At 37.6% G+C, this 72,089-nt stretch overlaps 5 protein-coding genes across 10 annotated transcripts in view; 2 read left to right on the top strand and 3 right to left on the bottom strand.

Annotated features, from left to right (window-relative positions):
* The window catches only part of LOC113107833 (1-phosphatidylinositol 4,5-bisphosphate phosphodiesterase eta-2-like), a 113,868-nt gene extending 108,949 nt beyond the window's left edge, over nt 1–4,919 (bottom strand). For 2 of the 5 annotated variants that reach the window (XM_026270595.1, XM_026270597.1), the window contains exon 1: nt 2,899–3,132. The gene's annotated coding sequence lies outside the window, so the exon portion shown is untranslated. Of the gene's footprint in view, nt 1–2,898; nt 3,134–4,843 lie in introns of those variants that run through there. The other 3 variants (XM_026270599.1, XM_026270598.1, XM_026270602.1) reach the window with 3 other exon arrangements.
* An 833-nt stretch (nt 4,920–5,752) lies between these two features.
* Nucleotides 5,753–10,977, top strand: LOC113106853 (peroxisome biogenesis factor 10-like). The gene is made up of 5 exons (XM_026268865.1): nt 5,753–5,759; nt 9,500–9,671; nt 9,826–9,827; nt 10,700–10,821; nt 10,909–10,977. The coding sequence occupies exons 1-5, from the start codon at nt 5,753–5,755 to the stop codon at nt 10,975–10,977; spliced, it is 372 nt and encodes a 123-aa protein (XP_026124650.1).
* Nucleotides 10,978–28,661: 17,684 nt separating this feature from the next.
* Nucleotides 28,662–50,754, bottom strand: LOC113107832 (methylenetetrahydrofolate reductase-like). 2 transcript variants are annotated; one of them, XM_026270593.1, is made up of 12 exons: nt 50,477–50,754; nt 48,932–49,175; nt 45,906–46,144; nt 45,505–45,615; nt 45,127–45,320; nt 44,094–44,368; nt 35,326–35,460; nt 35,055–35,235; nt 34,127–34,309; nt 32,794–32,895; nt 32,594–32,713; nt 28,662–29,861 (listed from the first exon to the last, which is right to left on the bottom strand). In XM_026270593.1, the coding sequence occupies exons 2-12, from the start codon at nt 49,168–49,170 to the stop codon at nt 29,655–29,657; spliced, it is 1,986 nt and encodes a 661-aa protein (XP_026126378.1). In that variant the 5' UTR covers nt 49,171–49,175; nt 50,477–50,754; the 3' UTR covers nt 28,662–29,654. The 2 variants fall into 2 exon arrangements, with proteins under 2 accessions (XP_026126378.1, XP_026126379.1); XM_026270594.1 differs by having other exon boundaries at nt 44,094–44,344; nt 50,477–50,753.
* Nucleotides 50,755–51,504: 750 nt separating this feature from the next.
* clcn6 (chloride channel 6) lies at nt 51,505–67,626 on the top strand. The gene is made up of 23 exons (XM_026270592.1): nt 51,505–51,633; nt 52,237–52,296; nt 52,413–52,478; nt 52,564–52,629; nt 54,736–54,802; nt 54,890–54,996; nt 56,357–56,483; nt 56,715–56,782; nt 56,950–57,008; nt 57,322–57,454; nt 57,542–57,655; nt 58,589–58,755; nt 58,835–58,949; nt 59,468–59,597; nt 60,364–60,517; nt 60,652–60,808; nt 61,664–61,770; nt 61,945–62,131; nt 63,011–63,168; nt 63,820–63,976; nt 64,363–64,470; nt 64,672–64,797; nt 65,609–67,626. The coding sequence occupies exons 1-23, from the start codon at nt 51,556–51,558 to the stop codon at nt 65,687–65,689; spliced, it is 2,592 nt and encodes an 863-aa protein (XP_026126377.1). The 5' UTR covers nt 51,505–51,555; the 3' UTR covers nt 65,690–67,626.
* Nucleotides 67,627–70,816: 3,190 nt separating this feature from the next.
* LOC113107830 (natriuretic peptides A-like) overlaps nt 70,817–72,089 on the bottom strand; it is a 2,345-nt gene continuing 1,072 nt past the window's right edge. Inside the window, exon 2 of the mRNA XM_026270591.1 lies at nt 70,817–72,089. This exon is cut by the window's right edge and continues 226 nt beyond it. Coding sequence (XP_026126376.1) covers nt 72,028–72,089 — 62 coding nt within the window. The 3' untranslated portion in view covers nt 70,817–72,027.

Raw genomic sequence — 72,089 nt, 5'->3', positions numbered from 1 at the left:
ATGCGTTATATAAACATGCTTCAAGTAATGTGATATAGTATGGATGAATCATTAAAACCTTCCCAAGTCATGTACAGCATGTCTCTAACAATTAAGAGGGGAAAAGCTGTGTCTAACCAAATGATATATCGCAAAATAATTACCTTGAACAATGACTCAAAACAAGAAAGTCAAGAATGAAATGTTCTTGTGGTCTGTTTTGTATTTCACTATGTATATTTGATTTATGTTTTCAGTAAACCTTTTTAGATCTAGGTTGAGGAGTCTGTAAAGAAAATTCTTCAGTAATAAGAATAATAGTTACATTTTATTAACTGTCAGTTATTACACATCAAGCATTTGTCGCACTACCTGTAATTTATGTTGCTTTAAAAACTGGAAACAAAATATTACAGTAAAGTACCGCATATGAATCTACTTTATCGACGCAATACAATAACAATCAAATCAATTAATAAAAATCAATGAATATTTTTGTATTTAGAGGTGTAATGTGCAATGAAATTTGTCCCTTTTAGGGTGAATTGTAACTTGTTCATGAGGTTAACTTGTACGTTTATTATTAATGTGACATTGACTGAAATAGGTCAGAGATTTCAGTATGAATCAGAACAGACTGCCTTTCATTCACTTCAGGTTCAAAGCAGAGGCACAGACAATTGAACCTCAGTTTTATAGAAAGTAAGGAAGATGCATTGCCTCACAAAATGTCCATTCGGACCCCCGGCACCTCTTTAAATCTGCTACTGAAAGACACAGAAAAGCCATTGTGTGCACAGTGCTCACAGTCGTGAGTATGCAAATGTTTGTCCTTAACTTCCTTCCCTTCAACTAATGTAAGACAAAAAGAGTGTCACTATCGATCAAAGGTGCAGACTGTTTGCTTTCAGCTACGTTAAGCCATTATTTTTTATGAAGCAATAACAAAGACGCACGGTGGAGTGAACATCCCCCGAGAACAAGCCTGCACACAACACAATGCTCTCAATACACAGCGTAACATGAGATCCGGCCAATCTGGCTGAACCAAACACACACAACATTCCAGTATCAGATGGCCAAAAGACTCTGGTTTATACTTGATTCTCTTTCTTTTCTTGCTGTCCTCATGGAAAAACAGATCAGAGATGATGCCCGGCGAACAGCAGATGTGTAAGCTAATAGCAGCTGGCAGGCCGGCGACCGCCGATCGCTCAGAGTTGCTCAGCATTACACAGACAGCATGACACAATAGATCTTTTATTTCAGTTTCAACCGACCGGTTCGCATTGCAACCCGCAAGACATCCTACATCACACAGTGTTTAGGCTGAGATTTCCAAAGCAAACAGAAGCATGACTGTGTCGCCCACACTGACAAAACCAAACCTTTTTTAAATGGAACCAATGCGACTCCTTTGAATTATAATCATTGCACATAAACATCTGAAATGACACAGATAGCAGGGTGTTTCCTGCCTAAATACACCGGTTAGGTTTTAATTTATGGCTGTCTGATTCATGTTTAGCCTGAGGCGCGGGTCAGATTAAATCAGGTTTCTCCTGTAAGCAGAGAACACCGTTTGGATGTTTATATAGAGGAAACCTGTGATTATATTACCTAAAAATAAAAGAAAAGAAAATCAGGACAGTTCAGCAACACAAAAATTACATGCACTGAATATGTAAGAAAAAGAGAAGTGCATTACAGTTCTGAGAATCCATTGAGAATAAACAGTGATATTTTTAGAAATGATCAAAAACCTCAAAAGGAAAACAAAATGCATTTCATTTTCATCATGAAATACACCATGTGAAAATAAGTACACTTTAAAAAAGTTAATTGCAATTAAATGAAAATGTATTATAGTTTACATTTATATTCAATGGAATTAGCTGAAGTGTAAAGCACTTTTGACCCACAATTAAATACATCTTTATTATTCATTTCATAATTACTCCTATTATATCTGAAATTGGGATATTTTACATGCATTTTAGTTTATAATTAGTCAACATATCAAAACATGTCATGAAAAATAGTTCATCAACACATCGTCTACAGTATAGTAAAAAAACTCATTATGCAGTAATTTGTAATAATTAATGCAATACATATATAATAAAAATATGCAGTACAGTAATGAGGAACTAATGAGAATATTAATATCATAATTTGTTTACACATGTGAAAAGACATATAAAATAAATAAATAAATAAATAAATAAATAAATAAATAAATAAAAAGATATAAAATGATGAAAATAATAAACTTTAAAAGAATATGTTTCAACTGAATGTAATGTTTTCAGACACTTAATTGAATTAAAATGAAAGTATACTAACTTTAAATTGCTTTTGACCCACTTATGTAGAAATTACATCATTCCATAATTACTCTATTGTCCCTGAAATATGATTAATGTTCAACATGCTTTTTATTACGCTGGTCAACATATCAAAACGTGTCATGAAAATCATTTCACAATGCACCAAGTAAATAAATAAATCAGTTCTTAATAAAGCGTATACAAGCTTGAATTATTAATAATAAAAAAAAAAAATCATATTTCTTTTCTATTCTATTTTGGGGTGAAATGTGACCTGGACATGTTTTGATGAGGTTAACCCACACAATGTCACATCCAATCACAGAAAGACAACAACAACCCCTCAAAACTTCCTCCTGTCTTTCTTCTTCTCATTCTTTCTACCTGAGCACCCAAGTGAGAAGTGTTGGGTTCCAGAATACAACACTCTCAGAGAAAAAAAGCTGGAGTGAAACTCAGAAACTAACTTCCCAATCTTTAATCCAGCTTCACGTCTGTGCAGTCATGAAAAACGTGCCAGACGAGTGAAATCTCCTCCACATCCTCATTAAATGTTAAAAAGAAAAAGTATTGTGAAGTCTCACATTACCTTTGTGAACAGGGGTCTTTTGGGAACAGAAGCAGGTAGTTCAGAGTGTGATCTGGAGATGATATGAGAGCGAGCAAAACACTTCTTTACAGCTCCGATTCGCTTTCCTACAAAGAACATGCCTTTTTTACATTGCAGGCAAAAGCTTCTGGCACACAGCTCCACACTGCAGGTAAAGGAAGTTGTCATTTGAAAGCTTTTTGTACACAGTGGGTGTTCCCTTATGGAGCAACAGTTTTCCCTGCGTCGAAATAGGACAAGTAAGGGCAGAGGAGTCTTTGCACAGGTGGGCGGGTTACAGCTAGAGCGTATGGGAAATGGCCCATATTGTCTGCAAGAATTAGGATACTTTAGTTATTTTCTTGTTTAAATCAGTTTAAATTGAGATAGAGGTTTTTGAACTCTGTCTTCATACACAAAGGCATTATAATAGAGCTGAACAGTGATGCAACATTTAAAATCATGTCATTTTTTTGTGTAGAGACGTGTTTCAAATACATCAGGGAAATAGGTTAAAGGTAAATCAGTTACACATTACACACATTAAATGCTGATATGCAACCATGGTTATATGAATTTAATGACTAATCTTGCTCTCTGAGATTCTTTAATAAAAGCAACTAAATGTGCAGCGCTCAACGGAGCAACTGTTCTATGTCTTGATGTTTTAGTCTAACGCTTTCTGCTGCGCATTCATAAATCAACACAAAAAGGGTTCAAAGTCCTTTGAAGTGACTTCCCATAAAACCATTTGAATTTTATTGCCCCACCATGTAATGTCTTTGCCTTGAAACAACTTGAGTTTACATTCACAAACAGACTGTCTACTTCTTATGCCAGCTATTATTAGTCCCTAAATCATATGCTTGACTTCCCTTGAAATTCATTTCAGCTTCAATACTGTGAATTGCAAAAGACATCCTGTTCGAAGTTTGAACGATTGAGTCACTTATCCACATTTAAGTGTTTCTATGTGTAATCGCATACGATATTTTCCACAAACATCAACATTGTTTTACTAGTTCAAATAACTACATTTAAGACATTTGCCATCTCATGGATTGCTTGCGTTACTGTATTATATATATATATAAAAAAAAATGCTTATACTTAAAAAAAAAAAAAAAAAAAAAAAATGCACTTCAGTATGAACTGAATGTAATGACACTTAAACTGTGTTATTTGTAATTCGATTAAAAACATTCCATCTTAAATTTATAATAAATGCAATCAGCTCTGATTTTAGAATGCTTTTTGACCCACTTCAGTAGGACTTATGTACATCTTTAAATGTAATTTTATTGTCTTCGAAAAATGGTAAAAGCGTTTCACCAAATGTACTGAAATATATTTTTTTTTATCTCATTTCTATGGAAATGTGCACTCATGTATTTAAACATATTTGTGATTACACATTTGTTATGATGAAGGTGCAATTTAGTAAATTTAAAACATATTAACAATGTAAATTCGAATAACACACATGCACTTTAGTATATTAGTCAGCATCAAAATAAGCATGAAATGATTTAAAATGTAATTTAAAATCATTCAATAGTCGTAATTATTACAAAGTGCACTTTTTAAAAGTGTACTTTAGCGTGTTAAGAGAAATGAAACATCCAAGTGTCTCTCTTTAAGTGCACTCAAGTGGCCTTTCATTTCCTTAATATTGTATTATCTACAAGTGAAGTTTAAAAATATATATAGATTTTAAAGAGTTAAAATATATAACCTAAACCTGTGGCATATTATATAAAGTTATACAAACAGTTAACCACATTTTCAAAAATACAATATTTTCTTACTACGGATTCAGTTGCAAATCCTGGCTGAAAACTAGAGTGAGTTCTCTGCTACCACAACACCCATGCATTACTAAAAAACCATGGTGCATTGGTATTTACCAAGCAGACTCTTAATTTAATTATTCATTTCATCCTACCTCAGATGGCTCTACTGCAGCTTCATCCGCGCTTAGGTCTCCTCAGCTGCCCTCTGCACAACCTCGCCTCTGCCTGCAAGAAGTCACATGTGAGTCTGAATGAGAAAGAAAAAGCCTATGCTCAAGTGTAAACATAGGGGTGTTTCCGTCACTGCCGCTGTGAGTAAACAGCCTTCCACAAACATTTACAAAAACTGCTGTCTGACCTTATTATGGCCTTAGGAAGGGGCTGAATACAGATGTTTGTTGTGTATGTGTGTGTGTTTTGAATATTAATGGTGTGGATTGATCTCAGGGCATTTAACAAAAAAACAGGTTTTACAGCCTTGTAAAAGGAGATGACTTGTGAACAACAAACAGAGAAAACAACTGAAAGGAAAGTGGATAAAGAAGAATAATGCAACAAAAATATATGGATTCATAAATGGATTTACCATTGTAATTGCTCATTGAAAATAGCCATATTTATTTTTGACAATGATTGTGAACAGCTAAAACAACATTACTCATACAATTGTATTAAAAGCTTTAAAGGGTTAGTTCACCCAAAAATGAAAATGATGTCATCGGTAAGACCTCCGTTCATCTTCAGAACAGTTTAAGATATTTTAGATTTAGTCCGAGAGCTCTCAGTCCCTCCATTGAAGCTGTATGTATGGTCTACTGTCCATGTCCAGAAAGGTAAGAAAAACATCATCAAAGTAGTCCATGTGACATCAGAGGGTCAGTTAGAATTTAATGAAGCATCGAAAATGAATTTTGGTCCAAAAATAGCAAAATCTACGACTTTATTCAGCATTGTCTTCTCTTACATATCTGTTGTGAGAGATAGTTCTAAACAAAGCAGTTTGTCATATCCGGTTCGCGATCGAATCATTCGATGTAACCGGAAGTTTTTGAAGATTGAAGATGGAGGGTACACCTTTCCACAATGTCAGCTGCATTGTTTCAGTGCTGTTTTATGTGGAATTACAAAATAAGAGCCTCCCAAATCGCATAAACAAGCTGCTGCATCTCTACTTTCAAAAATGTATATTTAAAAATGATATAGATTGCACAGGCCACTTTCACCTCAGATTGAGAGTATATTTTACCACAGTGTCAGCTGCGTCGTTTCAGGACTGATGTTGAATTACAAAATAAGAGCCTCCCAAATCTCATAAATATGCTGCTGCATCTCTAATTTCAAAAATATATAAAAATAAAAGTCATAGATTGCACAGACCACTTTCCATTCAAATTGAGAGTACACCTTGCCACAGAGTCAGCTTCATCGTTTCAGGACAGTCTGATGTGGAATTACAAAATAAGAGCCTCCCAAACCTCATAAACAAGATGCTGCATCTATACATTAAAAAATCTATGAAAATAAGTTATAGATTGCACAGGCCACTTCCACCCCAGATTAAGAGTACACCTTGCCACAATGTCAGCTGCATAATTTCAGAACAGTCTGATGTTGAATTACAAAATAGGAGCCTCCCAAATCTCATAAAAAAAGCTGCTGTATGTCTACTTTCAAAAATGTATATTTAAAAAAGTTATAGATTGCACAGTCCACTTTCGCATCAGGTTGAGAGTACACCTTGCCACAATGTCAGCTGCATCGTTTCAGGACAATCTGATGTGTAATTACAAAATAAGAGCCTCCCAAATCTCATAAATATGTCTGCATCTTTACTTTTAAACAAGGTATTATAAACACAATATAAAAAAAAAAAATATTTGCCAAACAGCTGGCTGTTCACTGCTGTATCCAAGCATGTTAACAGAAAGTTGAGGGGGAGGAAAAAGTGTGGAAGAAAAAGATGCACAACCAACCGAGAGAACGGGAGCCTTAAGAGGATTGTTTACCAAATTAGATTCAAGAATTTGAGTGAACTTCACAAGGAATGGACTGAGGCTGGGGTCAAAGCATCAAGAGCCACCACACACAGACATGTCAAGGAATTTGCTGAAACACGAACAATGTCAGAGGAGTCTTACCCGGGCTAAGGAGAAGATGAAGTGGACAGTTGTACAGTGGTAAAAAAAAAAAGTCCTCTTTCCAGATGAGAGCAAGTTTTGTATATCATTTGGAAACCAAGACCCTAGAGTCTAAAGTAAGAGTGGAGAAGCTTATACCCCAAGGTGATTGAAATCTGCTGGTGTTGGTTCAATGTGTTTTTTGAAAACCAAAAACCCGTTTACCAAGAAATTTTGGAGCATTTCATGCTTCCTTCTGCTGACCAGCTTTTTGAAGATGCTGATTTCATTTCCAGCAGGATTTGGCACCTGCCCAAACTGCCAAAAGCACCAAAAGTTGATTAAATGGTGTTGGTCAAGACAGTCAAGTAACCTTTATTTATATAGCGCTTTAAACAAAAAAGATTTTCAAAGCAACTGAACAACATTAATTAGGAAAACAGTGTGTCAATAATGTAAAATGACAGTTAAAGGCAGTTCATCATTGAATTCAGTTCAGTTCATGTAGTAAATTAAGTGTCCCCAACTAAGTAAACCAGAGGTGACACCGGCAAGGAACCAAAACTTCATCGGTGACAGAATGGAGAAGAAACCTTGGGAAAACCCAGGCTCAGTTGGGGGGCCAGTTCTCCTCTGACCTGTTGAAGCCAGCAGTTCAATTACAGTCAGATTGTGCAGAAGAATCATCGGCTTCCTGTGGTCTTGTCCCAGTGGTCGTCGAAGACAAGGTCTTTACAGGGGATCTGTCCCTGTGGCTCATCTAGTTGATCTGGTCTCCGCTGTCTCGCAGGGCTGTAGAGATCCTTTCTAGGTGCTAATCTTCCATCTGTCTGGATACTGACTGGATGCGGATGACCCTCTGATCTGGATAAAGACTGGATCTGGTGGCTACTGTGAGAGAGAAACAGAGTAATATTAGCGTAGATGACATTCAAATACTGAGGTGCTAAACCATTCAGGGTTTTATAAGTAATAAGCAAGATTTTAAAATGTATACAGTGTTTGATAGGGAGCCAGTGCAGTTTTGACAGAACCGTGCTAATATGGTCATAGTTCCTGGTTCTATTAAGAACTATTAAGAACTCTAGCTGCATTAAGTATCTAGGACTAGCCGAAGTTTGTTTATTAGGCGTGCAGAATAACCACCCAATAAAGCATTACAGTCATTTAACCTTGAGGTCATAAACGCATGGAATAACATTTCTGCATTTGATATTGAGAGGATAGGTTGTAATTTAGATATATTTTTGAGATGGAAAAATGCAGTTTTACAATTATTTTGTGATTCCACATCAGACAGTCCTGAAACGACACAGTTGACATTGTGGGAAGGTGTACTTTCAATCTTACGTGGAACTGGTCTGTGCAATCTAGAACTTTTATTTTTTATAGATTTTTGAATCTAGAGATGCAGCAGCATATTTATGAGATTTGGGAGGCTCTTATTTTGTAATTCCACATCAGACAGACCTGAAATTATACTGCTAAAACTGTGGTAAGGTGTTCTCACAATCTGAGGTTAAACTAGTCTGTGCAATCTAGAATTTGTATTTTTATAGATCTTTGAAAGTAGAGATGCAACAGCATATTTATGAGATTTGGGAGGCTCTTATTTTGTAATTACACATCAGACAGTTCTAAATCTATACAGCTGACACTGTGGGAAGGTGTACTCTCAATCTGTGGTGGAACTGGTCTATGCAACCTAGAACTTTTATTTTTAATAGATTTTTGAATGTAGAGAGGCAGCAGCATATTTTTGAGATTTAGAAGGCTCTTATTTTGTAATTCCACATCAGACTTTCCTAAAAACGATGCAGCTGACATTGTGGCAAGGTGTACTCTCAATCTGAGGTGAAAGTGGCCTGTGCAATCTATAACTTTTTTAAATATTTTTGAAAGTATAGATGCAGCAGCTTTTTTTATGGGATTTGGGAGGCTCTTATTTAGTAATTCCACATCAGACAGTCCTGAAATGTTCTGTTTTTGCCGATAGCGATTTAAACAAACAACTTTTACCGATACTGATATTGGTCAATTGCATAATGCAGAGCTTAAGAAAAAAAAAAAAAAAAGATGGGTTCACTGCGAGCAGATTTGGTATTTGAACGTTTCTGTTCCTGCGTTCCTCTGTGTAACCGGTTTGAGCAAAAAACATACTGGTTAATAAAATTATTTATTTATTTTTACTTTTCCCTCAGATATATATATATATATATATATATATATATATATATAAGACCTCTAACACTGGCTTGCTCTATTCTTTTTTCTATTCTATCTGTTTTCTTTTTATTTATTATATTATTTAAAAGCCTTTGCTACATGTACTGTGTTCAGCTAACTGAGACTTGTTATAGCACTTATATATCATTGCTCTTTTTGTTGTTTTTGATTGCTTCCACTGTCCTCATTTGTAAGTTGCTTTGGATTAAAAACGTCTGCTAAATGATTAATGTAAATGTAAATAATAACCATATTTACATGGTATTTACATGGTACTAAAATATATGTATATTTTTTTATATTATAAATGTCTTTACTGTCACTTTTGAACCATTTAATGCATCCTTGCTGAATAAATGTATACATTTTTCTCTGGGGGAAAAATACTCACGCAAACCTTTGAACAATAGTGAACATGACATTACTGAAACGATCTGTGTGAGCGTGTGAATGTGATTTCTTTAGCTGAGACTGGTAATGTTTCTGGCGATGACCCGTGGATCAGTAACAGTTACCGTCAGCTGCGGGCTCTGTTCCTGCTGCAGCTGGGCATCACTCTCACACTGCAGTTTAACAACCTCCGGCAGAGACAGAGAGCTCGACAGCAGTGGAAGCAGCACAGAAACCTGCTCCCCAGGTACTGCTCTATACAGTCCTGGCCTACATTTGACAAAGTCTTTTATAAACACACTATTTTAATAGAAAAATATACCTGTAGTGCCCTAAGGCTTGTTTCTTTCACTGCGATTTCTCTCAGTTCTTTTGTGGGTTGAACTTTGTTTATTTTTCAGCTGTATTAGTTCATATACATATATATATATAGTTCATATATATATATTGTCATTATTTAAAATGCTGTTAATCATTAAACATTTACTTGTCCTACATGGACCTTTTGTTATAAAAGCAGCATTGTTATTTGAATGTTTATTTTTTTTCTCTCAAATCTCAAAATTGTCCTTTGGTGTGTGACTGTCTCAAGCATGGTTCAATTAATGACAACTTTTATCAGTTAAAAACCAAAGCAAAAGAATGTACAGAAATACCTCTGGGGTACAAATGTTTGTTTTAGTAAATGGCAATCACTATTTTCCTCCATATACAGTATTTCTGAAAGCAGAGAAAACATTTTGTCTCTGAACCCCCCTGTGAAGCCCATGACATCTGCACATGGCCAATTTTAGTTTCATATATTTTACTTTTTTGCAACCACTACAAAAGTTTTATGTTTTGTTTTCCTTTGGTGTGACGCCTCTAAATTCTTTATATATATATATATATATATATATATATATATATATATATATATATATATATATATATATATATATATAGATATATATATATATAAACACACACACACACACAGACAGATAAAACATGGTGGGTTAATTCAAGGTAGTAAATGGTAAACCCATCCCCAAAAAACTATTACTTGATTGTTGCATCACTTTGACACAATTCTGAGTTATTCATTAAAGTAAAAATGTTATAATTATTAACAGATAAATGGTTTAAATATGTTAAGAAAAAAAATAAAAGAAAATATGAAACCAGAATGGATTCAAATATTGTATTTTTTGGCAATACTTGTGACATCATTGTGAGGGAGGTTTCATAATTTCTGTTATTCAGCATTCTCAGTTTTTTCCTTCCACTCATCAGGCCATTCAGTCGTCTTGTCCTCATGCTGTATCTTGTGTTTGGAGGAGCGCAGGAACACCAGCTGCACTCTCTGTGGTCATCTCTTCTGCTGGGAGTGCATTACTGAGTGGTGCAATACCAAGGCAAGACTTTTATATAACGTAAAGCAGTGGTGTAATTACTGATTACAGCATTCCTGATGTCTGATCAGTCATTTGCTCTTATTGTAGACCGAATGCCTGCTGTGTCGAGCGAAGTTCCAGCCTCACAGTTTGGTTTACCTGAGAAACTACAAGTAGATCGTGGGAGAATCAAACTCTGTTTGCCTTAGCATTGAATGATCGCATGACAATATACATTTCTTCCTGTAATCGGTTTTGTCATTTAATTTGTTGACTATGACGATTATTTAATGGCTAAAGTAAAATTAATCAAATAACCCCTTTTTTTTTTTTTTTTTTACATAAATTGAACGTCTATATTGTTTGTTTTATCATATTTGAAGGGTAAAAATCTTTAGAATAGGAAACACATATTCATTATGCATTAAGTTTTCCCTTAAGTTTTCCCTTCATAAACTCCTACTTTGCTGCTTGATAGTTAATAGGGTTGTTGTTGAGTTTAGGTAAGGGGTATGTAAAGGATCTACAATATGCTCATGCAGAATAAGGCATTAATATTTGCTTTATAATACTAATAAGCAGCCAATATGTTAGCAATAGGCACGCTATTAAGCTGCTACTTAATAGTGAGAATTGGTCCTTAAAATAAAATGTAACCAATATCTTAAGTCTGATCACAGTTAAAAGGTAACGATCATATTAATTGCCACTGCATATGTCAGAATACAAATGTTTTATAACGTGACATTTAAATGATTACATAATTGGGCATCTGCATGCATTCCTTGCCTAAGAGGTTCATATTGAGAAATCACTAACAAGCAACATGCTGTAACCTGAGGAAAACACAGATGAGCCTCCATATGCTCCAAAAGACGGTACAACCTCATACAAGAGCGCCCCGCTGAGCAGACTTCCCAGCATCTGAGCCCTTCATTCACCAAACACTCTTCAAGAGAGAAACAGACTAAACTTTTGATCTTCCTCACCACACCATGTGGAACAAGAGCATTTATTCTGTCTCAGACACTGCAAGTGGCTCAAAAAATGCCAAGAGAGATACGAGACCAAGTGATGCTACAGCCCTCAGATCTTGTAATACAGCAGCCGAGCGCAAGTGTGTGCAATGGAAAACCCTAGAGAGGCATTTTACTGAGGATTCCTCATTATCCTCAATTTCAAAGAGACACAGCCAGCCGACCTGCTATAATTCTGCAGACATTGCTTAGAAAGCCCATAAGGAAGCACTCGCATTTCAAAGGCAAGATGAAAGGCTTTCGTCCTCTACCTTTCATGAGCTTCTCGAGTCCTCGTGGAAGTCTGCAAACTCGCAGTGCTCGATGCTACACTTCAACACAAGTGAACATGCAGTCTGTTTTGTTGAGCTTCAGATGCCCAATGCATCTCGCTGTACCTGTTGTTTCTGAAGGCGAAAGAAACAGCAGCTACTTTATAGAGACATCAAAAGACAACCAAAAAAAGAGCCGTTTCGGTGCTGTTATACAATATTGGGCTGTAGTAACATCCCCAACATTTCTTTACACAGCAATTCATCGATTCAATCAGGGGGAAATGAAGAGACATGAGGCCTAATGCCAACAAATGGGCTTTTAACAGGCCTCCAGAGATTTACACTGACCATATGCAAACAACACAAAGAGTTTTTCTTAGAGGAGCATGCAGACCTCAGCCAGGACTGGCGGGAAGCAGAAATCAACAAGTGTGCATTGATCTGCAATACTTTGTGTCTCATCAACAACATTCACCTTGTGTGAAGTGTAAAGCCATGACTGCAACAGAAGCTCAAGTATGTTGACGTCCAAAATCGCATAATATATAAATCCAAAATGTACCAGCCCAAATCAGAATTTCCTTAAGTATTTGAACAAATAGAAACTAGACTGTTGAAACAAGTTTCTAACAGACATATGATAAATGAACATGGAAAAACCCTCTTTGCAATTTCCTTATAGTTAATTATAGGTATGTTTTTGGAGATTTGCAAAAAAAAAAAAAAAAAATAGTAGAGCAAGCCTTACCCTTTTCCCAATGAGCATAGGTTGAAAATTCCAACAAAAATAAATACATAAATAAATTCTAATCTAGAAAAATAGTCAAATGAAATTACCAGAGCGCATTAGTTTTGCCAATGCGACCGTTCCTTAAAAATAAAACCATACGCAAAAAGAAATAATAATAATAATAATAATAATTATTATCTTGGTATAGTTATGTAAAGGATTTCAAAACATCAGCATTAAAATGCAGTGTATTTCCCGAAGATTACGTAAGATAACCCAAGCCCCCCCCCCACCCCATAAGGAAAGATGATGCACGCGTAAAGGGATGATTACTATTATTATTATTATTATTATTATTATTTCTGAGTGTAAATGGTTTCTATGATCTACTTAATCTTATATTGTTTTTGTGAATACAGCCGTGGTAAGTTTAAATGTGTAGCCCCCGATATCATTGTTAGAGGTAGGGCTGATTTGACTTGGGCTCTGAGGGCAAACACCCAGAACACAATCACATATTAGAGCCCTAGAAACTGTCCAGAATACCTTAGTAACTGCATTTACAAGGATAAAGCAACCCTCCAGAAAAGCCTAAGATTTTGAAAGCGGTTACAGAAATGTGGTTCAAAAATCTAGTTTTTAGGTGCATGTGTAAATGCTAACTGGAGATTACCAGTAGGATGCAGTATACCACATTATTTGATTCATGTCACCCTGCACTCCTGACACTGCTACATTCAGAAGAAAAAGCTAACACAACTGGGTGCCCAAGCCCAGTGGATGCTTTCCAGGGGAATGTTAGCAGGTAGGTGGAGGTCAAGTGAAAAAAGCCTGTTTCAGACAGGAATGGCCCCTGACACTGACAGCTCTGCGCCTGAGGCTCATTCACAGCAGATGTGAGGGGAATCTGCTGAGGTGAGAGACTGGAAGTGATGGCTGCTGTTGAAATCTGTGCTGTAAGTGGAGAGATGTCTCAGACAGGACGCAGGACATGAGGAGATGTCTGGAGAGAGTGCGCCTCCTGCAGGAGAGGGGTAGAATGCAGGCTGTGTTTGCCATTTGGTGTCAACGCACTGAGGTGAGGAAGGAGTTAAGGAGAATCCGGGAGAATTCACAAAGAGCTCAACTCTCAGGGTAAGTCAGCTTGTGTCCTGTGCTTCGTTTGCATTGAGGCTGTTACACTGTTAAAAAAGTGTATAAAAAAAAAAAAAAAAAAAATACTTGGCATTTTATGCTAATTATTTCAACTATTTAATTTATTTATTTTTCTAAAAAGCATTAGTAAAAATTCTGTTCAACAACATTAGAAGATTAAACTAAATGTTGATTTATATTCATGTTAAATGAGGTTTGAAATGACTTAGAATACTGTAACACAAAATTGTCATAAATAATATTTTTCTTTGTTTTCTTTGTGTCTCTCTCTCTATCTATATAGATAGATAGATAGATAGATAGATAGATAGATAGATAGATAGATAGATAGATCCCGGACACAGTATTAGTATGGTCTTCCTAATAATCCTTTAGGTGAGTGTATATAATTTATTAGGTACACCTTGCTAGAACCGGGTTGGACCTACTTTTCCCTTCAGAACTGCCTTAATTCTTTGTGGCATAAATTCAACAAGTTGGATTTGTCATCTGCACATCCATGATGCAAAACTCCCGTTCCTCCACATCAGAAAGCTGCTCTATTGGATTGAGATGTGGTGACTGTGGAGGTCATTTGAGTAAAGTGAAAATTGCTATAAGCAAAGCCATTCTTTGTATCTATCTATCTATCTATCTATCTATCTATCTATCTATCTATCTATCTATCTATCTATCTATCTATCTATCTATATATAGTTGGGTACACTGTAGGTACACAGGGGTGGACATGGTCAGCAACAATACTCAGGTAGGCTGTGGCATTTAAACAATGCTCAACTGGTATTAAGGGGCCCAAGGTGTGCCAATAAAATATCCCCCACACCATTACACCACCACCAGCCTGAACTGTTTAGACAAGGCAGGATGGATCCATCATTTCATGTTCTTTATGCCAAATTCTGACCCTACCATATGAATGTTGCAGCACAAATCAAGACTCAACAGACCAAGCAAAATTTTTCCAATCTTCTAATATTCTATAACTTTTGTGAATTGTAGCCTCTGTTTCCTGTTCTTTTCTGACAGGAGCAGCACCCGGTGTGGTCTTCTGCTTTCCGTAGCCCATCTGCTTCAGGGTTCAACATGTTGTGTGTTCAGAGATGGTATTCTGCATATCTTGGCTGTAACGAGTGGTTATTTGAGTTACTGTTGCCTTTCTATCATCTCTAACCAGTCTGCCCATTCTCCACTGACCTCTGACATCAACAAGGCATTTTCATCCACACAACTGATGCTCACTGGATATTTTCTCTTTTTCAGATCATTCTCTGTAAACCCTAGAGATGGTTGTGCTTGAAATACTCAGACCAACCCGTCTGGCACCAACAACCATTCCACGTTCAAAGTCACTTAGATCCCCTTTCTTCCTCATTCTGATGCTCGGTTTGAACTTCAGCAAGTCGTCTTCACCACATCTAGATGCTAAATGCATTGAGTTGCTGCCATGTGATTGTGTTTCCAAGCAATTGAACAGTTGTACCTAATAAAGAGGCTGGATAGTGTGTGTGTGTGTGTATATATATATATATATATATATATATATATATATATATATATATATATATATATATATATATATATATATATATATATATATAAGGAATAATTGATTGACAGGCTGTTGAATTATTATAATAAGAATAATAAATAAATAAATAAATAATAATTAATTGCACACCTCAAAACATTCATCAGCCAATCAGATTCAAGTATTCATATATATATATATATATATATATATATATATATATATATATATATATATATATATATATATATATATATTCAATAATTAAGAATTTCCAAAATGTTATGAAACTGCCTGGAAGAGGATGTGTGTCTATATCTTCCTAAAGCATGGTGAGAAGGAGAGGGTTGAGTTTCAGGGTCAGAAAACCTTAAAATTCTCCTAGTTCATCCAAAAACAAACTAAAGCATATTCAGTAATCAGACATGACTGGAACTTCAAATGGGACTGGCTTCTATGCTGAGATGAAACCAAAAAAAAAAAAAAAATGTTTTTTAGCAGGAAACACTCAATATGGGTTTGGTGAACACAGAGATAAAAAGTACACCATGTGTACAATGAAATATACTGCTGTATTTTTGATGTTGTGGGCCTATTTTTCTGCTGGAGGTCCTGGACATCTTGTTTCTTGCAATGATGTAAACCATACATCCCCCTTTATTCTCCTACAGAATTTATTTATTTTTAATGCTCATTAAGCATTCACTACATGATTACCTTATATCAGTTTTACCATGTACACTTCATGGTGAGAATTTGAGATTATATGCATACGAGGCAAACCACACAACGTCTCAGAGTGGAGAATGAAGCTGTAATAATCTTAGACATTTTTATATACTAAAGGTCTTAACTTGATTGATTGCTATTTTGAAGCTAAGCTTTATCAGTTTAGCAATGCTTTTATAAAATCTTGCTTTGTTTTTACATGCCTCTGAAGTGTTACATTAATAACAGCTGATATAATTACACCCTTATTGCATCAGAGCCCTTGAATACGATGTTATTTCGTTTAAGCAACAGTTTGAAGTTGAGCTATTGTGCCCTATACATGCATGTTTGGTCTCTCTTATAAAACAGTATTATAATATGTTTCTATATAGTGCTACAGAATGACCTTCTCTTCCTCTGTGACTATTTCTCCCTGTGCCTCAGTTCTTCCCTTTCTCTTTGAGATCTCACAGATCATCTGTTCTTCTGGAGTGGTACAGACACGCTCAGGATGGTTTCTGCTCTTCATAGACAGACTGGGTCATCTTCATCCCTGCTCCTCTGCCTCGTCCCCATCTGATCCTCTGATGTGCCTCAGGTACAAGAGTCAGACCACTTAAGACCTAGACCAGAACTTTAGGTTTTAATTCTGTGCACAAGTCTTAAAAACTTGTAAACTTAAAACTTAAACTTAAAAACACAGTACTACTAATACTGTGGTATTGTTGACACAATAAGGGAGGGATTTGATTATGCAGTAGTCTTATCTTTAGGTGAATAATTTCCAGGGTATATGTTGTGTTATTAGAAGAGTAGTTTTGAGGAAGTGTGTTGACTGCACTGCCCTCTACTGACTGCAGAATCACAGCACAGCCACATGACATGAATGCAGATCTCTGGTGAAATTTAAACTTGATTATAATTTTAACCTCATTTTAAAGCAAAGTTTAAATGAAAGACTGTCCAGCTTTGTGTTCCAGACTTACTATTTGTCAGCCAATCAATTAGCTGCAAATTAGATTAAGCAATTTATTGATGATATTTTACTGATATTCATCTATTGTTTAGCATTTTTCTCCAATTAAAAAAGAAAAAAAGAAAAGCTTTTCATATTAGAATTAGTTTTTCTTCCTTTCCATTATGTACAGTAGAGACCAAAAGTTTGGACACACCTTCTCATTCAAAGAGTTTTCTTTATTTTCATGACTATGATTGTAGAGTCACACTGAAGGCATCGAGGGCTATTTGACCAAGAAGGAGAGTGATGGGGTGCTGTGCCAGATGACCTGACCTCCACAGTCACCGGACCTGAACCCAATCCAGATGGTTTAGGGGTGAGCTGGACCGCAGACAGAAGGCAAAAGGACCAACAAGTGCTAAGCATCTCTCGGGGAACTCCTTCAAGACTGTTGAAGACCATTTCAGGTGACTACCTCCTGAAGCTCATCAAGAGAATGCCAAGAGTGTGCAAAGCAGTAATCAAAGCAAAAGGTGGCTACTTTGAAGAACCTACAATATGACATCTTTTCAGTTGTTTCACACTTTTTTTGTTATGTATATAATTCCATATATAATTCCACGTTTGTTAATTCATAGTTTTGATGCATTCAGTGTGAATCTACAATTTTCATAGTCATGAAAATAAAGAAAACTCTTTGAATGAGAAGGTGTGTCCAAACTTTTGGTCTGTACTGTATATATATTAAACATTAAACTAGTGGGATTTTATTAACTAATATTAACAAAGATTATTAAATACTATAATGTTAGATTTAATGCATTAAATATTTAAAAAACATATGGAACCTTATTGTAAAGCGTTACCTTTTTATGCATGACCCTTGTCTATCTATGACTCTATTCTTTATGACACTTTCCACCAAATTTGATTCCATAATAAGTCTTGTGGTATATATATATATATATATATATATATATATATATATATAATTCTGCCCCATTTTCCTTCCTCCTCAGGTTGTGTTACCCTGATCTGAGTCTGGCTTCTTCCCAGTGGAGGAGTCTAGTGCACACTAACAGAGAGAGGAGACTGCAGGCGGATCTCTGTAGAAACAGCAGGAGATGAGAAGAGCTCAAACACAGATGCACAGTCAGACTGTTCAACACTGGGTTAATCTCAACATCCATTATCAACAAAATCACTAAATGGTTCTCTTATCAGTCCTCAGCTTAGTAACTATGCTTACACATGCATTTGTTATGTGGCATTTTTGCCTGAAGCAAATTAATATAGTCAGTTCTGAAGAGTTTATATCCCAAGGAAACACAAAAATTTGATTATTTCCAAAAGATTCTATAACTTCTTTTAGTTTACATTTATTAAAAAGGGGTCATATGATCTTGCTAAAAATAACATTATTTTGTGTATTTGGTGTAGTGCAATGTATTTATGGTTTATGGTTCAAAAAACACATTATTTTTCACATAATGAACATTATTGTTTCTCCTCTATGCCCCGCCTTTCTGAAACATGTTGATTTTTACTAAACTCATCGTTCTGAAAAGCGAGGTGTGTTCTGATTGGACAGCCATCCAGTGCATTGTGATTCGTCGAATGCCTCAAGCATGTCACATATATGTTACCCTCCTGACCATACTGTGATTCGTGTCCCATTGCATCGACACAAAAACAATAAAACCCAATAAAAACGAGTAATTTGTTGCATCCAGTGGGGATGGATGCAACCAGACTGGTAAATATGGAGAGCAGATGTTATGATTTTGCCTTAAACACATGTCAACAAAACAAAAACTCCATTAGCATTGTGAGACTTGTTAGCTCATTTCCTTGTGCATATAAAGCAGTGGTTCTCAACCTTTTTGACTCTTATATCCTAACCTGATCTCATGAAAGTGTGTTTCAATTCTATTTTGACTTTGGTGTCCATATGATACGCAATACTATAGGTTTAGGGGTGTGGGGTATGTGCGTATTATATGCATGCCAACAAAGTGTGTGTCATACGTGTTTTAGGACGTAGGGCCATAGTGCGAGTGGCAGAAGTGTGACGTTAAACGGATGTAGAGAAGAAATAGAGAGACACAGACTGAATGTGAGCTTTTCCATGTGGGTTGTGGACGCCTGCAGCAGACCACCAGAGCCTTTTATAATCACACTCTAAAGAAGAGGTACATGTCATATCTGTCACATCCTGAAGAGCACTGGCTGGTGTTTGACTGTTTTACACCATTACCTGTACCACACAGAGCTGCATTATCATAAGTCATTATTTTTGCATTTCTGGTTGGTGCTTCCAGATATTGATACATTTATATGTCAGTCATAATCATTCAATATTTAATAAAACTTTGCAAGTAAGTCATCTTATTCTACTAACCATTATCGAAAAATGTACTACTATTGTAATGAGAGTTAATTGACATGTAGCTGCAAAGTTACTTATAGTTAGTAGAATGTTTAAAGTGGACTATCAAAATAAAGTGTAACCAAAATGGATTTTCTGTAAATATTGCATAAAGCAGGGTTATTATTGTCAACTAAATTGGCCTCCTGACCAATTGATGCAGAAGGGCTTAGTTTTTGTGGTGACCAAGAAGCTGATGGCCACTTTAGTTGAGCTCCATGATCATATGTGGAGATAGGAGGAATCTACAGAAGGACAAACTTCACTGCACCTGCATTTTATTACTCTCAGAAAAGTATATATATATATAAAAAGTATAAAATCTGTCAGTGGGTTATTATATGGTCAAAAGGTATACATTTGTACCTTATTTATCCAGAAAGTTCCTACTGGTATCTTTAAGGTGGATATTGGTCTCTAAAGAGTATATATTGTTACCTTTTGAAACGGTACTGCTCCAGCAACAGCTTTTGAACCTTTTTTATGGGTCCACAAACTCCTGCAAGAAGCCAGAGCATGTTAGCAACTACCCAGCAAGGTGCTGATAACTATACTGTAATCTGACTTTGTTAACCTCATGCTTATGTTTCTGGTGCATTATGCCTGGCTTACCTGGAGAAAGAGACACATCAGGAGACTGATTACTGGGTGCTCAGGTAATTCAGATGCAGTCCACCACTCTTTGAAATCTCATGCCAAGATAAGCAGGGTCACTGTGCACTTACTATCTCTATTAACTATTAGGTCACGGCAATCTGGTCTGTGCTTGATCAAACCAGTGTGTCTGTGAATAAACACATAAACATTGACTTTCACCTTTATTATTCACACTGTCTTATCAGTGTTAGGCAATGTGGAACATATTCTAGTTTACTACAACATTTGCATGAATTTTCAACAGATGAACAAGTCCAAGGCAGTCATAATGCAGAAGCTAAATATATATATATATATATATATATATATATATATATATATAGAGAGAGAGAGAGAGAGAGAGAGAGAGAGAGAGAGAGAAAGTACAATACAGTATATACACCTTTCTAGTAGCAGGTTGGACCGCCTTTTGCCTTTAGAACTGCCTTAATTCTTTGTAGCATAGATTCAACAAGGTGTTGATAACATTCCTCAGAGATTTTACATCACACAGTTGCTGCAGATTTGTCGGCTGCACATCCGTTATGCGAATCTCCCGTTCCTACACATCCCAAAGCTGCTCGATTGAGTTTTTGCTCAGTTGGTATTTAGGGGCCCAAAGTGTGCCAAGAAAACATCCCCAACACCATTACACTACCACAAGCCTGAACCGTTAGTACAAGGCAGGATGGATCCATGCTTTCAAGTTCTTTATGCCAAATTCTGACCATCTGAATGTTGCAGCAGAAATCAGATCAGGCAAAAAATTTTATATCTTCTAATATTCTATAGCTTTTGTGAATTGTAGTCTCTGTTTCCTGTTCTTATCTGACAGGAGCAGCACCCGGTGTGGTCTTCTGCTTTCCGTAGCCCATCTGCTTCAGGGTTCAACATGTTGTGTGTTCAGAGATGGTATTCTGCATATCTTGGCTGTAACGAGTGGTTATTTGAGTTACTGTTGCCTTTCTATCATCTCTAACCAGTCTGCCCATTCTCCACTGACCTCTGACATCAACAAGGCATTTTCATCCACACAACTGATGCTCACTGGATATTTTCTCTTTTTCAGATCATTCTCTGTAAACCCTAGAGATGGTTGTGCTTGAAATACTCAGAGCAACCCGTCTGGCACCAACAACCATTCCACATTCAAAGTCACTTAAATCCCTTTTCTTCCCCATTCTGATGCTCGGTTTGAACTTCAGCAAGTCGTCTTCACCACACCTAGATGCTAAATGCATTCTAAATGTTGCCATGTGATTGGCTGATTAGCAATTTGTTTTACCAAGCAATTGAACAGGTTTACTTATTAGAGTGTATATATATTTGTTTGTGTGTGTATTCTGCAGTTCACTTTAACCATAAGTTAAAGTAATTAACACTTTATTTTAAAGACCAATTCTCACTGTGTACTAGTTGCTAACTAGCATCCAGCTCATACCTAAACTTAAAACTTAAGTAAATAGTTAGTTAATATTGAGAATATAAAGTAAATTGTGAACAAAATTACATATCAAGATATACTTAAAGGGTTAGTTCATCGAAAAATCTAAATTGTGACCAATCACGGAAAGTAGGGACACAAGTCGGTTCTGGGGCATTTTGAGTTATTCACAGATTCTGAAAGTGTAGTCTCCAATCTTTCCAATGATGTGTAACACATGGAAATCGGATAATATTTGGAGAAGTTGTGGCCATTTGAAGGTAGGCACTCAAAAAACCTCAAAAAGCAGAAAATAGCCTTTAAAGATTGTGCAGTTCTCTCTGCTGTGAGTGACAATGGGGCTCATTTACTTCTCATTTAGATAAGCCATACCCCCTGCATAGCAACGACAGACACAACGGGAAAAATCGGACCGCATACTATTAATAATAAAGGAGAATGTGCACTGTAAATGTCAGTAATTTATATTTTTTGACTTTTATAAAAATTATTTAGAGGCTGAAATATGTGAGTTTTATCTTTTTATAAAAAAATCTTTAATCTTTAAAATGTGGCCATCATTTTTAATGTTATTATTTTAATGTTTATGTAAACAAAAAGTACATATTGATGCTAATTTTATTTGTTATTTGCTGGTTTTCTACATAAAACTTGGTGAATTGATTTCATTGTGTAGCATTAGGACTTTTTTAACAGGATTCTGTGATAACCGATGAGCTAGCTAATAACAATAGGTAGATATGGGAAGGTCTGTCACGGCACGGTAGAGGCAGCACCGTGGAAAGAACAAGGTCAGGGTCCAAATGCAGGTAAGATTAAATTTAATAGAACAAAAAGGCCAACATGGCAAAAACAAACAGAAACAAATGACAGGGAACAAGCCGAAACAGCACAAGCACTAGAGACACAGTTCACAATTAACATTACAATAATCCAGGCAGGCAGAGTGGTGTGTGAGACAAAACTATATACTAGTGAACAAATGGGGGACAGCTGTGTGTGTGAGTAATTGAACAGGTGTGCAGAGTGAACCAGGTAATGAGTCCGGGAGCAAGGGAGAAACACAGGTGGAGCAACTAAACAGTAATGAGGTGACATGGTGGGCGGGGTCAGAAAAGGAAAGGAGAGAGCACATGGCACCAAATAAAGACAACTCTCACAGAAGACAATGACAGAAAGACAGAAGACTGTGACAGAACCCCTCCCTTAAGGAGTGGATTCCAGACACTCCAAAATAACAAATCACGGAGGGAGGCGGAACGGAGATGGATCAGGGGGAGGGATGGAGGGCCAGAAAAAAATGGTAAAACAGAGACAAGAGGACCAGGTAGAATGGGGAAACAGAGACAAGACGACCAGTTAAAATTGGGAAACACAGACAAGAGACACAGACAAGAAACCCAGGAGGGAGGTGGACCGGCGGAGGATCAGGGGAAGGGACGGAGGGCCAGGTCCATAGGAGGAAACAAAAAGAAAGACACAGACAGCAGAACAACAAAAAATTAACACAAAAACACAAGTCCAAGAAGGACATCACGTGACGCCCACCAGGGCGGAGCAGAAGACCACCATAACCGTGTGGTCGGGATGGACGCCCCCCAGGGTGGAGCAGAAGACCACCACGACCGTGTGGTCCAACCAACGGGAGGACGGCAATCTGACAATCCCATGGTGTACATAATGGACTCCAGAAGATCGCTGCTGACCCGACACTGCTCATAAAGATCATTGGTGACTTGTATTTGCTCATGAAGATCAATGGTGACTTGCCTTTGGTCATGAAGATCAGTGGTGACTTGCCTTTGTTCATGAAGATCGCCGGTGACTTGACTCAGTCCTTGAAGATCACCGGTGACTTGACTCAGTCCTTGAAGATCACCGGTGACTTGACTCTGTCCTTGAAGATCACCGGTGACCTGACTCTGTCCTTGAAGATCACCGGTGACCTGACTCTGTCCTTGAAGATCACCGGTGACTTGACTCTGTCCTTGAAGATCACCGGTGATTTGACTCTGTCCATGAAGATCAATGGTGACTTGCCTTGTCTCTGGAAAGTCCATGGTACCTAGCCCTGACTCTGGAGAGTCATCTGTGACTAGCCCTAACACTGGAGGGTCAGCGGTGTCTAGCCCTGACTCTGGAAGGTCAGCGGTGAATAGCCCTGACTCTGGAAGGTCAGCGGTGACTAGCCCTGACTCTGGAGGGTCCACGAACACCTGACTCGACTCTGGAGAATTCACTAGAATCTGACTCGACTCTGGAGAGTCCACTGTAACCTGACTCGACTCTGGAGGGTCAACTGGAACCTGACTCGACTCTGGAGGGTCAACTGGAACCTGACTCGACTCTGGAGGGTTCACTGGAACCTGACTCGATTCTGGAGGGTTCACTGGAACCTGACTCGACTCTGGAGGGTTCACTAGAACCTGACTCGACTCTGGAGGGTCAACGGGAACCTGACTCAACTCTGGAGCTTTCGGAGCAGTCACCGCCGCCTCGGGGACATCGTGAGTGGACGCCGCCGCCGCCTTGGGGACATCGTGAGCGGACGCTGCCACCTCGGGGACATCGTGAGCGGACGCTGCCACCTCGGGGACATCGTGAGCGGACGCCGCCGCCTCGGGGACATCGAGAGCGGACGCCGCCGCCTCGGGGACATCGTGAGCGGACGACACCACCTTGGGGGCATCGTGGACGGACAACGCCGCCTCGGGGCAATCCTGAGTAGAATCTGGGGCTATGTGAAGGCTAGCAGTCAGTCCCACTGCCTCAGAGGGAACATCAGCAGACTCCACCACCTTGTGAGTCCTGCGAGCCGACCACGCTGCTCGCACCGACATCAACTGTGAATCCTGCATGCAGCGCATCAGCCCGTGACGCTCCAGGAACAGGTGTGAGGCACTGTGTGCAGCCAACGAGACCTCTGCTGACTCTTGGACTGTCGCCTCGGGAGAACCTTGAGCCGGCTCTGCAGCTAACTCCACCCTAACGGCTGAGCCGCTCAACTGCAGAGCCAGGTTGATGTAATCCTCCAGCGTCTTGTCGGGGTGCCAGAATGGCATAAGGGACTTGAAAGGCTCGGCTAGTACTCCCCAGAATAAAAACTTTAGACAGGTCCTCTCTGTCGCCGACAGCCGAGCCGCCCCCACGAACTCCAAAGCATAATCCTCGATGCTTCGCTCTCCTTGGCAGATGTCGAGGAATCTCCCTGCTGGACCCATATTTGCTGCCTGGATTCTGTCACAGCATGGTAGAGGCAGCGCCGTGGAAAGAACAAGGTCAGGGTCCAAATGCAGGTAAGATTAAATATAATAGAACAAAAAGTTTGTGATATCAACTAACAGATTCTGCAAAAAAACGAAAATCACCAATTTTGAAAAAAAACAAAACGCTTCTTTCTCATTTTGCTCGAAAGTTGTGCTGCCGACTTGTGTCACTGGTTTCCGTGACTGGTCACAATTATGTTATTAATAACTCACGCTCATGTCGTTCCAAACCCATGAGACCTCCATTTATCTTCGGAACACAGTTTAAGATATTTTAGATATAGTCCGAGAGCTCTCAGTCCCTCCATTGAAGCTGTGTGTATAGTCGTGGGTCAAAACACCACTCTTCTGTTCCTATCAAAACATTAAACAGGTTCTCCCCACTCAGTGATGCACCCACTGAGAAACCTGATGAAAGTGCTCTAGTTATTGGTGATTCTATTGTAAGGAACTTGAATATAGAGACACCAGCCACCATAGTCAAATGTTTACCAGGAGCCAGGGCGCCTGACATCTTGGGAAATTTAAAAGTGCTGGCTAATGCTTAACGTAAATACAGTAAGATTGTTATTCATGCTGGCGCTAATGATGTTTGACTTCGCCAGTCGGAGATCACTAAAAATAACATTAAAGAGGTGTGTGAACTTGCAAGCACGATGTCAGACACTGTAATATGCTCTGATCTGCTCCCTGCTTACCGCTGAAAAGAGATGGTCTTCATCCCTCCTGGGGTGGCGCCACTCTTCTCTCTAGAAATATGGCAAATAGTCTTAGTGTTTATACTTGACTAACTGGGGCCCAGGTCAGGAAGCAGACAGACTGGCTAAACCAACCGTCTACTAGCTGTCTCACGTCACAGAGGTCAGTTAATTCTCAGCACATAGAGACTCTTTCACCAAGATATCAGACTATAGAGACTGTGTCTGTTCCCCGAACTAGAAAATACAAAAAACGTCCAAACCAAGTTAAGATTAACAATTTAATTTAGGTTCAAGAAATAAAAACAGATGCAATTTGGATAAACAAATGATAAATCTTGGATTATTGAATATTTCTACGAAAACACTTTTTGTAAATAATATGATCACTGATCATAAAATAGATGTGCTCTGTTTGACAGAAACCTGGCTAAAACCTGATTATTACATTATTTTAAATGAGTCCAACCCCCAAGATTACTGTTATAAACATGAGCCACGTCTAAAAGGCAAAGGGGGAGGTGTTGCTTCAATTTATAACAATGTTTTCAGGATTTCTCAGAGGGCAGGCTACAAGAATAACTCGTTTTAAGTAATGGTGCTTCATATAACATTATACAGAGAAACAAATGTTAATGATAAATCCCCTGTTATGTTTGTACTGGCTACTGTATACAGGCCACCAGGGCACCATACAGACTTTATTAAAGAGTTTGGTGATTTTACATCCGAGTTAGTTCTGGCTGCAGATAAAGTTTTAATAGTCGGTGATTTTAATATCCATGTTGATAATGAGAAAGATGCATTGGGATCAGCATTTACAGACATTCTGAACTCTTTTGGGGTTAGACAACAGGTTTCAAGGCCTACTCATTTTCGAAATCATACTAGATTTACATAGATTTAATACTGTCACATGGAATTGATGCTGATAGTGTTGAAATTATGCAGCCAAGTGATGACATCCCAGATCATTATTTAGTTTTGTGCAAACTTCATATAGCCAAAATTGTAAATTCTACTTCTTGTTACAAGTATGGAACAACTTGATGATGTAGCAGAAACTATGGACTCTCTCTTTTCTAGCACTTTAAATACAGTTGCTCCCTTACGCTTAAGGAAGGTTAAGGAAAACAGTTTGACACCATGGTATAATGAGCACACTCGCACCCTAAAGAGAGCAGCCCGAAAAATGGAGCGCAGCTGGAGGAAAACAAAACTAGAGGTATTTCGTATTGCTTGGCGGGAAAGTAACCTATCCTACAGAAAAGCATTAAAAACTGCTAGATCTGATTACGTTTCTTCTCTTTTAGAAGAAAACAAAAATAACCCCAGGAATTTTTTAATACAGTGGCTAAATTAACGAAAAATAAAGCCTCAACAAGTGTTGACATTTCCCAACACCACAGCAGTAATGAGTTTATGAACTACTTTACTTCTAAAATCGATACTATTAGAGATAAAATTGCAACCATTCAGTCATCAGCTACAGTATCACATCAGAAAGTGCACTATAGACCCCCTGAGGAACAGTTCCACTCATTCTCTACTATAGGAGAGGAAGAAATATATAAACTTGTTAAATCATCTAAACCAACAACATGTATGTTAGACCCTATACCATCTAAGCTCCTAAAAGAGGTGCTTCCAGTAGTCATAGATCCTCTTCTGACTATTATTAATTCCTCATTTTCATTAGGATATGTCCCCAAACCCTTCAAACTGGCTGTTATTAAGCCTCTCATCAAAAAACCACAACTTGACCCCAAAGAACCAGTTAATTATAGACTGATCTCGAATCTCCCTTTTCTGTCCAAGATACTAGAAAAGGTAGTATCCTCACGATTATTTTCTGTTCAACAGTTAGGAAGGTATTTTTAAAGAATCTTCTCTTTCCATGAGCCAATTGAGGTTATCAACTGCTTGGCTAAACATATTCTTATTTTTTATTTTATGATTTATTTTTTTTGTGCAGCAGAAGAAAGAATCTCATATAGGTTTGGAACAACTTGAGGGTGAGTAAATGATGATACAGTTTTCATTTTTGGCGAACTATTCATTTAATTAGTTGCACAATTTCAGATATCTTTTCTTGCAGAAAAAAGGGGGTCTTCAATGATTTTCAGGGCAAAGACCCCTTAATCTATAACATTCTAATTTGTGTCTTAATTGTAGGCCATTCAGTGCAAGTGAGCAGAGGGTACTGGTTAATGTTAACTTCTCATTTTCCACTAAATATTTTCCAGTGCTTTGACATTTGTCTGATCGGTCCGCCTCACTCTGATATTAGTGCACGTGTGTTGAAAGATACACCAGTTCCAGAAGAAACAGAATTCCCAGAACTTCCTTGAGAAATGCCAGCGGTTCAGAGGGTTCACTTATGTAACAGCCCTATAGTGAGTTTAGAATGAGTGTATCAGGTTACGGACTCCTCCTCCTCCTCCTCTCATGGGGAATTACATTTTCTGTAAGTGGCACTTAGTAGTTTGCCAAGGTACTAAGCTATTTTTTATATACTATATGTATTTATATGAAGAATTGGTGTAGAATATTTTCATACTTTCTTTGTCCAATAAAATATATATTTTTTTATTTTATTTTTATGAAGTATGTGCAATAGTTTTTGTTGAATAAAAAAAACTTTTTTTTTCAGTTTTTATTTTTATTTTTATACAAATTCTAGATATATTCCAGTCCTTTTAATGTGTCTTTGATATACATGCTACATGTACTTACTATAGTAATAACAGTTAATTATGCATACTTACAAACAGTTAACCCTTACCCCATAGTAAGTAATTGTTATTAATATAACTCAGTACTTAACAATGACACCTTAAAATAAAGTATTTGCTATAGATTCATTTTTATTTTTCCATTTACTTTCCATAGGATTTACTCGCCTTAAAATCAGAGCTTTAAAATAACCCAAGGTTTTCAGTGATTATAATTATTCATGACTCATTACTTATCCTTGTTTGTTAATTGCAAAATGCTCTAAAGTTTAAAGAGCACATTTTATTGAAAATATTTATTGCAGAATATGGAAGTAACAGCTAAACAAATTAGTTTAAAACTGAAAAATGCTTGAATGCAGAGAGCTCAAAAACATCGAGATACTGTACTATATAATGGATTCTTACACATGTATATAGAGGGGAAAAAAAATACAAAATACTCCTTTTTAAAAAGCAAACCGCACCAACATGTGATGCTACAGAGAGAGAAAAAAAAAAACCTTCCATATATATGAACATGTTCAATAACCATGCTTAAGCACATGCCTGTTCAAGCAAAAATAAGGTCAAGTCCATAGCGTTGGCTTCCTTCCAACAAGTGTGATGTTTCATGTGTGCAGCTGTTGAAGTAACTTCAGCCCTTCAGGTTTAACGTAACATCTGCTGATGGCAGCGCACCAATCCTTCACCATTATCAACAGCAGCACATCCAACAGAGGCATGGACTTTGAAATTTGGGTGAATTATTAATTAAAATGTAAGTACATAGTAGTTAAGGCCACTTAATAAAAAGTGGGTCCGAACAATTACCATTTTAATTTCTGGGTGAACTATCCCTTTAAACAAAATTATTACTTTTTTGTTTTTTGAGGAAAATATGGCTTGTTTGTACAGTAACCATATACTGTATTTTTTGTCCACACGTCTGACCTGTTTACTGTACATGAGTTCATTGCTTTGACAATCATATATTGAACATATGCCATATCCAAAATACAGTCTATAAATAGTTAAAAACGTAGGATAAAAATATAAGAAAAAGGCACCCAAAACTGCAAACATAGGACCCTTTAAAGATCAACTTGAATCATCTTCTGTTGTGCTACATTTGTCATGATTTTTTCCCTATGCATTGGGAATAATGACAAATTAAGCTCTGAAACTGACTAAAACACTGTCGTTACAGTAAAGTACTCTGTATGTGCGTGTGTCCAGACATCTCAATAGCAGCGCAGGCAAACTTTGCGAGTTCGGTGATGCTAAGATTAATTTCACTCCTCCTGAGTTTCTTGAGGGGAGTCCAGGAGCGTGAACATGTCTTCGATCACCTGCCACAGGCAGCTGTCAAGCGGGAAGTCGTTGTCCACCAGGTTGACCAGGAAGTAGTTGTCGTGGATGTATTGAATGATCATTCGTGAGGGTGACTCGTCCTCGTACAGCTTCGCCCACTGTTCAATCCACAGTGCAAAAGCCTCATCCTGTGGGAACAGACAGAACTGAGCTATGTCTGGAGTCTAGTTCATCTTTTACCATCACTAGTTATGTTTCCATCACCCTATTTTAATGCACATTTTGAAGTATGGCATGAGAAACAAGTAATGGAAACACCAAATTTCAGATAAAAATCCCTTAATTCGCAAAAAAAAGAAAAAAAGAAAAAAGTTTTTACGCTTGCTTGAGGTGGTTTTTGACTTTTATGGTTGATGCAAAGAATGGGAGATGAAAATGCATTTTGCGAATAAATTCCTCCAAGCGCATCAAAATAGCCAATTGACTTTGCACTATGGGATGGCAAATCTCAACTAACCAGCAGACCGATATCATTCCACAGCATCTGAAATGTTATGGTCATTCGCAAAATGCACAGAAAAGTCTGTCAAAGTATTTCTGTATAATTGCCTCACAGTAATGTCTTACACGACTGCATTCCCAAACAGCGTCATCCACCTCAGAAAGCACAAGTTATTTATTATATATGATTTTTTTTATATTCAGTAGTTTCACCTACTTTTCGTAGTGAGTTATATCAGGAAGCGACTGTTTTGTTCTCTTTGACTCGTTGGATTGAAACTGCTTGTTCACAAAAGGTGAAAAAACTAACAATTCAAGACCATGTCAAAATGATTTCACTCGTTCTCTCAGAGAGACCTGTAGAAAGGCTGAATGTAAATGGAAAAAAGACTAACTAGGAGTTTCATGAAATTTTAAGTGACTCTCTTTCTGCCTATCAACGAGTTGCTAAAGCTGCAAAGTGTAGTTATCTTTCTGAGTTAATTTTAAGAAATAGCCCTAAGCCAAATATCCCATTTTCCACAGCTGAATCTGTTCTTCGTCTAACTGTTAATCTGTTTCCTGAGACATCTGTGTCTCTTTGCGAGGACTTTGCAAAACATTTTAATGATAAGATTTCCCAAATTAGATATTTGATGCATCTGTTGGCATACAAATTGCCAGATATTCCAATCACCCCTTCCACCTGTTCTGTCTTTGAGCCTGTAAACTTGAATACTCTGATTGAGATTTTGTCTACTCTGAAACCTACTACGTGTCCCCAGGATGTAATTCCTTCACGTTTCCTTGGGCAGATTATTGAGACAGTTGGCCCTGACCTGTTGTCTGTTATTAACAAATGCCTCTATACTGGCACTGTACCTGTCAACTTTAAACTAGCCACAGTGTGGCCTCATCTTAAAAAAATCAAGTTTGGATCCCACATTACTGGTTAACTTTCATCTTATTTCAAACATGACTTTTTTTCCCCAAAATTTTAAGAAAGTGGTTCTAAATCAACTGCAGTATTATTTGACTATCAATTCAATCTCTGAAAATGTGCAATCTGTTTTTAAATCCTGTCGCAGTACGGAGTCAGCTCTTTTAAGAGTTTTGAATGATACTATGCTAATTACTGACTCTGGGCAGTCTATGGCTTTGGTTCTGTTGGACCTCAGTTCTGCCTTTGATTTTAGTTGATCATAATACACTTATATCACGTCTCGAAACGTGTTGGCCTTCGGGGCACTCTGTTGCAATTGTTTCGTTCATATCTCACCAATAGGAGGCATGTTGTTACTATTGGAAACCAATCCTCATCTGAGATATGTTTAAAGTCTGGTGTCCCTCAGGGCTCAATTCTTGGTCCAGTACGGTTTTCTTTATATGCTTCCTTTAGGATCTATTTTTAAAAAGTTTGGGGTCTCTTATCATCTGTATGTTGAAGACACACAAATCTAAATTAATTTAAAGCGCGATAACAAATGGGCTTGTCTCTACGAACTAAAATTGGTCTTTTTGTCTTCTGACAAAGGTGAAGCCATATTTGTCTCTAAAGAAGTCTGAAATGGTTATGCTTGCTTTTGTAACATAAAAATTGGATTACTGCAACTCATTGTATATCGGTACTCCTCAGTCATGCGTTTCTCATCTACAGTTGGTTCAGAATGCAGCGGCTCGGCTTCTTTATGGGAAGCACAAACATGAGTCTATCACACCAGTTTTGATTTCATTGCATTGACTGTCAGTCAAATATAGAATTTGGTTAAATAAAATTTTACTGTTTGTCTATAAATCTCTCCATAATCAATCAATCTGTTTTGTTACATCTATTCACTCAGGCAAGAGCACTCAGATCAGCTGATTCTGGTTTACTGCAAATTCCCAGGGCACGTCTCAAAAACAAGAGCTGATCGTGCCTTTTCTGTTGTTAGCCCTAAGTTGTGTAATAGTCTCCCAATACATATCAGAACTTCCTCAACTTTGTGTTTTTATATCCACTCTTAAAACGTATTCCTTCTCTTTGGCATTTCATTTTTTTTTCGACTTGCAATGATCCTTTATTTCAGTGAACCTCATCCATTTTACAGTGCGTTTTATTGTTTATTACCTTGTTGACTTGTTTGTTTTGCATTCTCTGTGCAGCACTTTGGTCGACTTCGGTTGTTTTAAATGTGCTATAAAAATAAACATTGTATTGTTTTATCCAATATTCAAATTTTGCGCAAAAGTTAAATTCCCAACTTTGGATGGAAACCCATGTACTGAGACAATAATAGTGAATGTAAGAGTGCCAGTGGGACAGAGTACAAATGTAGGTCAATAAGGACTTTGGAAGTGTCACACGTGGATGTGCAAGCTGTCTAAACAAAACACAAGTTTGCATTGCTTAGTAACCACCTTGAACACCCTAGCGACCTCTAAGTGGAAAAAGCATCACCTTCCAGTACATAAAGCTGACAGGATCCACGACGGTGGGCTGAATGATCTCTCTGCCGGGGAATATGCCCCATGTCACGGCGTTGGGCTGCATATCATGGGCATTTGTAGTATTCCTGCCCTAAAAAGAAATGATTTCATAATGTCAATATAAAAACTGGAGATTAAGTGATGCAATCTTGCTCTTAAACTGGTGTTTACCTGAACGTTGACTATATGGTAGTTCACGCGAGGTTCATATTTCTTCAGCACTTGCAGAAGTGCAGTAACATTTTCACTGGATGTGAAAAATTCCAGGTAAGCCTGTTGATTTCAAAAGGTAAAAAGAAAGATTTTGAAGGAATAATTTCCAAAAGTGAGCCAATTCCAAATGAACCTAAAAGATAATAAACCCCAATATAAACCAACAAATGACCAAGTGCACAGTTCCCACGAAATTTACTGAATTTATTATAATTTACTGACAGCATAATAATAGCATTTAAAAAAAAAAAAAAAAAAATCAATTTTATAAATATAATAAATTTAATTTATTTCAATTAATATTTTTTTTCATAGTTTAGGTCGTAGTTAACCAAAACCACAAAATTATTTCATAATTTATTCACCGTCATGTCGTTCTAAACCTGTATGACTGGAACACAAAATATTATTATATTTGCTGTCCAAAAAGAACAAGAGAAACAAAATAAGTCCATATGATTTCTCTGCTCCATTCAAAGTCGACTGAAGTCACATGATACCTGTATCTTTCTGTGAGGAATCGAATTAAAAGAATGCACATTCGATCTGCATGTTTCATCAGTGAGAAACAGCTTCTTTTAGTATTGTCAATATACCATTATAGTATTTATTGATATTTTGAAGTTTTTTTGTTTTTTTTTTTGGACCAGTTTTAGTTTTATAACCCCCACACACATTTTTAGCTATTTTATAACTTAAACATACTAACTGAATTAATACATTATTTTATCCTTATTACAATTTATTTTATTGCAAGTAACAAGACCATTATTTTATAGTTAATATGTTTCGTTTTAGTTAACAATAATAACCAAGAAAGAATGACTACAATGAAACATGTTTATGTTTTTGTATAGAGTTAAACGCAAAGCACAAGATTGTAATGCTTTAAATCTTACAGTGGAAAATGATTTTCACCATTTCAATCCGAAGTATTGGTCGAGAAGGTTTTTTTGTTTGTTTGTTTTACAGCCGATGCTGATATCCTTGAGATCAGGGTGGCTGATGGCTGTTATAAAGCCGATGCAATTTTACAAATTTGAATACAAGAAGTTTTTTTCTTATATATATCGGCCGACTACTAATCAAAAGACTTGTAATACATCGTCATACAGATTACCTTTTTTTCTACATGAATTTGAGCTCAACAATCCAGTCTCCTTTCCCCTTTCATTGTATGGAAAAAGCAGTTTGCTCATTCTTGCAAACATCTTAATTTACATTGCATGACATGAAAGATAATTGAATTTCCATTTTCAAGTAATCTAGTCTTAAATATGTTTGTGCTGACCTTTTGAAATACGTATCCCCCCGCAGGGCCCCAGCCCACAATGGGGTCAGATGAGGGTTTGCCATTAATGTTGGGTTGAGAGTTAATGGTCAGAACCCCTCTGCGGTTCACCTTCTCCAACTCATCCTTCAGCAGGTTGGTCTCCGGAGCCAGAGGATCATCGTTCCACGGCAGACACATGACCTACGCAAGGCAGAAGGATCGCAATCATACATGCAAACTGGAGTCGTGACACACACAGAATGTTGACATGAATGGGGCAGTATGATTTAAAATTGGTTCATATATTGAATAACCATGTGGAAATGTTTTTTTTTGTTTTTTTTTTGTATTAAAAGGGACAGTTATTCCAAAATGAAATATTTTGAAATTGTTTACTCACTCTCAAGTTGTTCTAAACCTACATGAGTTCCTTTCCTCTATTGAGCACAAAAAAAAAATTGAAGAATGTTTTGTAACCAAAATGTTTCTGTCCTCTTTGACTCTTTGATTTTTTTCTCCCCCCATACTGTGAAAGCCAATGGCTACCAGCAACTGTTTGGTTTCCAACATTCTTCAAAATATCTTCTCTTGTTTAACAGAGGAAAAAAAAAAAAAAAACTTAAGGGTGAATAAATAATCACAAAATGTTTATCTTTAAGTGTTACAAATGACAATTTAATCCCTTTAAATGTTACAGATTAAAATTCTCATTTGATTATTTTATTTTATTAGGAGACTGAACAAACCAAATGTTATGTAACAAAAGAACAACATTAATGAACACAATTGTGACATTACTTGGCAACCGTGTTGTTCCAAACAAACCCCCTTCATTAGTTCTTCCTCCTCTTGACTTGGGTTTGGGTCACACTGTGCTGTATATCTGTGTAGTACTTGATTTTCCTTCACATGAATCAAAAGTCTTATACTGGCTGTACGACTCTACCTTGTGTCCATTGCGGTTGGTTTGGCTGGTGATATAGTTGGTGAAGACTTCATAAACACTCTCCTCGCTCATTAGTTCCTCACCCCACATCTGCAGGAGGGCCTCTTTCGGAGATTTACTCTTCAGGTAGAACAGGTAGTAGTCTGTCAGCTCACCAAAGGCTGGTGATGAAGAGTTACCCCTGATAAGATGGCAGACACGTAAATAAAATTTTCTGGCCTCTACACCACACACACAAAAGGTCAGGAAAGAACCATTTCAATGTATGTACCATCTTCCATTGGGAAAGTCATCCCAGTCTTGGGTTCTGTAGATGTAGCTTTTGGGTCGGGAAGCCCAGAAGATTGGCCTGACGTCTTCTACCTTACGCTTCGGATGAGCGCTGACGGCCCAGGGCAGAGGTCGCCTAAAGGTAACAAGATTAATGCAAAGAGGTGACTCTCATGAAGCCTGTCAAAAGCAATTACAGGCCATAATTTACCCCAAAAATCTGAAGAAAATAATTGCTCTTAAAGTAGGATACACCGTCATTTTTGGTCATTCAGATAAGAGTAACATAGCTTTCAAATCTGTAAAGACTCTACGTTTATTTGTGTGCACTCACAATTACAACAAAACATGCTTTTGTAAAATAATGAAAGCAAACAGGATGTGCTTTCTGCCATCTCTGTCAACTCCAGTGTATATCTTTGCCTTACAGACATTAAAAATATAAAATAGAGAGATTGCAATATCTACTTTCAAAAGAACAACTCAAATGGAAAACAAATATTCCTAGATTATGTAATCCATATGAAACATGAATACAGGTGCACCACTACAGCAGAGACGAGTCAGTGTCTCCGACTTCATCTCTTAAACCAAGAAAACAAAAGCACAAGTTTATCAAAGGTTAATGCTGTCTACTTACTGTTTTTGATTGACATATTCATAATCATTAGGCTACTTCTGCCGGTGCGCTGTGGCAAGCTTTATGCGAGTGCTTAGCTAATTAGGCTATTATATAATATTATGTTTTAACTACTATTAATAAACGTGCAATTAGTCGACTAATGCTTAAAAAATTACTACTAGTCGACCAGAAAAATCCTCAATTGAGGGTGGCCCTAGTGTGTGTGTGTGTGTATATATATTAGGGGTGTAACGGTTCACAAAATTCACGGTTCGGTTCGATACGATACACTGATGTCACGGTTCGGTTCGGTTCGGTTCGATACGTTTTAGATACAGCAAAATGTAAAAACATCTCAACTTTTCAGAATGCCGCAAGCGCACCGCGGGTCATGTGACAAGAACCAACCAATCAGCTTCATCCTTTCCCGTAACAACGTTGAGAGCTCAGCCAAGATGAAGGAACAGCTGATCATAGTTGTATATGGATTGCAATTTTGAAATAAATTCAGTAGCAGAGCTACTGCAAGCGATTTTTAGAGCTGCAAATCCATTTATCCTTCGCTGAAATTTCCGCGTCTCATGGAGAGAGCACGTCATTGTTGCTTAGCAAAGACAGACGCCTCAGGAGAAAGACGCGCTTAGCGTTTTCCATGCGTTTTTAGGCACGATATGTGAACGGCCCCTAAGGCGCTCGCTCACTCAGCACGCGCTGAAGGCTCGTTGCAAAATGTCTAATGCATTTAACAGACCAGAAATATAAGATCCTAAAATAACCAACAGGTCTGGTGTTTGGGTTGGATTCCCTGTAAGCTATAGTGTCTAAATGCTGCAGGGATAGTTTGCTGCGTGCATGTTTCTCCTTTTTTTCGTCTTTTCCCAGATAGTACTGACGCATATATCCCAGATATTCCCGCTGGTTTTTTTTTTTTTTTTTTTTTGTAATCCCGCTGGTGTACCCTGTCATGTTGCAGATGCGACATACCGTTGTTTTTTTATCCACCACTCTCTTGCCATCACCATTATAGCTTAAAGGGAATCCAAAGTGCACCCAAACACCAGACCTGTTGGTTATTGGAGGATCTTCTCATTTCTAGTCTGTTAAACGCATTGGCTATTTTGCAACGAGCCTTCAGCGTGTACTGAGTGAGCGAGCGCCTGCTGAGTAGCCTAACATAAACATATAAGATGGTGTTTTTTTCTTCTTCGGGAGTGTCAGGGGCGTTGCCTGTTACGTTGTTTGGGTTATTGGGCTACCTTGTTGAACGCATATCATTATATTTCTTTCTCTCTCTTTTTTTTTTTTTTTTCAAATATAATTAATTACTCCAACGAACCGTTCGGTATACATAATGCGTACCGCGTACCGAACCGAAAGCGTCGTACCGAACGGTTCAATACGAATACGCGTATCGTTACACCCCTAATTAATATATATATATATATATATATATATATATATATATATATATATATATATATATATATATATATATATATATACACACACACACACATATATACACATATACATACACACACACACACACACTAGGGTTGTAACGGTATGAGATTTTCACAGTATGATAATCGTCAGAAAATACCACGGTTATAGCTTCACGGTATACAGTATTAAACAATCAAAACAGGTTTTTTTGGGGGGTTGATCAAATGTTTAAAAGCATGTGTTTATTAAAATGTAATTAATCAAAAACAAGAAAATTTTATCATTGATTATTTATTAGTTTAATAACTTATATTTATCATTAATAACTCATACAAATTCATAAATTCTGGTTCAACTTAATTTTTCTGGATTCTGTACTTATGATTTAATACAAATATACTATCAAACATGGTGTTAATGAAAATAAATGCATACAAACTTAATTTAATTGATGTTTTAAAACCTTTATTCTTTTGTTTTGGCAAAGGGCTGCACAACAGAGATTAACTAAATTAAAATGAGGGAGAAATATATTCATTAATGTTTATTTAAATTATTATTTCAGAAGTAGGCTACATTATAGTACAATCATAATTTCTGTCAACTTCTTCAGAGTTAAAAAATCAGACTTTTATTTGGACGGGTTGTATTGGAGAAATTTGAGCGTCAATGTATTGTATCAAATAAAATGAAATGATTATTAATTGTTCTGTCAGTGAGGCTCTCAGTGTTTGTGTTCACGTACTCAGATAGTGAGACAGCATGCACCGTTAAACCTGCCACTTTAAGCCACGCTGGTGCATACTTGTGTATGTAGTACACGACACAACGCCGCTCTTTCACAGAGAGACATGCAAAACAAACAGATTATCCTCTATATTTATATAGCATTGCTTTTGTCATTATTTTACAGTTTTGTTTTTTATTTATTCATCAATCCATCAAATTGCACATTTTATGTGAGATCTGCAGAGTAGCTAGCTTCTGTAAATTCATTGTCACGACTGGATTCTGTGCTTCACTCCGCATCACAGAAATCATAATGTTTTAACCTTAAATTTATAAATGGGACATGGCTGTATCTGCACGGGATGATGATGATGTTCTGAATAGGTAAACATGTTCGATGCATTTCCTCGTTTTGCAGCCGCTTTCCAACCACAGTTTTTGCAAACTGTCTACCTTCAAGGACAAATAAGCATTCGTCTTTTCTATATAAAAAGTATTCCCCTTCTAGTGCCAATTTTAACTCCTATTTTGACGTGGGATAGAGATAAAAGATCATGGCCTCTGTATCTGATGTTGTTTCCGCTGTACATGTGGGTGAAACAAGAAAACAGTTTGGGGGAAAGTTGTTGCCTAGGCCAGGTGAGATTCTGTGTCTTATTTTCTGTCAATACCGTAGATAAGCAAATGTATACGGTCAGATAATCATACAAGACAAACAAATATATAGCATTACATTACTTTAATACAGATCACAGAGTAAGGATAATGGAAGCATCATAACTCAAAAGGTTGCAAAATAACCAGTATCTGCACACTCAGTTGTGATTTCACATAAACTGGTGTTATTACACCTAAACTTACAGTCTAGATGTGCAGAATCTAATCTACAATTAGGTAAATGAACTACATTACTTGACAAAATAAAATAAAAAATAATAATAACATTGTGATTACAATTCCACAAAGAGAAAGATATATATTATATATATATATTATATATATATATATATATATATATATATATATATATATATATATATATATATATATATATATATATATATATATATATATGTATATTTTTTTGTTTGAATATTAGTGTCTTATAAATAAGGTTCCCTTTCAGGAACTCGAACTGCGTCGAGCGCTTTGGGGAACATCGCTGAAGAGACCGACTCTGAATATCGTGTGCAATCTGTCCAACGGAAGGGTGTGATGTCACGGGCGGGGTGACGTAGCGACCAGGAAGCTATACAAGCACGTGCCGTGCAGCTGGCTTCAGCTTCACGTCTGTCAGCAAGCGCTCTGTGTGTGCATGTCAAAAGTCTGTCCCGTTGGTCCTATTTATTGTTGTCTGTCTCTCAAGCATTAAAAGATCACTAGAACAGCTCAATATGCCTAAAGTTAAGGCCAAGACCAAACATATTAAGGGCAATTCCAAGCCACATTACAGATTGTGTGTTCCTCCCTGCCCTCGCTACATTACGAGTGGGGACACACACAATTTGTGCGTGGCTTGCCTGGGATCGAAGCACGCAGAGTCGGCTCTCGAGGGGGATGACTGTCCGCATTGTGATCAATTGCCAATGTGGACGCTTCAATCCCAGAGGGCTCTCTTCGAGGATGGAGCCTTCACCAGCGGTCCCCGTGGTGGAACCGGAGGTGGTTACACGCGCAGTCGATAAATTAAAAATCGAATGGCCTGCTGAAAAACATTCTGAGCCGCAGAGAAGCAAGTTAGATGAACACTTTCTGCGGCCGAGGCAATCACCTCCACGTCGGAGCCTACCATTTTTTCCTGATCTCTACGACGAAATATCGAGATCGTGGAATCATCCTTATTCGACCCGCCTCTTTGGCCCCGATTCACTATATTATGGCAACGTGATGGGGCTGGGAGAGCTGGGTTATAGGGGTTATAGGGGTTATATGACCACGCCACATGCCGGCTCCTCATATCGTGAGGCTCAGAAACAGAGTGTCGCCGCTTTTGTTCCCCCACGATGGGACCAAGGGCCTCAGCGATGCTCTGAGTCAGAGACTTCCAAATCTAAGCCAGATTTAAGAACAGTTATCGAGGCCCGGAAGTCCTCGACAAAGAGATCCTGACACCAGTGGCTTAGGGATCCAGAGGGTAGCCCCAACTGGGGTAGAGCACGGTCCACCTCATTACACGGTGCCCGCCTCACCTCAGTGCCCTCAGGAGGTCGGTCTGCCAACCCTGCCAGAATTTCAGGGCGCAGCGGCCTCCAGTGAGTGCTGCTCCCAGATATTTCCGCCCACGAGCGTAGCGGAGCTGGGATGCTCGCCGCCCCTTCGGGGGCCTCTTACACCAGAGGTCAGTCTCGAGAGACTGATTCCCTTAGTAGATTATTTAGCAAAGTGGAAACTACTGCCAAATGTATCTCATTGGGTCCTGCGTACAATAGAAAAAGGCCACTGCATTCAGTTCGGTCATCCACTGACGAAGTTCAACGGGGTTACACCGACAGTAGTTCTGGCCGGGCCGAGTATGGTTCGCAGATCTAGTCTCACTCCTCGACGGCTCTCCGTGGGAGATACCGATCAGGACAGACATACTCTCACAGGCGCAGGGCACGATAATTCACCCTCGCCCGGAGCTGTGGAAACTGTGGGTGTGGCCCCTGAGGGGGCACAGCTCATAGAATCCGGTCTCTCAACTGAGGTTGTTGAGACCCTCCTCCAATCCAGAGCTCCCTCTATGAGGAAACTGTACGCCCTGAAGTTGAAACTCTTCACCTCATGGTGCAGAGACTGCCAGCTTGACCCTGTTAACTGCCCAGTTGGTACAGTTCTGGAGTTTCTACAAGCTAGGCTCTCTGTGGGGTTAACCCACTCCACCTTAAAGGTGTATGTGGCGGCCATAGCTGCTCACCATGTCCCTTTCAATGATCAGTCAGTGGGTAGACACCCCCTAGTTACACGTTTCCTCCGCAGTGCGCTGAGGCTGAGACCTCCAGTACGATCCTGTGTTCCCCCCTGAGACTTGGTTGTGGTTTTAAAGGCTCTTTGTAAAGCTCCATTCCATCTCAGATAGACATCTGATGCTTAAAACTGCCCTGTTACTGGCAATCACCTCACTAAAGAGAGTTGGAGATCTTCAGGCCCTTTCGGTGGCCCTTACTTACCTAGACTTTGCCCCTGGTATGTCCAAAGCATTCTTATACCCTTGAGCGGGATATGTTCCAAAGGTTCCCTCTATTACACCACAACCTATCGTACTGCAGGCCTTCTGTCCTCCTCCCTTTCGGGAGCCAGACCACAAAAAGCTAAATTTTATGTGTCCAGTGCGAGCACTGGAAGCATACGTCCACAGAGCTGCCCTATGGAGCAAATCTGACCAATTGCTTGTTTGCTACAGTCCGCCTAAAACAGAGTGTCGCCGCTTTTGTTCCCCCACGATGGGACCAAGGGCCTCAGCGATGCTCTGAGTCAGAGACTTCCAAATCTAAGCCAGATTTAAGAACAGTTATCGAGGCCCGGAAGTCCTCGACAAAGAGATCCTGACACCAGTGGCTTAGGGATCCAGAGGGTAGCCCCAACTGGGGTAGAGCACGGTCCACCTCATTACACGGTGCCCGCCTCACCTCAGTGCCCTCAGGAGGTCGGTCTGCCAACCCTGCCAGAATTTCAGGGCGCAGCGGCCTCCAGTGAGTGCTGCTCCCAGATATTTCCGCCCACGAGCGTAGCGGAGCTGGGATGCTCGCCGCCCCTTCGGGGGCCTCTTACACCAGAGGTCAGTCTCGAGAGACTGATTCCCTTAGTAGATTATTTAGCAAAGTGGAAACTACTGCCAAATGTATCTCATTGGGTCCTGCGTACAATAGAAAAAGGCCACTGCATTCAGTTCGGTCATCCACTGACGAAGTTCAACGGGGTTACACCGACAGTAGTTCTGGCCGGGCCGAGTATGGTTCGCAGATCTAGTCTCACTCCTCGACGGCTCTCCGTGGGAGATACCGATCAGGACAGACATACTCTCACAGGCGCAGGGCACGATAATTCACCCTCGCCCGGAGCTGTGGAAACTGTGGGTGTGGCCCCTGAGGGGGCACAGCTCATAGAATCCGGTCTCTCAACTGAGGTTGTTGAGACCCTCCTCCAATCCAGAGCTCCCTCTATGAGGAAACTGTACGCCCTGAAGTTGAAACTCTTCACCTCATGGTGCAGAGACTGCCAGCTTGACCCTGTTAACTGCCCAGTTGGTACAGTTCTGGAGTTTCTACAAGCTAGGCTCTCTGTGGGGTTAACCCACTCCACCTTAAAGGTGTATGTGGCGGCCATAGCTGCTCACCATGTCCCTTTCAATGATCAGTCAGTGGGTAGACACCCCCTAGTTACACGTTTCCTCCGCAGTGCGCTGAGGCTGAGACCTCCAGTACGATCCCGTGTTCCCCCCTGAGACTTGGTTGTGGTTTTAAAGGCTCTTTGTAAAGCTCCATTCCATCTCAGATAGACATCTGATGCTTAAAACTGCCCTGTTACTGGCAATCACCTCACTAAAGAGAGTTGGAGATCTTCAGGCCCTTTCGGTGGCCCTTACTTACCTAGACTTTGCCCCTGGTATGTCCAAAGCATTCTTATACCCTTGAGCGGGATATGTTCCAAAGGTTCCCTCTATTACACCACAACCTATCGTACTGCAGGCCTTCTGTCCTCCTCCCTTTCGGGAGCCAGACCACAAAAAGCTAAATTTTATGTGTCCAGTGCGAGCACTGGAAGCATACGTCCACAGAGCTGCCCTATGGAGCAAATCTGACCAATTGCTTGTTTGCTACAGTCCGCCTAAAAAGGGTTCTCCTGCCTCCAAGCAGACCCTAAGTCGTTGGATAGTCGAGGCTATCAACGTCTCATATGAGTCATCTGGTCTTCCCCTTCCTTTGGGGGCCAAGGCTCACTCCACTCGGGGTATGGCGCCCTCTAAGGCCTTCTCAGCAGGTGTGTCCCTCTTGGACATCTGCAATGCTGTGGGGTGGTCCACGCCCTCTACATTTGTCAGATTTTATGACCTTGACATGCGAGCCACTCCGGGCTCTTCTGTTCTCTCGCCTTAGCTGTGCTCTTCGGATACACACTAGGCAGGGATTTGGAAGTCTGGCAGCATGGGCACATTGTTCCCCAAAACGCTCGACGCAGCTCGAGTTCGAACATCTCAACGTTACGAAATGTAACCCTGTCTCCTTGAAAGAATGAGACGCTGTGTCGCAGAGCCATACTCCCGGCACCCCTGCCGACGCTTACTTCCCTACTCGAAGCTGAAGCCAGCTGCACGGCACGTGCTTTTATAGCTTCCTGGTCGTTACGTCACCCCGCCCGTGACGTCACGCCCTTCCGTTGGACAGATTGCACACGATATTTAGAGTCGGTCTCATCAGGGACGTTTCCCAAAGCGCTCGACGCAGCGTCTCGTTCCTTCAAGGAACCAGGGTTACATTCGCAACCTTGAGACGTTTTCGTTTAAAAAAGGTAAATACATTTTTTGTAATTAAAAAAAAAAAATCAGTTTAACTTAAATTATATTTGTATGGCCCTGTAAATATTAATGTTTAAATAGCAGTCTTTTTGTGATTTATTATTCACAGACATTTGTCCATATTTAGATATTTTTAGTATTCGCCCAACATTTGCCAACATCCATGTTATTCCATTCTGATATCTGGATTCTGACATAGAAATTAAATGGCTCTACTAAATAAAAGCAATACAGAACTTGAAGCCCCAGTTACAGACCCCATGACATGCCTTCATGTCACGCCATGGTAAAATCAATGTAATGCATAGTCTCTTAGGGTATTTCTTTATTAATCAAGGGCATTGAACTACAATCCATTTTTTATTTGGGCATGTGCCGATTTATCTACAAATGTGAATCAGTAAGTAGTGCATGTATTTCCTGTTAGAAGAAAAAAAAAAGGAGCAGTTTATTGCTTTCTCCGAATGAAGTCACTCACCGGGGATCCTCTGCCCATAAGCCCAGCTGTCTGAGCACTTCCATGGTGGCCACCTCTCTGTTGAGTGTGTAAAAGTGCAGGCCCGGGACCTCACCGCTGGCCAGAAGAACCTTACACATCTCCACCGCCTGATGGATGCCATAGTTGCGAATGGCGGCATCATTGTCCTTAATGGGCTCAATCACCTGCATGATCTCCTCCGGCACTTCCAGTTTGGAGAGTTTGACCAGCTGACGGAGTGAATGATACCCCTGTGCAAACAACGGAGATTCAAACTTTGAAGGATAAAAAAAAAGAAGAGAGAATCAATATGAAGTTTTGTACAGTACACTGAAATCAAAGAGGAATTCACAGACATCTAAACTTCCTCCATAATATTTTCTTAAATGTTTTTTGTACAGTGGTGGCCAAAAGGATTAGAACAATAGTATTTTCATCAGCTAAAACAAGGTTTTAAGCAGTTATTTCTATCTTTTGCTGTAGTGTGTCAGTAGGAAATATCAGTTTACATTTCCAAACATTCATTTAGCCATTAATTGTAATAATCCAGTGAGATTTTTGTCTGAGAGCAGCCAGTGCTCCACACAGAGATCTGATCATCATCGCTTTGTCTGGAATGACATGAAGAAACAGAACAAACTGAGACAGACTCAATCCAGAAGAACTGTGGCAACGTCTCCAAGATGCTTCAAGAAACCTTTCTGCAATAAAAATGGCCTAAACAATAAATTAAATAAAAAACTACGGTGCCACGGTACGGTATAGATAACCAGTAGTCTCGTCCAATAACACTACTCTGTATGACCTTTGTTTGTACTACAGTGTAGTGCAAGAAATACATAAAATCACAACATTGCATAAATTCCAAAACAATCCATTGTGTTGTTTGATAAGGTGCATTAAGAGTGGACCTTAATTGGTCTTCTGCAATAACATGACATCATATGACCAGTGTTTGGTTGATAAAATAATAGGATGACATCCACATTGCTAAGGTGCTGTGATTAGTCAGAGACTGTTTGTGTTCATCTACCTGAATAGGGAAGATTCCTGGGAGAATGGGGCAGGTGATGCCAATGGCTCGGCAGTCTTTAACAAATTTGAGGAAGGTTTCTGCCCTGAAGAAGAGCTGGGTGACGATGAAGTGTGCACCAGCATCAACCTTCTCCTTCAGGTGCCTGAGGTCATCTTCGTAGCTCTCCGCCTCTGGGTGGCCCGTGGGGTAACCTATCATTACAGTTGTGATGGGTTTGAACTGGTGAATTTAAGATTTGCATGCAAAGATTACCACGAACAAAGAGATTCTACTTCAATGTAAGTATATGGGTTTTTAGTTGTTGCCAGCTTTATCATCCACCAGGCAATAGCAATTTGGCAAACACCATTAACTGCTTGTCTTTCTAATGCTCACCTGCAACACAGATATCAAAGTAGTCATCGAATTCACAGCGAATGTGTTTGACCAGATCTGTAGCATAGTTAAAACCGCCATCTTCCTCCACCCAATCTTCCCCAATAGGATCTGCAGAAAAAAAGGACAATTTGATTCACTCATTATGAACGATGATGGCGGATGGACTTAAGAAATGCTGATTTTTTTTTAAATATTATTTTATTTAGTATCGAAAAGTATCAATAGTTCAAATGTAGTTTGAAATTCAATCCAAGACTATTTTACATGCATTACAGTAAAAAGTCCTAATAGTCAGGGAACCTGCTGCCTTACAAGGTTTTGAAATAGAGCTTATTTGTTTTTGGAAAATGTGTGGTTTGGACCAAAGTAACAGGTTTCAGATCAGTCACCGTTCATACCTCCTCTCAAGGCCATGATATTCTTGAGGCCGAGCCGCTTGGCTTTATTTAAATGGGCTGATATTTTCTCCTTTGTCTGATTGCAGCATGTCAAATGCAGGACGCTCTCCAGGCCACAGTAATTGACCGCTGTGCTTGCTATCATCATGGAAGACGTTTCTTTATCTGAGCCCGGATCTCCAGCCGGATGCCAAGTGACGTCAATGAAGAGAGGACCTCCAGAACCCATCCGGTCAAATCTAACACCCAAAGAACAAAAAGACCATTCATTCAAAAAACAAATGGCATTCATTTTTGCACAGTAGTAATGAGAATTTACCTAATTTTTAAATGTATCACGAGGCAAAATGAATATACAGCTTCTGGTCATATAATTAGAATAACATCAAAAAGTTTATTTCACTTTTTGATAAAAGTTAATTCCATTCAAAAAGTGAAACTTTATATTCATATTATATTCATTCATTAGACACAGACTGATATATTTCATTATTTCATTATTTTCATTTTGATGATTATAACTAAGGGACAACTAAGGGAAATCCCAAATTCAGAATTTCAGAAAATTCGAGTATTGTGAAAAGATTCAATATTGAAGACACCTGGTGCCACACTCTAATCAGCTAATTAACTCAAAACACCTGTAAAGCCTTTAAATGGTCTCTCAGTCTAGTTCTGTAGGCTACACAATCATGGGGAAGACTGCTGACTTGACAGTTGTCCAGAAATGATCATTGACACCTTGCACAAGGAGGGCAAGACACAAAATGTCATTACAAAAGAGGCTGGCTGTTCACAGAGCTCTGTGTCCAAGCACATTAATAGAGAGGCAAAGGGAAGGAAAAGATGTGGTAGAAAAAAAGTGTACAAGCAAAAGGGTTAACCGCACCATGGAGAGGACTGTGAAACAAAACCCACTCAAAAATGTGGGGGAGATTCACAAAGAGTGGACTGCAGCTGGAGTCTTCAAGAACCACTACACACAGACGTATGCGAGACATGGGTTTCAGCTTCGCATTCCTTGTGTCAAGCCACTCTTGAACAACAGACAGCGTCAGAAGCATCTAAAGACAAAAAGGACTGGACTGCTGCTGAGTTGTCCAAAGTTATGTTCTCTGATGTATACAATTTGGATTGTATGTTCACACAATCCAAATTGCTTGAGGTCCAGTGTAAAGTCTCCACAGTCAGTGATGGTTTGCTGTGCCATGTCATCAGCTGGTGTTGGTCCACTGTGTGTTCCGAGGTCTAAGGTCAATGCAGCCATAAACCAGGATGTTTTATAGCACTACATGATTCCTGCTGCTGACCAACTTAATGGAGATGCAGATTTCATTTTCCAACAGGACTTGGCACCTGCACACATTGCTAAAGCTACCAGTAACTGATTTAAGGACCATGGTATCCCTGTTCTTATTTGCGATATGCCAGACCAAAGAATGTAGAAGAGCTGAAGGCCACTATCAGAGCAACCTGGGCTCTCATAACACCTGAGCAGTGCCACAAACTGATCGACTCCATGCCACGCCGCATTGCTGCAGTCATTCAGGCAAAAGGAGCCCCAACTAAGTATTGAGAGCTGTACATGCTCATACTTTTCATGTTCATATTTTTCAGCTGGCCAAGATTTCTAAAAATCCTTTCTTTGTATTGGTCTTAAGTAAAATTCTAATTTTCTGAGATACTGAATTTGGGATTTTCCTTAGTTGTCAGTTATAATCATCAAAATTAAAAGATAAACATTTGAAATATATCAGTATGTGTGTAATGAATTAATACAATATACAAGGTTTTACTTTTTAAATGGGATTAATTAAATAAATCTACTTTTTGATGATATTCTAATTATATGACCAGCACCTGTATATTCATTATTTTCCTAAAAATTCTACAAACAATACCCATAATGACAACGAGAAAGAAGTTTGTCATTTTGTGTATGATGTGGCAAGCTTTGATCATCAGCATTTGGCAATTATCTGCCATTCTTCTAAACGCCTCTTCACAACTCAAGCACTGTAAGGTTGGATGGGGGCAGACCCACATTTTCAGGTTTCTCCAGAAATATAAGATTGGGTTCAAGCCAAGGCTCTGGCTAGGCCACTCAATGACACTTACGGAGTAGTCTATAAACCACTCTTGCTTTATTTAGAGTCATTCTCCTGTTGGAAGATGAACTTTCTGCCCAGTCTGAGGATCTGAATGCTCTAGCCTTGGTTTTCATTAAGGCTATCTCAATATTTTGGTGCACTGGTCTTTTATTCTACTCCGAGTATTCACCAGTGAGAAACCATTACAGTAAAACAGCACATAATATTACAATAATAGTGTCTTGCATTCTTGCTTAGTCAGCTATAGCATAATGAACGTATCATGTCTGCGTGAACATGGTGTGCAGAGGTATGCAAATACATACAGTGACAGGCAGGCCTATCATAGTCCTCGGACCAAGTGATATGATTGGACGAACATTTTATGCTCCTACACCTCCCACAAACAAAATAAATAACTATAAATACATTAAGACCCTTTAACTTAGTGATTGCTATTGGGATGTGAACCAGCATAACAAAAAATGCTTTTGCATCAAATCACCTACTCTGCATTTAAATAGTCTCCAGAACATCTGCCAGATTCTTTAGAAATGTTGGAGGATCAGTTTCACACTCTCTAAAATGGCCCTATAGAAGTCAGTGATTTGTCTGATGTTAATCTTCATCTTGGTGCTCCAACTGTCCATGTTTTATAATCATGACACCATCTTTTTATTTTTATTTTAGCATTGATGCTTGCTATTAAATATTTAGCAATTATATATATATTTAGGTGTTCCTGTAGATCAAGTGGTAGAGCCTTGCGTTAACAATGCTGCGAGGTTGGGGGTTCGGTTCCCCGGGAACACATGATAGGTAAAAACTGATGGCCTGAATGCACTGTAAGTAGCATAATAAGAAATATAACCTAGGTATGGTTAATGTGAGATTGACCAAATTACAAAAACAATAAAGCAATTTTTGCTTTCCTACCTAGAGATAAGATTGACGGCTCCAGACGCTGTGCGAGGTGGGAAGAACTCCAGGGAGAACCAGCGGTCCCCAGACTCAATCCGGCGCTTCATCTTGTCCCGCAGACGATCGGTGCGGTCGGCGTCCAGTACTGGGGTCGAGCACCTGGAGCTCTCTTTGGAGCTCTCTCCGCTGTTACTGACCCCGCTGGAGTCGCTCTTAGAGGACTGCCAACCGATGTCCACTCTTTGGTTCACCATGTTTCCTGTGCCCAGGGTTACAAATCACCCCACAATACATTAAGCAATATGAGCACATGAAGCTAGATTTACTTTTTTAATGTCACCAGACTAATCTGTATAGGAAACTAGGGGAATGTTTTTTTTTTTTTTGTATTGCAAACAAATTATATTAAAAGGTTACTTCATCCAAAAAATTTTGTTCTGTCATTAATTTCTTATGCACATGCATCATGATACTCTCCACAATGGCAGCAGATGGGATGAGGAGGAGAAGAATTGTTGAATACATTTATTTTTGTTTTCTTTGCACACAAAAATAATTCTCATAGCTTCATAAAATTACAGTTGAACCATTGATTTCACATATTTTACTGATGTCCTTGTTATGCTTCTGGGCCTGGAACATTTAAGATGTGTTGCTGTCTATGGTGGGTCAGAAAGCTCTTGGATTTCATCAGAAATATTTTAATTTGTGTTCTGAAGATGAACAAAGGTTTTACAGGTTTGGAATGACATAAGGGTGAGTAATTAATGACATTTGTTTGGGTGAACGAACCCTTAAATGACACTTGCCTCAAGTTGAAATAATAGTTTACTACTTATTTAATACTGCACAGTGACCTCATAAAGTCCTAAGTGTGCAGGATTCAGCTATACTCCTGCAAATAAAAACAATTATTATTATTATTATTATTTTTTTTTTTTTTTTGATTATGTAAAGATGTCAGCAGTCTGATAATTTAATAGATGCAGATGTAATGACTCAGTAGAAATGTCAGTCCCACTGAATTGTGGGACACATTATCCAGAACAGCATGTTCTCATACCGTGCACATGTTATTTGAATATATAAATTGTGTAAAGTCATGTTACATTATTTCAGTAAATTATGTGATAGTAGACATTAGATGATAAATATTTTATTAAATACATTTAGCATTGAAAATGTTGTAAAGTGCCTCTATGAATAAAATAATGATTTTTATTATCACGACTATGATATTTACTGAATGCATTAAGGCTGATGAGTTTATAACGTGCCTTACTTCACATATAAGGTAGACACGTTTGTTCAAAATAATGTTGCTTGTAAATACTCTATATTCAAACAGACAATCAATGCAAGCAATGTGTGAAACAAAACAGTAAAACAAATTTATATGACATGATAACTCGATTTGATTTTTGCATCTATTTATATTGTTCATATTTCGGGACAAGCGGTTCCGCGTGACTGCACCGGTCCCTTTAATTAGCCTAACCGAGTCCGAGACAGTCACGCCGACCCTGTAATAGTATAAAAACGTCTCTGCTGCTGCATTACCTTCACCCTTTTCCCAATCCTCCAGGAGTTATGAGAGGAGAGTGCAGTCCCAGGGAGGAGCTGTACCCGAGGTCTGCTGTTCAGCGTGTGCACTGCAGCCGCTGCCAGACAGCATGGACGACAATAAAGGGGGAGAAAGACCACGCCTTCTCCATGCGGGCCACGCCTCCTCTAGACCGAAGGACCTTCCCATTGGATGCAGCATCTCCCATCGTGGGTGATTTAAATACAACATATGTAATCATTAATAATTAATGAGCTACACTCGCTGATACGCGCACGTACACGCATAAAGAAAAGAAAAGAAAAGAAAAGAAAAGAAAAGAAAAGAAAAGAAAAGAAAAGAAAAGAAAAGAAAAGAAAAGAAAAGAAAAGAAAAGAAAAGAAAAGAAAATTCAATCTATTTATCCAAACTGTTGTCTTTCTTTTGAAGCCTTTAAAGGCTTATTTTAATCTCACACGATATATCTGTATTCTATCTGGAGACTCCAAGCACCCCCAACACATACAAACCCCCATCCCCCACAATGAGTCCTTGTAAAAACATAATAAAACAGTCGAAATTATGACATAAAACGTCAAAATGAGATATCCACTCATGAAATAAAAGTCATAGATATGACCGAACCGAAATTATAACAAAATGTAGAAACAATTAGATAAAGTCATAATCACGATATTTATTAAATAAGTTGGCATACCAATGTCATATTATGTCATCATTTTGACCTTTTTTCTTATACCTCTGAGTAACGTTTCATCGCATTTTTGGATCTCATAAATATGACTTTAGTATCTCAGAGGTTAGACATTTTATGTTTTGTTGATTAAATAAAGCAGTTATATATGTGTGTGTGTGGCGGAAATTAGCTTTATCACTAGTATAGTATACATCTCATAGATTTGGTTGTCGGTTGCATACAAAGACGACAGAAATATTCCCTAGGTTTGTGCTTTGTTTGCATGGCACTCTGATACAGACAATATTTTGCGCCTGCGTTAAAGCTGCGCAGCTGGTGCGCGCTTGAATGCCTCAGCTGGCCTGTGTGATGGTCATGTGATCAGGCGTGTTTCTGAAGATGATGGCGTGCTGTGGAGGCTGTTTGTGTTGTCAGTGCTGCTGCAATGAAGGCGAAACAAGAACACCAGAGGAGCTGGTATAAACTATTTTATTCGTCTGATCTGTTTCCTAACGCAAAATGCCTTGTTGAATGAAACATTAGTTTATTCTGATGCTGTAAACTATGCTTCATCTGCTGTTCTCCTCCCAAATCGACTTTAAACTGCCTGATGCGAATCAAGTGTACATTAACAATGAGTTTATCAATCAAACCAAGTCTGCTGAGAGCAGTAAAACTCAACAAGCTACTGAATTCATTTGCATTATCAGTGAACATGAAAGTGAAAACCTGGGCTCTATCTAGTGTGCTCCCTATCTAGACGACATGAAGCAAGACAATATATCATAAGGGCGTCATATCAACCTGATTTAATACTGTTGATGTGTTCTGTGTGGCTGTAAAATATTGCTGTATGTAAAATATGGCTGTAAAAATGCTAATATTGCAGACAAACCTTTTGCATCAGTCATTATTCTAGGTATATTTAAGTGAAATGTCAGAAATGTGCTCAGAAACAGTCAATCCATTGTTTAGAGTCGAGACCCTCTGTTCATTTTGAGGACTGAGGTCCCAGTCTTGGAAACCGTTTTTTTTTTTTAACATGTTAAACTGATTTTATTGCTGCCTTTTGCTTGTTAGACAATACTTGGTGAAACCAGAGAAGACGAGGATGAAATATTGCCGAGAAAAGACTATGAGGTTAGTGAATAATGGACACAACAGATTATACTTCCAATAAAAGCAACACGTTTGTTTGTCTCTAACGGATATGTTTAATAAATATGGATGCTGCTTGTTTTATTCATGCATTTCAGAGTTTGGATTATGACCGGTGCATTAATGAGCCATTCCTGGAGGTTTTGGAGGGGTTGGATAATAAGGTAAAATGTGTAATGTCATCATTTATTATATTCATATGATTTCATGTCCCTGTTTGCCTAGAGTATTATCTCATTTCTCTTACAGAGAGCCAGAAAGTATGAAGTGATAAAGTGGATTTTGGTTTTTGCAATTGGAGTATCTACAGGACTGGTAAGCTTTGGGGTGGTTTATTATATTTATTTATTTTTAATTTTTGGTCAACAAGCAAAATTCCATTTCCTTTTTTTTGCACAGGAAAGCATGAGACTTACAGGTACATACATACAATTGTACATATGCATGTACACAAGCATTACCATACAAAATAAAATAATTACAAGATCAGAAACAAACAAAAAATATATTTATACTCTTATTGACAAAAAGGTGTAGGCTAAAGCTTATTATGCCTACCCTTAACTCCACGCAAGCAACACTAATTGACATTAATTTAATATGACAATATACGTTATTCTCAATGTGTATTTAGAAGAACATTTATTATTATTATTATTGTTATTATCATCACTACTACTATTAACATTATAATAGCTATTCAGTATATCTTTTCATTACCAAACCTTGATAAAGTATTTTAAACTGTGTTAATGAACTACCCTTTTTTAACTCATCAGGTAAGCTATATCCAAAGTTGAACACCTTTATTTGATGGGCTGTTTCTACTAAATTGGTTCTACAGTATGGTATATTAAACATGTATGTCCCTCTAAGGTCATAATTACTGTCTCTCAAGCTGAACATAGCTTGCAAGAACTGAGGGAGGGTATGTTGTCTTGCCTTATACACAAGTTTAGCAGTATACAAATCTACCAAGTCATAGATTTTTAATGTTTTCCACCGGGTAACGAAGGATTCATTGGGGTATTATATGGAGAATGTGTAATTATTCTGATGACCTTTTTTTGTAGTAGAAAAACTGGGGTAGTTCTAGATTCATATGTATTTCCCCAGATTTCTATTCCATATGTTAAATATTTAGTGATGAGAGAACTGTTATAAATAATGCACTTTTGTTAAAAATATATTGCAATTTATATAAAATTGCAATTGTTTTTGATATTTTCTTTTGAACATTTTGTATATGGTATGTCCATGCCATTTTATGATCTATAATCACTCATAAAAACTTAATGTAATTAACTCTTTCAAACATAATACTGTCAATTTAAATTTTAGTATCATTTTCTATCAATTTATTAAATACCATGAATTTTGTTTTAGATAAATTCAACGATAATTTATTTGAGTCAAAACAGCTCTTCAGTTTATACAGTGATCTCTCCACTACCATTACCAACTCTTCCAGACTTTGACCTGAGCAATAAACATTGGTGTCGTCAACAAACAAGACATAATTGAGTTCATCAGACACCTTACAAATGTCATTAAGAGCAAAAATAACTTTGGTCCCAACACAGAGCCTTGGGGAACTCCACAACTTATTCTCTGCAATTAAGAATCTACACCATTTATGTGTACAATACATACTGAAGCCTATCAGTTAAGTAATTTTCAACCCAAGAATGTGCTTTTGCCTTTAAACCATACTATTGCAATTTATGTAATAAGATATTGTGGCTTTCTGTAAATCTAAAAACAAATTCCAACTGTGTACTGTTTTTTTTTTTTTGTTTTTTTTTATTGCTTGTGTAATATCTTCAACTAAATTAATAACTGCCATTGTTGTGGACCTATGTGCTCTAAAACCAAATTGTTGTTCCATTAAAATATTATTTAATTCTATATATTTATACTCCATTGGATAATAAGATAGAAAATTATATATCTCACTACTTGTTTTGGCTGAAATGTCACTGGGATACAATAAAAGAATATGAGAAAACATGAACAAATGTCATTGTTTTCAGATGCAAGATCTTAAAAGGTTGCAATAAATCGATCGGTTTGAAGTCACTTATATCAATTCAAAGTGCCTGGCTTTCTGTTGTAAACAATTTGTGTCCGCAATATTAACATTGGTATTCTTTTGATATTATTTAGTGTTTATATTTAGTACATACAAATGCTATGTTACAATATATATTAAAGATATATTTAAGTTTAGTTTTAAATATATTTACAATACAAACATATTTAATCCACCCAAAAATAATTAATTAAATAATTATATTAAATTATATAAATATCATTATAGAAAATCAGTTAATTATTGGTCATTTGTTTGAGTTTCACCTCCCTATAATTTCTGTGGTCTAATTATTATGCACAAATCATTTTTTTCTTTTTTTTTTTCAGACTGGTCTGTTTGTCGATTTCTTCGTGCGGCTCTTCACTCAGCTGAAGTTCAGCTTGGTTGGACAATGTATCCTTTCTGCTCAGTGCCGCGTTGTGTTCTGGTTTGTGTAATTTTGCACTATTTGCTGAGTGGAGTCCCTGACGTGTGCTTCAGCTGTGGAGGAATGCAGTGAGAACGGCTGTCTGGCTCTCTCTTTACTGGAGCTGCTGGCTCTCAATATGATGTTTGTGTTCATCTCTAGCGTTCTGGTGCTCATCGAGGTAAGAACTTCTCAGGCTGATATTTTCAAGAATAGTTAATTATCTTCATATATATATATATATATATATATATATATATATATATATATATCTAATCCACACCAATGCAGCATATATTGAATACAAATACAGTACTATTCAATTTGAATAATATAAAAATGTTTCTTGAGCAGCATATTAGAATGATTTCTGAAGGATCATGTGACAGCTTTAAGTCACAGGAATATTTTACATTATTATATAAATATTTGTTATTTTTAAATTGTAAAGAAAAAAAAAAATCAAGAAATCGTAATAATGCCACTTTTAAATACTTTTAAATATGTGTGTGTGTGTGTATGTACACAATGGGTCAAAAGTTTGGGATCAGAATGATTTCTAATGTTTTTTACAGGAGTTTCTTCTGCTCATCAAGGCTGCATTCATTTGATCAAAAATACCGGAACATGTTGTGAAAAATTGTTATCATGTAAAATAACGTATATTAAAATCTAATTTATTCCTGTGATGCTCAGCTGTATTTTCAGCATCATTCCTCCAGTCTTCAGTGTCACATGATCTTCAGAAATCATCATCATTTCAGCGTTGAAACTGCTGCTTCATATTGTTTTTGAAACCTGAGATTAGTTTTTTTTTTCAGGATTCTGTGATGAATAAAAAGTTAAGAAGATGAGCATTTATTTTAGAATATAAATCTTTTTCTAACAATATACACTACAGTTCAAACGTTTGGGGTCAGTACATTACAGTACAAGGAAATTAAAACTTTTATTCAGCAAGGATGTGTTAAATTATTAAGAAGTGATCGCAAAGATTTATATTGTTAGAAAATAATAATATTTGAATAAATTATTTTATTTTAAACTTTTTATTAATCAAAGAATCCTGAAAAAAGTATTGCAGTTTCCAAAAGAAATGTTTGGCAGCACAACTGTTACCTACACTGATAATTCACAGAATAAATCAGCATATCAGAATAATTGTTTGATAAGTATCATGATACACGTTATATTGGAGTAATGGCTGATAGAAATGTATCTTTGCATCACAGAAATAAACTACATTTTAAAGGATATTACAATAGAAACCTTTTTTTATATTGTAATAACATTTTGCAAGATTACTGTATGTTTTTATTTTATTTTTTTGATCAGATAAATGCAGCCTTGATGAGCATAAGAGACTTCTTTAAAAAAATATTACAAGTTTTACTGATCCCAAACTTTTGACCGCTAGTATATGTCTGAGATAATTTAACATAAAATCAAAAATGAATGTTATGCTTTAAAAACAAAGCCAAATTGTTAATCATACAGTGGTTTGTGTGTGTAGTATACAATCTGTTTCTTCTGTGTCACAGCCTGTTGCAGCTGGGTCTGGTATCCCAGAAATTAAAAGTTACCTGAACGGAGTAAAGATTCCCGGCATTGTGCGGCTGCGGACCTTCATCTGTAAGGTCACCGGAGTCCTGTTCGCTGTCGCTGCAGGTAATGATGAGGAAAACGGTCTATATCTGCACAGACAGAGCTTAAAATCAAATCTGGCTCTGTGCTGTAGGAGACTATCGGTGTTGTTCGCAGCTTTTCAATTCAGATCTCGAAGAAAAATGTGTAAACTGACCTTATTCCGGTAACGTTGATCAGAGCCATGCAGCCAGATGGCAGTGGTGTGTCTTTTTGAAGTCGTCTCATGCTGATTCAGTGTTGTTTGTGTTTCAGGATTGTTTGTGGGTAAAGAGGGACCCATGATTCACAGCGGAGCGATCGTAGGAGCAGGACTTCCTCAGGTACTCCTCCACATGCTCATGCTGAACCAAATAATAAACGATTCTTTAACCGTTCTTCCATTCAAAATCATTGAGCGTGAGAATGTTTCTGATGATTTTGTGTTCCGGATGTAACCGTGTGATTCATTCATGCATTATTTTGAACGCATGCTTGTCTCTCTGGTTAGTTTCAGAGCATCACCTTCAAGAAGATCCGCTTCCACTTTCCCTATTTCCGCAGTGACAGGTGAGCACGACAAGCACTGAATCATTCATTACACTGCACAGGATACATGTAAAGCATTTCACTTTCGTAATGTAATGTGATGTATTCAATAAGAAAAATGATTGATAATGTAATGTTATGAAAGTCTGATGACATCAATAATGAACAAATAAGCCTGAACCTTGAGCTGAGACGCGAACACCTTGTGCATGGCATATATATGACACAGATCTGTTACTCCTATAACGGCTGATGTTATCCGTCTTTGGGACGCTATATTTATTAAACTAAGCATGGTCAGTTGGGATTTAGTTTATTTTGTCTCTGTGTTCAGGGACAAGAGGGATTTCGTGTCGGCGGGTGCGGCGGCTGGAGTCGCGGCTGCCTTCGGGGCACCTATAGGGGGCACCCTCTTCAGTCTGGAGGAGGGGTCGTCCTTCTGGAACCAGGCCCTCACATGGAAAGTGGTATGTGGGGTGTTGGTCATGTAAATTCAGGATGTGCTGAGAAAGTTCAGTTTATAATTCTCTCTCCGTCTCTCTTTTGTCTTATAGTTGTTCTGCTCCATGTCTGCCACTTTTACACTCAACTTCTTTCGTTCTGGGATCAACTTCAGTAAATGGGGCTCATTCCAGCTGCCTGGCCTGCTAAACTTTGGAGAGTTTAAGGTAAAAAAAAAAAAAAAAAAAAAAGGTACAGAAATGCAGTACGTCAAAGCCCTTTATTATATGCGTTCACGTTGCGTTGATGTGCAAATTAGGTGATAATATGGAAGTAATGCTATCATGTCCTCTTTTACATCATTTCCTTTCATAACCTCTTCATTTTTCATGTAATCATTAACTTTCAGGAGATGCTTTTATCCAAAGCCACTTACAAGTAAGGAAAATAGAAGCAATTTAGCCAATGGAAAGACAGCAATATGCAAGTGCTGACAAGTTCTAGTTCGTCTAACACAGTAACATGGATAAAAAAGAAAAGAAAAAAAGAATAAAGTTAGAAAAGAAAGAAAGTGCTAGCATTAGTTCTCTTCTACACTCACTAACACTATATTTTCTACTTTTATTGTCAATGATTCATTATTCACTCAAGGCATTGTTTTCAAAAAATCTTAATCATTAATCAAATTGTATGAAACTATCTATCTATCTATCTATCTATCTATCTATCTATATATCTATATATCTATATATATATATATATATATATATATATATATATATATAATTTTTTTTTTTTTTTTTTATTATTATTATTATTTTTCTGATGTCAACTAGGCCACTTGGGCAGAAAAAAAGTTTACCAATGCCAAAATGCAGTTTATTCATCATTATTGTAGCTTTCTATTATAGATAATGCAGCCTTTTTACAATAAACAGTTAAAGCTGTATTATAAAGTTAATTAATGTGATAAACATTACACTGATAACAAAAATTAATGAAAACTATTGGGGTAAATGAACATGATCTCAACTCCGATCTTGACATGTTCGGTCACTTGCGAATGGATTTTGTGTGGACTTTTCAAGTAATCCAGGAATTATTGGGGGGAAAAAAATCAGTCAGGTGTGTGTTCTCAACTCCTTCTTTTCTTTCTGCAGTGTGTAGACGGAGATAAGACGTGTCATCTGTGGACGGCGGTAGATTTGGCGTTTTTTGTGCTGATGGGGGTGGCGGGAGGTTTGCTCGGCGCTCTCTTCAACTGCATCAACAAACGCCTCGCAAAATACCGCATGAGAAACGTTCACCCCAAAGCAAGATTCATCAGGTACCCGAGAGAGATGTCGGTGGTGGAGAAGTGATGGGCTCTGATGAGGGGTCTGACGCTGTGTTTGTGTGACCGGCAGGGTGCTGGAGAGTCTGCTGGTGTGTATGGTGACCACACTCCTGATCTTCCTGGCCTCCGTGACTCTGGGGGAGTGTCGAGATTTAGTCTCCACCAACAACAACACATCAACACAGGTCAGTCTCAGACCAGCTTCCTCCCTCGCTTTTACCTCTATGTTTCTCGGTTTCCCTCTTTTGCTATATATGTTTTCTATGTGCTGATAGTCAGGAGTTTGACTGTGTGAGTCTACATCAGTAAAGTCTGGTTCTCTTCGGAGCTCAATAAGGCCAAGTTATAAAGGAAAAAACCATTTGATTAGATCATAGCTAGTTTTATTTAGATGTCATTTAAAGGTGGGTTACTGGTCATTGGGTAGCAATGATACTGATTTAAGTTTCACAAATGTTAATGCATCAAGTACAGATGAAGACATCATTAGAAGTAAATATAACTTGCTGAAATGAAATAACAGTTGCAAGTTGATATATAGGAAATACACGCATGTAAATAGTTTTTCATATAGGTTTACAAGAGATGCATCCTGGTCCACACTGCAGCTTATTCTCTTAAAATTAGAACTTGCCATCCCGAGAAAATTGTCCTTTTAGTGTGCAGTGTGCATCAGACAGTGCAGTAATGGTTTGTTGTGTAGGGGTCAGTAAATGAGGAGGTGAACTCGACCATCCGACGCTTCTTCTGCTACAACAACACTTATAATGACATGGCAACCCTGTTCTTCAACCCTCAAGAGGTGGCGATCCACCAGCTCTTCCACCAGAACGGTTTGTGTTGATTCACACATGATGGGATTTTCTGCTTCTGTTGATTGTACTGCCCCCTTTTCTCCTGCATCTTAGGTTCTTCACTGACATTTCAGAAAATATAGCTTTATGCCTTAAACTTTATCCCTAAAAATTAAATTGTCATTTTCTGACTTCAGTCTGTGTTCGAGCCTCTTGATTGTTCTGAAAACCATGATCGCGTTATTAACTGTGGTCAGTATTGAAATCACATGAGTTTGGAAACATCATGCATGCATTATTTTGTTTAACAGTGGATCTTCTTTCAACTTCAAATGTACACTGCTGTTCAAAAGTTTGGGATCAGTAAGATTTTGAATGTTTTAAAGAAATCTCTCGAGAAGTCTTTCTCTAATCACTGTATTCATTTGATCTAAAAAAAAAACAAAAAAAAAACATAATTTTGAAATGTAAAGTAGTTTTCTATTTTTATGTATTGTAAAATGTAATTTATTCCTGTGATGAAAAGCTGAATTTGTCTTCAGTGTCACATGATCCTTCAGAAATCATTATTGAGGAGCACGAGAAACTTTTGACTTTTTAACTTAAAAAGCAAACAAACCAAATATAAAAAATGTAGGTAAATTTAAACGAGATCAACTGCAGTGCTAAAATAATAAAGTTTGATTAAACCGCACGCCTGTACGTCTGTGGTGCTGTTCTCTGTAGAAGTGTGTATCACTACACCTCTTTATTTTCTAATCTTTTTCTGTCTCTTTCTCCCTCCTGTGTCTGGTTTTGTGGACAGCCACCTTCAGTCCTGTCACCCTCTCGCTCTTCTTTGTGCTGTATTTTGTTCTGAGCTGTTGGACATACGGTGTGTCGGTCCCCAGTGGTCTGTTCGTCCCGTCTCTTCTCTGTGGAGCTTCACTCGGGCGCCTAGTGGCCAATATCCTCAAGATGTAAGATTCCTGTTTACAGTCTCTGAAGAAGTACTAAGGGCATCTGTTGGAACAGGACACATGTATTTACTGTGTCTTATGCATCATCATTTCTTAGCCTGCATTTATGTTGTTTTTCATGTGTGCAATTGCAGTAACTTCCACATGCAAATATATTCGGGGACCTTTGCCTTGATTGGAGCAGCTGCCTTTCTAGGAGGCGTGGTCCGGATGACCATCAGCCTGACAGTCATCTTGATTGAATCCACCAATGAGATCACATACGGACTTCCCATTATGATAACACTGATGGTAGGAAAACAAATACACAAATCAACTTCTGATATCTTTTTTTTTTTTTTTTTTTTTTGTATGGGAGATCATCATCTAGGATGTTTGTGTAATAAAAACTACAGTTATTTTATTATTATTTTATTATTATTAATCATGATTAGGTATATATAAATACATGTATACATGTATGTGAATTTTTATTTATTTATATATATTAAATATATTTATTATTTCTGTCAAACAATTAATTGATTAATCGCATCAAAAACAAGTTTTTGTTTACACAATATATGTGTGTGTGTGTGTGTACTGTGCATATTTATTATGTGTATGTAAATACATACACATGCATTTTATATATTTAAAGAAAATGTTACGTTTGTGTACAAAATATATTTATATATAAAATAAATTATATGGATGTAAATATACATGTAAATGTATTTTTTTTTTCTCCGAAAATATCGGTGTATGCATGTGTATTTACACATAATGAATATACACAGTACACACACGTATATTATGCAAACATAAACTTTTATTTCGGATGCAATTAATCGCGATTAATCTTTGACAGTACTACATAATTATATCTATATAAATATATACATGTAAATACTGTCTAAATTTATGCTGTATGTGTGTGTCTTTATATATACATAATAAATATACACAGTACACACACACACATAATGTATAAACCTTTATTTTGGATGCAATTAGTCGTGATTTATCTTTGCCAAGCACAAATTTTAATTCGATCAGACTGCATCCTTTATGAATGTCCTCCTAATATAGCATAATTATAATTAAATGATGTAACGAAATACAGATCCAATGTACACTACTCACTGGCATTGTGTGTTTTGTCAGGTGGCCAAGTGGACAGGAGATTTCTTTAATAAGGGAATATATGATATTCATATTCACCTGAAGGGCGTCCCGCTGCTGGAGTGGGAAACTGAGGTCGAGATGGACAAGTGAGATTTTGTGTGCCACACAAGTGTTTAAATAATAAAAGTTATACTTAAAATGTCTTAATTTGTCATCTAATGCAAGTTCTTTATAAATGCATGTTTTGATATAATATCCATACTTTAATACTGCGGTTCTTGTATTTGTTCACCGCTGATTTCTCTCGATCTGTCTTTTAGATTAACGGCCAGTGACATCATGGAGCCCAACCTGACGTACGTGTATCCTCACACCCGTATCCAGTCTCTGGTCAGCATCCTGAGGACCACGGTCTATCACGCGTTCCCCGTCGTCACCGAGAACAGAGACAACGAGAAGGAGTTCATGAAGGGCAACATCCTCATAAGCAACAATATCAAATTTAAGGTAAAGCATGAGGTCAGCAGCTGTAGCAGGATTGAACTACAGCGTTGTGACCACAAGATGGTGCAGATGCTCTTCTGATCTTAAACGTCTCACTCGGTTTTATTAGCTTTATTTGATACTCGGATCATATACTTTAAGGAGAGATGGAATCAAACTTGTGTGTGTGTGTGTGTGTGTGTGTGTGTGTGTGTGTGTGGATGATAAAAAGGACTATGCTAAAGGAAGGAACGGAGCCATGATTAGAGATCGTATTATCAGAGAAAATTGGAGGGTGGCTGTTTTGACTCAAACTAATGCATCTACAAGTTTGTTCTCAAAATGAATTGTACAAACCGCACCACACAATGGATTACCTGCAAAAGCTTGTAACTTGTTCAAAATCCTTTGTTCGTTTATCAAAAGTATCTATTGACTTTTGTGTTGTCGTTTTATCTCAGTGTTTCCTGATGTAAAGTATGGCTACAGTTTTGATGACAATGAGAGGAAAGAGTTCCTCCCTCTGTCTGAAATGTGCGTGATTTAAATAATGGCCCTGAGGAGGACCTATTAAATGTCCCTGAAGTAAAAAAAAAAAAAGTTAACATATATAATGCATCTTCATTAATGCGTAATAACTTTCTCTACCTCTAAAATAAAGTTTAATCCTCTCTCCGCTTTCAAAATCCAATCGGTTGATCAAGTCCTACATTGTTTTAGTGTGAATCTTCAGTTTGCTGTTTCATGTTGTCTTTAAAATGTTTAGAAACTAAATAGATGCATTAACCCTTCCATGTATTCATGTATGTTTGTTTGAACCCTATAAGCATGTGTTTTTGTTTCTATGTCCAAAAAACAAAATAAAACTGAAACGGTTTCTGTCTGACGTTTCCTGTCCTTCAGAAAAGCAGCGTGTTGACGCGTGCCGGGGAGCAGAGGCGGAGGTGTCAGTCCATGAAATCATACCCGTCTAGTGAGCTGCGTAACGTGTGTGACGAGCAGACCGCTGTGGAGCCGGCCGAGGAAGGCCAGGACATCCTTCAGCAGATGCTGGAGAGGAGGTCAGCGGCTCCTGCTGGACACCATCCATCAGCTGATGTTACACGAGATCTTTACTCCACATTCTGTACAGCTCCTGGTCCACTTGTCATTTTATTCAAGGTTTCTTACAAGAAAAACGAGGCTTAATGATACACTAACTGAGCGTAGTTGGACATTTACTCCTTTAGGATTTTCAGTAACACTTTAGAATATATATCACTTGTTTATTAACAACGTAATTTCTCTCAATAAATTCTTAATTTGCTGCTTATTAATAGTTAGTAAGGTAGTTGTTAGGTTTAGATATTGTGTAAGATTAGGGGATGTAGGAAAAGGCATTAATATGTGCTTAATTAGCATTAATACATGGCTAATATGCTGGTAATATGCATGCTAATGCTAGTAAGTGTTACCTATTCTAAAGTGTTACCAGATTTTCATATGTGACCCAGGACCACACTCATAAGAGACAATTTTTTTTTTAATCTAAAAGCGGAATAAATAAGTTTTCCGTTGATGTATGGTTTGTTTGGATGATAGGACAATATTTGGCTGAGATAGTTGAAATCTGAGAGTGAAAAAATCCCAGTTTCCTCCACACAGACCAGTTAGCCGAATTTTCGAATCAGTTGTTTGAATGAGCGTCTGTTATGTGTTGTTGATGTTGGCAGACACGTGCCGTACCCGAACCTGTACCCGGACCAGTCTCCCAGTGAGGAGTGGAGCATGGAGGAGCGCTTTCGGCCGCTCACCTTCCACGGGCTCATCCTGCGCTCGCAGCTCGTCAACCTGCTGATCCGCGGCGTCTGCTACGCTGAAAACCAGTCGGTCAGTCTCCTCTCTCCCCTCGTTCTCCTTTCTTTATTTCCCGCCTCGGTTTCCCTTAATCTTACTCTGCTGGTCAGATCATGCCTGATGGTTGTGTCCTATACTTTCTCACTTATACCATTATCCTGATTCAGATTGCTTTTTTAAAAACTGTGTCTGGTTTTATGCTTTCAGAGTATTTTATTAAGATGTAATCTCCACCGTTTTGTAAACATACTTCCACCGATCAAATCCCACCATGTAAAATCAAGCCCAGTATTATTTTGCTTGATTTTCTGCTTCACTCAGAAATATGTCACATTGCTATGAACATTATAGAAGAAATGTATTTGATTCCAGAGAGAAAAATAAGTCTTTATAATCTTTTTTTATTTTTGGCTCTGTAGAGCGCCTCACAGCCACGGCTCTCTCATTCAGAGATGACGGAGGATTACCCACGATTCCCTGACATCCACGATCTGGACCTGGCCCTTCTCAGTCCACGCATGATTGTGGTAAAGTCCTCTGACCTCACAGCAGTTATCTGGGATGTGTGGTGCTGGTGTGTAATGGCTGTTCATTGGTGATAATTGTAAGCGTGGAAGTGCTCGGCTCTCTCTCTCTCTCTCTCTCTCTCTCTCTCTCTCTCTCTCTCTCTCTCTCTCTCAGACATAATTAGACTCGTTTGTCTTCTTTTTTTTTTTTTTCTTAAACAGGATGTGACTCCTTACATGAACCCCTGTCCATATACAGTCTCTCCAAATACACGCGTCTCCCAAGTATTCAATCTGTTCAGGACCATGGGACTCCGACACTTACCTGTGGTCAATGCTGTGGGAGAGGTACGTCTAAAACATCTAAATCAAAGCAGTTAGGTTTGCGCCTAAATTCAGGAACGTTTTTTGCAAATGCATAATGAGCTGATTCATATTGAAATCTGATTTGATTTCAGTTAATGATTTGATTTTTGTATTTCAAAGTGCCTCGATAGAAATGCTTCTTCTAATGTACAGCGTTATTATAGTTAATTAAAACTAAAAAGAAAAAAAAAAGTGGTCACAACTCCTTAATAGTTTATAAGGTAGTTGTTAAGTTTAGGGTATTGGGTAGGATTATGGATGTCATGCATTATATGTACTTTATAAGCACTAATAAACAGCCAATGTGTTAATAATAGAAATGCTAATAAGCAACTAGTTATTGGTGTGAATTGGACCCTATACTAAAGTGTTACCACTAAAATAATTTAAACTAAACAAAAAAAAAAAACATATACGTTAAATTAAATACAAAAATTCAACAAAATTACTAAACCTTGAAATAAAATGTAAAAAATTTAATAAAAATGTGAGTTGTATCTCAGTGATATTAAAGTAGCCCTGAATTGTATATGCAAGCAATTTAATGTTAAAATATTATCTGTTTTATTCGATTTTACAAAATTGCATTCTTTAATTGATTTTTTTTTTTTTTTTAAATTAAACAAATAATTCATGGTTCAATAATCCATGTTTGAAGATTGAGGCATATGCTTTAGCAGGATTTATGACCCATAAATCCATTTATCCGTCTTTATGTCTGTTGGATGCAGCTTCGCAGATTGTGCGAGAATTGTTTCATAAAGTGGTGTTTTGTCATCTGTGTCTCTCTCAGATCGTGGGAATAATCACCAGACACAATCTTACCCATGAGTTTTTAGTTGCTAAACTCCGACAGCATTACATCACTATCTAAGACTCTGTGTGCGCTCAAGCAGCCGCGCTTGAGTAATGAAGAGCCTGAACCCCTGCTTCACTCGCACCCTAAAGCCATTCCTAGTGTCTGCCTGGACCGCTGGAGTTCAGTACCTGACCCGTCCTGACACACACACACACACACACACACTGATGCAGGTGAGGTCCCGTTCACGTGCTCCACTGACCTCACTGTAGCACTTTTCATTTAGTCTCTCTGAGTTCTGAATGTTTTAATAGTGCTCACCATTTCTGTGTATCTCTGAACGTTTGCTTTTGCACAAAGACTGATGCAAACCACTGACCACAGTCCCTGCTCAAAAGGGTACATGTCACGAAAACTGTCAAGAGCATGCCTGGTCCATCACCCTAAAATCAAAAGGAAGAAATATTGTTGTTTATTTTTGATTTTTGCTTGAAGAAAGGGCATTTTTAGGACCATTAAGATTTAATGCATGTCATCATCTTCATTGCAGTTAAACATTTTCTCCAAAATATTGTCCTGCCAAAATACATTTCAGTTGTATTGCCATAATTAATGCTGATTTAAATCAAATCAGTCCATTACTGTAATACAAATGTTTTATTTTTAAATGTTTAAAATAAAATACTGTGATAGAGTAATCAATGTAAAGAAAGTCACCGATATATATCATTTGAATTATGGGGCGTAACTGTAATTAGATTTTTTGGAGTTAATGCCAAAAGGCAATAAAACGTTTAGTTCATTAGGCTTCATTCACTAAACAAAAATAAACAATATTTTATTTTCTTTGATTTGGGGTGAAATGTACGGAAGCCTGTTTGTGCCACTCGACAAAAATGCTAATTTTGACTTTTCATCTCACAATTCTGGGTTTTCCTCGCAATTCTGCCTTTATAACAACCGAAACCGAAATTACAAGATGTAAACTCGGTTGCATGACAAAAAAGTCAGAATTGTGAGATAAAAATAAAAAAAAGATAATTGTGACTTTTTTTTTTATTCAGTGGCAGAAACGGGCTTCTATAGAAGTGACCTATTTTTATAAGATCTTCCTTGCAGTTAAGAAAAAGAAAAGCATTAAGCCTGTGGCATTGAAGACATGTTAGTAAACCCTTTCTAGGACTCAAGAATCAGATGTATCTGGATCTCATATAGTCATGCCATTATTAAAATAGATGCATTTTTCTAGTGACACATTTACTCTATTTCGAAATGCAATGTAAAGTTATTCAATTCCAGTGTTTTGGCATTTATTCCAAATAGTGAAGAATGTTTTAATTGTAATCATGGCATTAATAATGTTTTCCCATTCTGTTGAAATGCCCTGACGTTCTTGACGTTGTTTTGTCAGGGAAGGATGTTCTCAGGGTGTGTTTGTAAAAATGAGCTGATCAAACCACCATAAAGTCACTGGATTACAGGGATTTCTAATTCATATGCTTGTTTTCATAAGATAACATACAGTCATGATATCTGACTGTGGTTTGATTTGAAGGGACTTACAAGAGCAGACTGAATAGTATTAGAGGAAATGATGACACATTTGTAAACCATACATTCCTGACATAATTTTTGTTTACTGTAACTTTCCTTTTTTTATTTGATTTATTTAAGATTAAGGATATCTTGTCACATACTGTATGCTGCAAAAATGTTTTAATTTATGCTTTAAAATGTTTATATACTGCAGTTTTTGTATTTTGATGTGGAACTACACTCTCACGGTTTTATTTGATGTCTTTTAACGAACATACTGTTGAGTTTCTTGACTAAAAATGTGCTGCAGGTTTGGAGAGCCGACTAAACCCCATCCGCCCGTTATAAAAGCTTCATGAACGATATGCAAATGTTCTGTGATCTCAGTATCCCATTGTGATGTCATACACTATCATTATGGTTTTTCAGGTGATTAATTTAATGCAGTTAAAATAAAACCTTTTATTTGCTCATGGCTATAATGTTAAGTATAAATGTATCTGTACACACAAACACAATGTGGCTAACAGGCCTTCATCAGGGTGTACAAAAATAAATCTGCTCAAGTATTTTATATCCAAACGGGTTAGTCAGACCTAACTGGTCAACTAAGAGAGGGAAACACAATCAATACTAATGTTACAGTTTGTTTTGTTAGGCTTTTTTTATCTTGAACTCCTCCTTGGGTGACTTGGTTTTGCACGATTAAGAAAAGTCAGTTTATAAGTGTAAAAATACTACTCAAAACAAAAACAAAACAAGTGTTCTGGGTTTACATGTGTATATTGAGAGCGATCTGTTCGTACAGTAGGAAAGAGTGGTGTGTGATGAATAAAGCGTGTCTGCACCTGCTGCTCGGTCGCTCATATTCACAGAGGAGCTCGGGGGCTGGTTCATTAAGTGTGCGTGGAGTTAAACTCACTGTGACACATGCATACAGACCTCCTAATGTAGGCTGATGTGGCGGACATGGACCAGCACAGATCCCATTGCCACCAGGAAACAAGGCTCTTAAAATGTTGAGAGCTCATCGTGGCATTCCTCGATGGCAAATTAGGACGTAAATTATGATTTTTCAATTCATTTCAGTTCACTGTGGTTTTGTACTAGGGATGCACATCATAATGAATGAGAAAGTCAGTGTGTTGATGGACTATCACAGGTCTCCCATCAGATTCATTGACTGTCGCTCTGTGATGTAACACTAGTTCATTTGTGCAGATTTCTCTCCATTTTCACCAGCTGCTTTGTCTAGATTCCAAATTCAACAACATATTCAAAACAAGTTGTCATTTATTTTGCTACTTTAAACAACAGTCTTAAACTATATATATATATATATATATATAAACAAGTTGAAATGATTAGATAAAAAAAAAAAAAAAAAATCCAATGTTAATTATATGGAAAAATATATAAACTGTTAACTGTCACCTCATCCCATATATGGGACGTCTACGTTTACTTATTATATTACAATTAAATGCTAATCTAATCATGACAAACTATATGTTGTTAGAAAGGTCTAAGGCTCCTACATAGATATCTTACCTTTTTTTTTTTTTTAATCATGCAGGAAGAGTGCACCTCAAAACCTACATCATTACAGGAGTTCTGACCTTTGTCAAAAAAAAAAAAAAACTTTGAATCTATGACACTTTAGAAATCATCAGAAATCATATATCACTTGAAAACAAAACTCAAAATTCATCCTTTGAAACCCATTTTTTAATTCAACCATTGCATTACCATGAAACTGGTACATCAAAATCATGTTACAAAATGTTTTTAGTCATGAATTATATTCACAAATTTTGGTTCAAAATAGTGAGTGACATTTAACAGGTTAATCCTATTTACGTGTTTATATAATGTATAATATTATATATACAGTACAGACCAAAAGTTTGGACACACCTTCTCATTCAAAGAGTTTTCTTTATTTTCATGACTATGAAAATTGTAGATTCACACTGAAGGCATCAAAACTATGAATTAACACATGTGGAATTATATACATAACAAAAAAGTGTGAAACAACTGAAAATATGTCATATTCTAGGTTCTTCAAAGTAGCCACCTTTAGCTTTGATTACTGCTTTGTACACTCTTGGCTTTCTCTTGATGAGCTTCAAGAGGTAGTCACCTGAAATGGTCTTCCAACAGTCTTGAAGGAGTTCCCCGAGAGATGCTCAGCACTTGTTGGCCCTTTTTCCTTCTGTCTGTGGTCCAGCTCACCCCTAAACCATCTGGATTGGGTTCAGGTCCGGTGACTGTGGAGGCCAGGTCATCTGGCGCAGCTCCCCATCACTCTCCTCTTGCTCAAATAGCCCTTAATGCCTTCAGTGTGAATCTACATTCATAGTCATCAAAATAAAGAAAACTCTTTGAATGAGAAGGTGTGTGCAAACTTTTGGTCTGTACTGTATATGATGTAAGATATATTAATATGATGTTTTCAGTTGTGGCATCATTTCCGTCACAATGAGCAATATTGCCACAATCACTTTCAAAAGTTAGTGTCTTTCTTTACTATGGTGACAATAGTGACGAACATGCTTGAAATTAAAAATCAAATGTGATTTCTGAAGAAGAGAGAGAAAAACAAAAAAATCATCACTTGAGTCAATCGCAGAGTAAATACCTCTGAGAATGACTTTTGTGTAGGGTTTTCAATCAAACTGGAATTTTTTCAAATTATTAAAAAAAGTGTGAAAATGTATAAATGCATAATAATTGCAATGCATGTTATATATGCGGGATACATAAAAATCTAGCTATGAATTTTTTGTTCCCGGGTTTTTTTTTTTGTTTTTTTGTTTTTTTCACTGCCATTAAAATAAGTGAAGAAGAATACAATATAATATAATATAATATAATATAATATAATATAATATAATATAATATAATATAATATAATATTCTGAACTTTCAGGCCGAATTCTCCCATGATGCACACAGTGTCTGCTGGGTGTGGGGTGTGTGTGTTTATTTAATAAACTTAACAGAACCAGCCGTGTCCATACTGACTACAGTATGTGCTGATATTCCCTCAAACGCAGCTGACCTGAATTGACCACGTACATCATTACTTTCAGATGGATGAAAAACCCTTTCCTGACAGAGATGAACCCAGTAAGAGTGTAAGAAAGTCTAAGAACGACTGTCTGCCGCCTGGAGGGCGTTTTGCCTATGGTCATACATCAAACCTGCCACTTTATCTCTCAGTGCGGTGTGAATGAGCCCTCAGACTAACCGCAGTCCTCAGCGTCAGCTCTGACACGCTCATCCCCGTCCAATTCTCGCTGGATTCACACCAGGCCCAAGACATCAGTCTCTAACAGTCACGGAGCAGAGGACTGACGTCTCTAATAAGAGCAGCGGTCATTATTCATGCAATCAGGAGCGAGCCCGCTGAGCTTGTGTAATAGGATTAAGGCTGCCACGGCTGGAGTTTTTTAAGGTGTGGATAAGCACCTGCAGCTGTTGGACTCATTATAGTGCAGTGCTGATGTGTCCTGTAATGAGTCTGATAATGGCCATTAGAAGAGATGGTGTGGGCGGTAAATGAGTAGATTCCTCATGAATGTGTTAGCCCTTAGTTATTGAGTTTCGTTTCGAGAAAATCGAAAGCCTCTTAAAATCTGTTCGTATTGTACAAACTGGTATATTACATTTTATTTCTAAGTACAGTTTTGGCTTGTGACAAGGGGAATAACAGCACTAACAAATACTGTAGCAATTCATGTTTATCTGGGTTTGTTATTCTTCATTAAAAGCAGAATTGCAGTATTACAATCTCATTGACCTCATAAATGAATGCAGAATATGTTAAACATTATTCACGCTCGTGATTTTTGACATATATTGCATTTATACAAACTTATTAGCACTCAACTACTTGCACATAATAAATACATCAAACAAATATGAACCATCAGATGACAAAGCACAACAGGCATTGCAAAATATAGACAAAGTCTTGCTGGTTTAATTTCCATGTTACATTCATTTCCACACAGTTTCCGTTTAACATGTATTTTGTAACATTCTAAGTTCATCTTCGTTTTCTACTCTAGAAATGTGTTTTCTGTGTCGACCATAATTACATGCATGCCATTTTATGAGCTCATATTTATACTACACTGATGTTTATACTACAAAAGGCCCAATGTTATTATATTATAACATACGAAAGCCCGATGTGCTGTTAATATGTTAACATAAATACATGTTCCCTGTTTATTTTTCACAGGTTTTTTTTTTTTTTTTTTTTCTCAAAACATTTTGAATAACAGATTATATTGTGTTTTATAGGCAGCACTTCAAAATAAGGTTCTGTTAACATGAAAACAATGTTATATTTTACATTATTAAAATCAAAAGTTATATTTGTTAAAATAAACTAATGGACATAAGTCAACATGAACTGACAATGAACAGTTGTATTTTTATTATCTAACTGTGATATCAATACTGTAATAAATGCATTGCTCATTGTTAGTTAAGGTTAGTTCTTGCTTTAACTAATGAGGCCTAGATAATATCCTGACAGAAAATCACCAGTATCTTTTACATTTTCAACATTTGTTTTTTCTTTCGTTTTTTTCCCCCCTCACAGTTAACGTGATATTTGAGTTCATTTGACACACAGAACTATGTAAAATTACTTGTAAAGACAAAGGTAAATAAAAACTGGAGGAACAAACGGTGAAAGTTACAAAACCTTAGCTTAGATTTATTGGGATATTTTCCCTCTCTTAGATACATGTACATTTTACCTAAAAGCTTCATGGATAACTGCCCTCATGTAAAATAATTTATATATATCATAAATATATATTGCAATCTCAGTGTCACTGTTTCACTCATCATAGCTAACCTTTTTGAGAGTTGCACCCAAGGGTGCTGGAGGACCCTATGCGGTCCAGCCGTCCCC

The sequence above is a fragment of the Carassius auratus genome, chromosome 8, assembly GCF_003368295.1.
Source record: "Carassius auratus strain Wakin chromosome 8, ASM336829v1, whole genome shotgun sequence".
Taxonomy (NCBI): Eukaryota; Metazoa; Chordata; class Actinopteri; order Cypriniformes; family Cyprinidae; genus Carassius; species Carassius auratus.
Note: the sequence above shows the minus strand (reverse complement) of the source record. Positions and strands in the feature narration are given on the sequence as shown.

Bases quoted from the DNA above. Each gene is read 5' to 3' on its own strand.
- LOC113106853 (XM_026268865.1), top strand. The intron at 10,822-10,908 runs GCAAGACTTTTA...CTCTTATTGTAG, and splicing joins CTGAGTGGTGCAATACCAAG to ACCGAATGCCTGCTGTGTCG.
- LOC113107832 (XM_026270593.1), bottom strand. From the start codon at position 49,170: ATGGTGAACCAAAGAGTGGACATCGGTTGGCAGTCCTCTAAGAGCGAC. The intron at 32,714-32,793 runs GTAAACACCAGT...ATTTCTTTTTAG, and splicing joins ACCATATAGTCAACGTTCAG to GGCAGGAATACTACAAATGC. The intron at 29,862-32,593 runs GTGATGCTTTTT...CTGTTCCCACAG, and splicing joins TCAGCTTTATGTACTGGAAG to GATGAGGCTTTTGCACTGTG.
- clcn6 (XM_026270592.1), top strand. From the start codon at position 51,556: ATGATGGCGTGCTGTGGAGGCTGTTTGTGTTGTCAGTGCTGCTGCAAT. The intron at 56,484-56,714 runs GTAATGATGAGG...TTTGTGTTTCAG, and splicing joins CCTGTTCGCTGTCGCTGCAG to GATTGTTTGTGGGTAAAGAG. The intron at 62,132-63,010 runs GTAAAGCATGAG...CCTGTCCTTCAG, and splicing joins GCAACAATATCAAATTTAAG to AAAAGCAGCGTGTTGACGCG.